General features: G+C 39.9%; 1 protein-coding gene and 3 long non-coding RNA genes across 7 annotated transcripts; all 4 read left to right on the plus strand.

Annotated features, from left to right (window-relative positions):
• Nucleotides 1–20892: 20892 nt before the first annotated feature.
• LOC309714810 (uncharacterized protein) lies at nt 20893–26513 on the plus strand. 3 transcript variants are annotated; one of them, XM_082547498.1, is made up of 6 exons: nt 20893–22421; nt 22643–22702; nt 23224–24268; nt 24372–24518; nt 25098–25199; nt 25373–26513. In XM_082547498.1, exons 3-6 carry the CDS (start codon nt 23234–23236, stop codon nt 25676–25678), a joined length of 1590 nt encoding a protein of 529 aa, XP_082403624.1. In that variant the 5' UTR covers nt 20893–22421; nt 22643–22702; nt 23224–23233; the 3' UTR covers nt 25679–26513. The 3 variants fall into 3 exon arrangements, with proteins under 3 accessions (XP_082403624.1, XP_082403623.1, XP_082403622.1); XM_082547497.1 differs by having other exon boundaries at nt 20893–21240; XM_082547496.1 differs by lacking the exons at nt 20893–22421; nt 22643–22702 and adding an exon at nt 22977–22986.
• A 38889-nt stretch (nt 26514–65402) lies between these two features.
• Nucleotides 65403–68099, plus strand: LOC309714894. Its single transcript, XR_014279072.1, has 4 exons — nt 65403–65827; nt 66876–67088; nt 67424–67559; nt 68032–68099. It is a non-coding gene; the product is annotated as an uncharacterized lncRNA (long non-coding RNA).
• Nucleotides 68100–68104: 5 nt separating this feature from the next.
• Nucleotides 68105–69913, plus strand: LOC309714895. Of its 2 annotated transcripts, XR_014279073.1 has the most exons (4): nt 68105–68570; nt 69101–69417; nt 69538–69719; nt 69827–69913. It is a non-coding gene; the product is annotated as an uncharacterized lncRNA (long non-coding RNA). The 2 variants fall into 2 exon arrangements; XR_014279074.1 differs by having other exon boundaries at nt 69538–69897.
• LOC309714904 lies at nt 69910–70962 on the plus strand. Its single transcript, XR_014279086.1, has 3 exons — nt 69910–69999; nt 70291–70505; nt 70640–70962. It is a non-coding gene; the product is annotated as an uncharacterized lncRNA (long non-coding RNA).
• Nucleotides 70963–72089: the final 1127 nt, after the last annotated feature.

Genomic DNA, 72089 nt, shown 5'->3' on the forward strand with positions numbered 1-72089 from the left:
CAAATATACATTTCTAACATTCAAAAACAAAACAAAAACAAATCAGCGATCAATATAGCCACCTTTCTTTGCAAGGACACTCAAAAGCCTGCCATCCATGGATTCTGTCAGTGTTTTGATCTGTTCACCATCAACATTGCGTGCAGCAGCAACCACAGCCTCCCAGACACTGTTCAGAGAGGTGTACTGTTTTCCCTCCTTGTAAATCTCACATTTGATGATGGACCACAGGTTCTCAATGGGGTTCAGATCAGGTGAACAAGAAGGCCATTGTGACAAAGTGGAGAAGCAGTTGTAATTCTCTCCATTTGTCCCATATGTGTTTACCTTTTTTTTGCACATTGTACACATTATTCTGTTTCTATGTATTTGCTATGATTTGCTATTTGTCAAGTAACATTGCTTCACTCACTATCCTGGGTTTGTTTGTGTAAGCGTTTTGTTGCCGGCAAATCAAACATTCTGCAAATTAAGACAAATACTAAGTTATGTTTCTTTATACTTTATTATGTTACAGATTAAGTCATTTGTTCATACTTACTTTGTTTGTCTTTTCAGTTATCATGAGGGTCAGGTGTGGGGAAACGCCCGCCTGGCATTTCCTCATTTTAAAGTCCTGATCATGTCACACATGACATCATCAGGTCAAACCAAGTGGAGGGGTTTCTTTTTCCAGAGAGATGCTTCCTTTGGTTTGTGTTAAGGTTTAAAGGGATTTGTTGAATGTTTTTTCCTTTTGTTAATACTGCCATTTAGTTGTGTAAATGTGCATATTAGAAGTCTGAGGTTTTGTGTTTTTAGATAACCTGAGTAGAGTTTTAGATCCCTCAGTTGAGTGAGTGGTACTGGCTGGGCAATTGGAGGGAAATTGATGGCCCTATTTAAAGCCAGTCTCTACCAGATGCAGGAGAGAGGAGAGGTGAGTTGTGTCACCAGAGCCATGGTATGGTGAGTTTTGTTAATTGAATTGATTTGGGGGAAGTTTTGTTAAGTTACATTAAATTAAGTTCACTGTCAATGAATTGCTCACCTTGGAAACCTAAAATGTCTGCATAGTCTGCTTCCCTACCACCTTCCTTGACGTTCGAGTCTGACTACCCCACAGCCATGTCATTAGTTTTTCTTCTTTTATACCCTTTCTTGCCAGCCACGCTGTGGAGTACTTGGACACGTGTGATGGAGCATTGTCCGGCATGAAAATCATGTTTTTCTTGAAGGATGCAGACTTCTTCCTGTACCACTGCTTGAAGAAGGTGTCTTCCAGAAACTGGCAGTAGGACTGGGAGTTGAGCTTGACTCCATCCTCAACCCGAAAAGGCCCCACAAGCTCATCTTTGATGATACCAGCCCAAACCAGTACTCCACCTCTACCTTGCTGGCGTCTGAGTCGGACTGGAGCTCTCTGCCCTTTACCAATCCAGCCACGGGCCCATCCATCTGGCCCATCAAGACTCACTCTCATTTCATCAGTCCATAAAACCTTAGAAAAATCAGTCTTGAGATATTTCTTGGCCCAGTCTTGACGTTTCAGCTTGTGTGTCTTGTTCAGTGGTGGTCGTCTTTCAGCCTTTCTTACCTTGGCCATGTCTCTGAGTATTGCATACCTTGTGCTTTTGGGCACTCCAGTGATGTTGCAGCTCTGAAATATGGCCAAACTGGTGGCAAGTGGCATCTTGGCAGCTGCACGCTTGACTTTTCTCAGTTCATGGAAAGGATGTTGCCTAATAATTATGCACACCTGATATACGGTGTTGATGTCATTAGACCACACCCCTTATTACAGAGATGCACATCACCTAATATGCTTAATTGGTAGTAGGCTTTCGAGCCTATACAACTTGGAGTAAGACAACATGCATGAAGAGGATGATGTGGACAAAATACTCATTTGCCTAATAATTCTGCACTCCCTGTAGTTAGTCATTACAACAAGTGTTTGTGAACTAAAAATCAAGAATGTAGGATACAGTTTGTCCGTGATTTGGAGAGCCCAGCGCTGCTCCCAATGCAGGGAAAACCAATTCTGTAGGGGAGACCTACCTTGGCACTTGTGTAGGTGTAGCCAAAGGGAAGATATGCTTCACTATATTTTCTAGTCTTTCTAAAATTCAGGCTCTCAAAAGCTTCCTCGGATGCAGGGTTCCACTAAAATGAGACCTTGGGTGAGGTGAAATTTGTTAGAGGAAAGGCAACTTCATGGAAGTCCCAGAGAAATCTACGATAAAAGTTGGCAAAACTTAGAAATCTCTGGGCTGCTTTCTGTCGGTAGGAACGGGGCAGTCCAGAACTACTTTGTTTCATTGTGGAGAAGGGACAATTAAAAGCAGACCCAGCAAAGGTCAAAGGAATGAAACCGAGTCGGCATGAAACTCAGATTTTTTTTTTTTTTTTTTTTTTTTTGCCCTTGATGTAGACCCACTTTTCCAAGAGGAGGACCAAACACACACAGGTTTCATGTGTCTAAAGAAAACTGGAGAAACTGAGTGTCACTGAAGAACATCAGCAGGTCCTCAAAGTGATCTAAATGTGTATTAAATGTTGTCTTCCATTCATCTCCTTTTATCCAGATTAAATGGTAGGCATTGAAAATACTGAAGGAGTTCAAAAGCAGATGAGAGAAGGGGAAGTGGGTATTTGTTGTTAACTGTTATTTTGTTTAGGCTTTAGTTTTATAGGTGTGGCTAATGGGGCAACAGGTAACAAATCTATAGTGCAGTCATAAGGATAGTCAGGGACAGAAGGACTGTGACACTTTGTGCTGTCAGCTTTGTGTTCATACCTAAGGGAAAGATAACATGTGTCCTCAGTAAAATACAGACTTGTGCTTGTGTATTGGAATGTAGCCCATAGGTTTATACTGCAAAATTAGAAAATGCATTTCAGAAACATGAAAGTAATATAACAAGTAGGGATGGGTATTGATAAGATTTTCACGATTCCCTTTCCATGTTCGATTCTGTTTAACGATTCGATTCTTTATCGATTCTTATTTTTTTAAAAAGGAGAACACTAAGGTCGATTAGCTTAGAACTTTGTTTTATATCTTCTCTTTGAACAAGATAGAAATTTAGGAGTAACATGGCGTTACAAACCCAACAGTGAGATTTTAAGAGATGGGTCCACGGGGGAAAAAAAATTGTAAATGTAAAATAATAAATATTCTTCTGTAGCAATAACAAAGTATAACATAAATTATTCTGTAGCAATTACACAAAAATATCCAGTAATGTCCCTGCCTACAATTAAACACATTCACTTACCGAAAATCATCTGCTGTGGCATATGGGTGCAAGCCTTTTACCACAAACTTAGTCACTGTTCGGTGACATTTGTCTATCCTGGCCTGAAAGGAGACGCTACCGGTAGACTGCAGCGAGAACTGCCAGCATCTGAGCCAGACTGTCTCTCTCATCACGGTCACTAAATACACAGTAATGGCAGGTTTGTAATAAGGCAGATCGCGCTAACATAATATGCACTGTTAGTTGATTATTTACCTGCCGCATTAACGGGAGAGAACGTGCAAACGTTACCGCTGCTGCTGGGTTGAGATTCATGAGTCCGGAGCGGAATTAAAATTCAATCCCAGGCTGCCTCCTGGCTGCATGCCAAATATCCTTGGGCAAGATACTAACCCCATGTTTGCCTACTGGTGGTGGTCAGAGGGCCCGGTGGCGCCTGTGTCCGGCAGCCTCGCCTCTGTCAGTGCGCCCCAGGGCAGCTGTGGCTACAATGTAGCTTGCCATCGCCAGTGTGTGAATGTGTGTGTGAATGGGTGAATGACTGAATGTAGTGTAAAGCGCTTTGGGGTCCTATGGACTAGAAAAGCGCTATACAAATACAGGCCATTTAAGGTCATCGTGTGTTTTGTGAGCAAATTCTTTTGCATATTCGTAGTGTTTCCTCCCTTAAATGAAATATCTACTTTGCAAGTATTGCAAGTTGCCCTGTTGTCATCCGTTCTCGTAAAGTATAATCAAACTTTTGATCGTTTGAGCCGCCGTGTTTCCAGCCAGGTAAATGACGCTCTGCAACATGGTGATGTCATTTGGGGCGACTGGAGTCGATAAGGGAATCGTTTGCAAAAATGGCAAACAATTCCAAGGAATTGAAACAATGGGAACCGGTTCTCAACAAGAATCGGTTTTTGATACCCATCCCTAATAACAAGTAATGTATAACAAATTACTTTCTCCTTAATATGTGTAATATATTACTTTGTTGGAATAACAATTCCAACACAGAAGGGAAATACAGTACCTCCAACATGCAGAAACATTTGACCACACAGCATGAAATTCATTTGCATGAATGTAATTTCTTTGATATGCTGCTTAGCGATGATGGAATCGATAAGGAATCAACTCAGTGAGTGATATTGATAGTGCAGTCGGAATCACTCAGTTCTTATCAATTCCCTTCCCTAATTGGAACTCTGAAGTCTAGAGTTTCTTTTTTGCATTTTAGGGAAAATTTCATTCATGTTTAAAATACCCCCTCAATTGCAAGTATTGTGTGAAACTGTCATTTGTTTTTTGCAGTGTAATATAAGCTATTGTTTCAGGCAAACCATAGGATGATATGTGATCAGTAATAGAAGCCGACACTCATAAAGAACAAGCCAAAAGCCTTGCCAAAGGGGATCACAGAGAAGTTGAAGACGAACACCCGGAATAGCTTTATGCATTTTCTATGTATATGAAATACTGCATGTCAGTGAGGGACTCTAAGCTATCCAGGCAGTGATAGATGAATTGCACAAGGAGAAACACAGCCTCCATCATGCTGTGATCAGCTCGCCCACTCTTTAGCACAGGCATGAGCAACATGTTCAGCTTCCATTTGAACAATGCGGTGAGGATTCCCATGAGGCTGAAAGCAGCCTGACTCAGCTCTATCCCCATGTGAACGAGCTTGGCTGGCCTCAGAATACCGAGGCAGGCAAAAGTGCTGCGATACACGTTTCTCAGTCTGAACGGTTTTATTATTTTATCAATATTTAATGACATAAATGCTCTCAAAAGACTTTGCTGTCATTCTTCAGAGGCTCAGCTGTATATGTAGGTAGTCTAAAAGCACGAGTTCTTCTTCGTTTTACTTTAAACTTAAACATGCATGGCATTGGGAGAAGACGACAAAAACTATATATATTATTTGCATGTATGTGTTTGTGCTTGATGAAATTGTAATATGATCTACTCTACTGTTTTCTCGATAATCACATATGCCTGTACCTGAAGCTTTTGCATTCAGGTAAAGAGGAAAATTGAAAGGCTCTAACGTCACTACTAACCTCTACTTTCTAACAATAAAATCAGTACATAAATACTTCCATTAGGATGAATGTATATGCCCCATCACTGCTGCAATGCTCTCACAGTAAAAAGCATATGTAATGCACCCTGCTTGAACGATTGTCTTTCTATATAATTCAGGGCATTTAAACTTTTTGGATGCATCGCTCCAGCAGTTGCTGCTTTCTGGCTGAATTTTGATTAAGGCTCCTGCACTTGTCACCCCTGCCTCACTTTCATCAGAGAATGATGGGATATTGAAGTATTGATGAAATGAGGCATGAACTGCTGCTGTGTTCTCACAAGAAATACAAAAACAAGATTGCTCGTCAAGTTGGTCACCAGCATTAATGAAGCCAAGATCAATACGTATTTAAACATGTTTTTTTAACAGTTAAAAAATAGAGCAAAATGTTTACCAGTCAGCTATTATTGCAGCTGATGTTTTTTAATTAACACTAGAACTGCCAACTGCAATTTTGAACATTTTAAAAATGAATGTGAATGGCTCCAGACCAGTGGTTCTTAACCTTGTTGGAGGTACCAAACCCCACCAGTTTCATATGCGCGCATATATATATATATATATATATATATATATATATATATATATATATATATATATATATATATATATTTATTTTTTTTTTTTTTTTTTTTTTTTTCCAAATTCAAGACATAAGTTTTTTACTGGTGCACAAAATGAGCTGTGCATGAACATCATCTTGTTCAAAGAACAAAACCAACACAATGCATGAACTTACAACAAATTGCATACCTGCAAATCAGTGTGACTTCTGCTGTTGCCTTTGAGAGACCAGTTCAGATATGCATGGCTTCACCTTGGCAAGTGCCAGTCTCATGTCATTTTCACAGAAAAGTCTGTTCCTTTTCTTCGTTTTTATGTCCAGCATCGTCGAAAAGGATTGCTCGCAAAGATATGTTGTAACAAATGGTATAAAAAAATCCAGGGCTTTCTTAGCAATAATTGGACACTTGTCCATTTGTTGACACCAAAACGTTGAGAGCGTTGTTGTTCTGAAGAGTTGCTGTTGAACCTGGCTCTGCTGAATTTCAATGATTTCGTCAAGGTATTCATCATTGACATCTACTGTCTAAACAGCAAACGTGAACGGCTGTCTCACCCATGCTGGATATGACTCTCTTGTAGGGAAATATCTGTCGAGAGACTTTGCAAGCTCATCTAAGTGCATTGCAATTGTTTGCTTCAGTTCCGTGGATACAGAAATATCTCCGATTCCAGACACATCTTCGACTTTACTTACACAGTTGTCCAGAAGGGGGAAGTTTGCAAAGTTGTTGTTCTCTGTTTGTCGTTTCCATAACGTTAGCTTTTTTTGAAAAGCCTTCAGGTGTTCTTCCGCTTCTATGATATTGACTCCACCACCCTGCATCTGCTGATTGAGAGCTGCGAATATATCAGCCATGTATGCTAAAATGAGAATGAACTCAGGATTTTTGAAGCAATCTGCATGACAGTGTTGGTGCTCTTGCAAAAACAGGGCTAATTCCACACGCATGGCAAAAACACGATGCAGCACCTGTCCCTGGGATAACCACCGAACACTAGAATGGTACAGAAGTACCTCGAATTCAGAGCCCATTTCTTTACACAGCTCACTGAAGATGTGGTGCCTCAGAGCACTATTTCGCACATAGTTCACACATTCCACCACGGTTTTTAATACTTTTGCCATTTCTGGAGGCAAGGTTTTTGTTGCCAATGCATGCCTGTGCAAAATACAATGAGTCACAATGATGTGTGGTGCATCGGCTTTTACTAGCGCACCAAAACCAGAGTTTCTTCCCAGCATGACTGGAGCTCTGTCCGTACAAACTGCAGAAACCATGTCCCATGAAAGATTGTTGTCTCTGAAGAAGTCATCCACAAGCCTCTTCACATCAGCTGCCTTAGTTGTTGTTGTAAGAGGCTTACAAAATAAAAAAATCTTCTTTTATCATGTCATCTTTCACATCGCGCACAAAAACAGTAAACTGGCTTAGATTAGCAACGTCTGTGCTCTCATCGAGCTGAAGGCTGAATTTTGTCGGGCTTGAAATCAGATCAGCGACTACTTGAGCCAAGATGTCTTTACTCATATCTTCTATTCTGTCGCTGACGGTGTCATTTGAAAGAGGAATTTGTGATAATTTACCTTCGGCCACTGTTCCGAGTATCAGATTTGCCATCTTTAACGCGGCTGGTTTTACGAGTGTTTCACCAATGGTGTGTGGCTTGCCCTGCTTTGCGATCAGGTAAGCAGCTTCGTACGATGCTGTGAGGATTGGTTTGTTAACGGGTACAAATCCAAGAGCAGGCAGAGTGGGCCTTTCATCGAATCTGGCTCTCTACACCTTGAATTCAGCAAGTGTTGTGTTCTTGTATTCCCCGTCTCCATGCAGCTTCAAGAAGTGTTCCTTTAGTTTTGCCGGTGCGAGACTAGAGTTGCTCAACTTGGCGTTGCAAATCATGCAGATAGGACGCTCACTCCCGTCACGTTCCGTGATACATGTGAATCCATATTGTACATATTCGTCCGACCACTTTCTTCTTTTGCCCGACATAGTTAGTATGGATTAAAATGTTAAAAAAAAAATCACACGAAGTACTACCACGACATTCACATGTTGACTACTGCGCGCGCTACATTCCCCGCAGCCCTGATTGGCCAAGCAGTGTAGCATGATCATCTGCAGCCAGTGATGGCCAGAAGGGGGCGTGTCATCACAAATTTACACGATAATTCGGGTGTGGCTGGACCTCTGCGGTGGAGGCTCTGCCAAACCCCTGAGACCGACTCACCAAACCCCTAGGGTTCGATCGAACCCAGGTTAAGAACCACTGCTCCAGACTGAGGCAAAGCAGCGTGGATGATGGATGGGAGGACGATGCAGGTCCAGTGAAGAGAAGGGCGGATGTGAACAGTGTGATTAACTTTCACTTTTAGAATAATTAAGTTATTAAAATGTGTTTCTTTTAAATAGATTTAAAATGTAGGCAATGAGCTGTTTAGTCTGTTTCACAGTGAGCTCTGTGTTTACACATTCTGTACTTTAGCATGACTAATACCACAAGTTATCCCAAATTTTAAACTCTTTGAAAATGTTATTAGTCTACAATAATGAAATTATTCAGATGTGTTTGATTTTGTGTTATTGCAGAAAGTTAATTCTGTTCATCTGGACATTGCATTTTCAGTGGAAGACACATTTCACCACTCATCCAAGTGACTTTAGTCTTTAGCTGTTTGTTGTACCGTTTATTAACGCGTTCTAATATTTATTACTTTACATATAAATTTTATTGAAATAAGCTAAATCATTTGTAAAATTGATAAAAAAAAAACCCTTCCATTTAAATAGCCTTTTTGTCAATACTTAGTTTTGGTTTTTGACGGGGCGCCCACACAAACGCAAAGCAGGAGATGAAGCATCGCTAAATGTGTTTCCAAACCAACTTCCTTACAAGCCAAAGACTAGAAAATATGAAGAAGCATATCTTCCCTTTGGCTTCACCTGAACAAGTGCCAAGGTAGGTCTCCCCTGCAGAATTAGTTTCCCCTGCGTCGGGAGCACGCGCTGGGCTGTCCAAATCACGGGCAAACAGTATCCCACGGTTGTTTATGTTTTTGAACCCATTTTGCACAGAGAGGCATTTTAAAAAAATGTATTGATAGCAATGTTGAATATTATTACACAGGAAAAAAACAGCTACACGTAAAATAATTCCACCATGACGCCTCTGCCTTTCTAAATGGAGCGACAGTAACTGCGTGTGTATATGCAATAGTGTAAAACCTGCAGACAGTCAGATTAACAGTAACAGTATTTTGTTTCTATCCGCGATTGTAGAAATTCATCTCATCTAAACAATGACGTGGTGCACAGCGTGACGTGAAAAAGGCTCAAACCTTTAACGTTGCGTGACGAACTCCATATTCCTCGTCCACACGTAAATGCAATAACGGAGTTTTTGTAAATCTCCAACCTAACAGGAGTTTCTGTTTTCGGTGATTTGACGAAGGGTTCAAAACGCATAGAAAAAGCTGCGTTCTCAAAAATACCTGTGTAGGTGTGGACGTAGCGTAAAAGAGCTAGTAGTTTATTTTATTGCTACCTGTGATTTATTGCAGTTTAATTTTATTTAATTGTTTACTGAATGTTTGAGGTGTGAAATAAACTGCAATGGAGTCTGAAAACAAATCATGGGTGTGTGTGGTTGGACGATCTGTTCATGGGAGGGGGGGAATATAATGACAGATCTCTTTGTATGTAGCTAGGATGTCTGGCAGAAATAAAGACTCTTTGTGTTGATTTGACAATATTGGTAATACTGTAATATAAATAATATTAGTAATATCTGAATACAAGTCAAGGGTCAAATTGAAAACTGTCTCTGACATTGATTTATATGGAACTAGGTCTTCAATTTGGACAGGGTAATGCTTACTCCAAATAATGCTGGGACTTGATTTTGCAAAACACTAGCTTGAAGTTAAACCCCGTCTAATCCGGTCGTTAAGTCTGACGTCACTAGCCGTGTCTGGGCCTAATCTCCGCTGCAGGTCCATATATCAAACGATCACTATGGCATTACTGAGAGTTGAAAAACTGTCTAAAGTCTTTCATCTTTAATAAAATGATCAGCTTTCTGCTCTACCAGGTATAACAATTGAGTTTAACATTCAGGCATCCATGAAAACAGAATTTATGACATTTAACGGAGTTAGAAGTTAGCAGGAAGTTAGCTCGCTAGCTTCTATCTAAATACAGTATAGCATGTCCTGACTGCGGGGTTTTGGAAACAAATTAAAACGTACAGCTCTGTTATCACTTCCAACATAAATGAAGACAGAAAACTAAACAGCAGTGACGTTTGTAGGGTTACTGAAGTTTGGCTAGCTGATATATAATGATGTGCTACGTGACCGCTAGCGACACAGCTATGTTAGCATAATATAAACAAGCTAACTTTTTTCCACTCGATAAAAGTTAACGTGAGTGTTCTCGGTGGTCAGGAACAAATGTAATCGCATGGCAGGATGCTGTAAAAGGACCAAACTTCAGCAAGAGAACAACTGAGATAATCCATCCACAATACGAGGTTAGTCATTCATATACTGCAGCATGGGATGGGCTGTAGTTACATCCTAAGGTTTTAAAAACTGAGCTTAAATAAATGATTAGCGGTAATAAAAGCCGAGGGAGATCAACAGTGATCACTGACTGTTTTAGGAGCTTTTTGAGATCAAATAGAAGAAAATACAAAACATTAAACATGTTAACAACACAAAAGCCATATTAAACACAGACTACTTTAGACCCGGAAGTATGATTCGACACATCATCACTTAACGACCGGATAGTTTTTACATGGACACAACCCACATACTCAACTCTGGTGTCCAACGCACATTTCCCTTGCAAATGTGGTTCCCTTTAAGAGGAAATAATAATAATAATAATAATATTAATAAGTGACCAAACACAAATTTCCTTACTTTTTGTGCAAAGTTTATTTATATTTAAATGATTTTGACTCTAAGCTCTATGCAAGTTCCTTTTAAATAAATAAATATGAGACTATGCATTGACTGTTACACAGTCAGGAACCACTTGAGTACACACATTCAATTAGATATATAGCTCACAACACTGCTGATATCTGTTCAGCTGCAGCCACGAATCGAGAAGCTGGTTCACATCAGGAAAGGTGTAAAATAAACTTCAACCTCCCTCTGTTGTTCCTCTTACATCTCACAGCTTGCATTCCCTTATTATACAGTCTACTCCCCTCTCTAATCCCACAAAAAGTTGAGAAAGCATATTAAATGTAAGTGAGGGAGAGTTGCTACTGTTACTAATTGGATTGACGCTGGCGGGCATTGGCTCTGCGGTACAACTGGAGCAAACGAAAGAGAACACGAAGATTCTCTTTGGCTGAGGTTATTATTAGGCACTGACAGAGGTAATTCACTTAGATCAAATGGATTACATGTTTGCAATTTATTGACTGTACTGTGATAGTGGCACAGTGGTCGTTCCTGTGTAGCAACAAGATTCTGGGATCAAACTCAGTCTGTTGGTTTCTTTTTTTTTTTTATCTTTCAGAAAGACAGTTTCACACACTGCAGACTTTGCAAGATCATAATCAGTATATTAAAGCAAATGCATGTCATACATTATGAGTGGATCCTGTATCTGTTCTTTGTTTCAACTTTACTAATACATAATACTGCCTTCTGCTCTTACATTTACTTATTCATTGGTTATTTAGTTTCTCTTCATCTTATTTGAAATAATTAAAGTCCTGCAAGATGTCTGATATAAGGTTTTGCCCATACAATTTAATCTCAACATTACCATAATTCAAGAAGAAGAATCTTCCTTTCACAAACAAAGTATTGCTCTACTTGAAGTCCACCAATGATCAAATGTACATTTCTTGGCTTAGACAGGGCATCATTAATCTTGTAGAATCTTTTTTGTCTATTTGCGGTCAGCTTGAATTCAGCTAAAACATCCATTCATTTTCTTCCACTTATCCAATTCAGAGTAGTGAGGGGGCTGAAGCCTTTCCCTGATGCCATGGGCTGAAAGGCGGGGTACAGGTCGCCAGTCTGTCACAGGGCTAACACAGAGAGATGGACAACCATTCAGAGTCAATTTAAGATTACCAGTTAACAGAGGAGGAACCAAGTCATTGTTTTGCAAGTCTCAAGTAAGTCTCAAGTCTTTATCCTCAAGTCACAAGTCAAGTCTCAAGTAATGTCAGGCAAGTCAGACTCGAGTCTTAAGTCACTGGTGTAAAAGTCCGAGTAAAGTCTGAAATTTTGAATTTCAAGTCCTTTCGAGTCTTTAAAAATAAAAAATGAAAAAAGAATGTTCCAGTTATATGCTAAATGTAAATATTAGACCATGTGATTTTTAAATCTGTGTTTTTCTCAACACATGACAAAATAGTGAACTTAGAAAATATACACAAATTGTGAAATTGCACCTCTATAAAATGCAGCTCAATTAAACTTAGCACCTAGAATAATTTTCACCGACAGTTCTGAGATAAGCTGCATGTTATTCTTGGATGCGGTTGTAGGACCGGCTTTAAAATAGCATGACAAAAATATCATACACATTAAAAAAAACTGCATCACCAACGTAGCCTGGACAACATTTGCTAGTTAGATGAAGTCATGAAGCACCACCTACCGTTCTTTATGCAACTTCAACTGTCGGAGAAAGTTGGAAGTTGTTCCATCTCTGTCTGTGATTCTCTTCTTGCATGTTTTGCATATTGCATTTCAGTTTTTTGTTGACTACTTCATAGTTTATGTACCTGAAAAAAATAACTCCTTGCAGCATTTTTGAGCGTTTTTTTTCTCTTCTTTTCTTTAAAAATCTGGTTAATTTGATTGGCTGTGCTACAGCTCACGCATACATACGTACGGAGTGTGGTTTGAATAAATGAATTGAATTAATGGTGCATACTTTCTATAGAGATTGACAGACCACATGACTTCCGCGCATTGCATGCCGGGAACTCATGGCAAAACAATCCAAGTACCGCATCAAACGCAAGCATTTGCAGCACCGCAAAATGTTCATTCTCCGGTTCCAATACCTTCTTGCTTGTTCTTTGTCCCCCAAAAAAGTTATGTACAAAACAAAGGAGAACAATGCCGATCCGTACTTGATGAAAAGTCAAAGAAAAGATACGAGGAAAAAATCAAAGGAGTGAAAGGGTTAGACCAGTACGAGCACACAAATTACGTTAGCGTGCTGCCCAACTTTCACCACGCTCATATTTATAATTATACGGCTCTTGGAGTGAGTGCATACACTCATGAAGTTTAGTAACTTCAGGTCACTGCAACAAGCCCAGGTACAGTTTACCGACGGATGGGTGCAGGACCTTGAAATGCACCGTGTAGAACGAATGACCATCGTACGTATCATAAGTTTACCAGTCTCACAAATCGTCTTCATAAATACACATTCGTTAACCGATATTAATAGGACCTTTGAGCTCAACGGTAATTAATTATTAGTGGAAATAATTTTTGGTTCGCATGTAGCAGTGACAATAATATTGTATGCTGTAATCGTACTGGGCAATTGGTGATACAAAAAAACTGTTTTATCCTGTGAATAAAAGTATATGTTTTTGTCAATGTACCATGGTAATAACAGAAGCGAAACGCAATATTGTGTCAGGACAATTTACTATTTATGCACGATAAACAAAGGAGCATAGCGCGACAATTTCTGTTCAGCGCCAGACTTGCTTGTAACCTATATCACCAATTATGTTAAGAAAAATGACGTATTAACAGCTACAAAACACTGACCTTTGTGGGAATGCTTGGAGCAGACTAACATGTGAGCTGGAGTGTTCTGGGACGTTATATTTGGTCTTTGAATGGCTGCAATCCAGGCCATCCGTCGGCTCTTTGTTAACTCAGAAACATGGCTCGAACAACTTCTCTTCAACGACGGAATCCGATAACAACCGATCTCTTTACCCGTCGGCTTCCCGTGGCTGTCATGCGACAGTCTATTGTAGTTAATAATACAACAGCTTCTTGCCATTTTTTGTGTTTCTTTTTATCGCTGTGTGACTGATTTCAATTGAAAGCCTGCGTGCGCTAGTACCTCTTGCCACAAGTTCCCAGAATCCTTTGCGGTTTTACCCCTGAATGACGTCACATTTTCAATCTCTATATAATATGCATGTTTAATTTTAGATTTGGGGTGAAATATCAAGTCTTTTCAAGTAAACCGGTTCAAGTCCAATTCAAGTCCCAGGTCATTGGTGTAAAAGTCCAAGTCAAGTCACAAGTCTTAGAACATTTTTTCAAGTCAAGTCTAAAGTCATAAAATTAATGACTCGAGTCTGACTCGAGTCCACACCTCTGCCAGTTAACCTCACAAGCATGTCTTTGAACTGTGGAGTGAAGCTAACATGCTAACCACACCCCCATTCTGCCTGATGCTAAATTCCAGTAAAACATGTTAGCAAAACACAAAGCCTTGTATTTGGCTATGTTATAATGAACTAATGATATATTATGATGTGTAATAATATAAAATAATTATTTATTTATTATCTGGAGAAGATTATTCTCTAGAAGTCAAAGCTTACACGTTAGCAGAACAGTAATATGTATTCTAAAACACCATTTGTATGTTTTCACTGACGTTTGCTTGAATTTGTCTTCCTCACTCTGGACTCTCTGCTCAGTTTAGCTACAGTTCCCCCACTGCTCAGTCACACACTCCCTGTTCAATTTCTTTTTTTCTTTTTATCCCACACGCCCCAGAATTCAGTATTTGATAAGCAAACACATTAAGGTTTTAATTTAACAGACTTACCACATTTTTAATCTTTGAGATTTTAACCCAAATCTGGAGAGTGAAAATGTGTATGAAGAACGGAGATAAAGAGTAGGGATACTGATTATCAGGAACAGGGGTAGTGTTGAGAAATATAGTAACTACTGATGGATGAAGTTGATGAGCCATACCATGAAGATGGGAAAGAGTTGGTGAAGCTAGGTTAAGAAGAGAGGTAATGATCAGTGAGCAGCAGTATGGCTTCATGCTGAGAACAAGCATTACAGATGTGATGTTTGCCTTGAGAATGTTAATGGAGAAGTATAGAGGCGATCAGAAAGACTTGCACTGTCTTTGTTGATCTACACAAAGCATATGATAGGGCGCTAAAGGAGGAACTGTAATAATCTCAGTCAGAAGTTGCAGAGAAGTATTTGAGATTGGTGCAGAACACGTATGAGGGAAGCAAGGACAGTGGTGAGGAGTGTGATCAGAATGACAGATGAGTTCAAGGTGGGGGTGGGATTACATCGCCTCTGAGCCCCCTTCTTGTTTGCAGTGGTGATGGTTTACAGATAGGTCAGACAGGAGTCTCTGCAGACTGTGATGTTCACAGACGACACTGTGATCTGTACTGAGAGCAGGGAGACATGGAGGTATACACTGCAGAGAAGAGGAATGAAAGTAGAAGAGTTCAAATACCTGGAGTCAACCATCCATAGCGACAGAAAGCATATGGGCCAGGTTAAGAAGAGACTGCATGCAGATTAGAAATGTGTTTTTACAAGGGACAGTTTGGAGATGAGGTTAGAGGGGGAGGCTGAGATGGTTTGAATATGTACAGAAGAGCGACAGTGGTTATAACTTAATGCAGCTTGCTCCCATAATATGGTAAATTCTGTCTCCAGAAAGACAAACATTGTGGTGGGTAAAATATAAACTTCGATGTGCAGAGTCTACAACCACATGGTAACGCCTAGCTTGTATATACAGCCTATGAGCTAGCCTGTTCAGCCCAATATTAAAACCACAGAACTTCACAAAGCAACGTTTTGCTGGGAAAGCTTAAATGTGCACAATGCAGCCCTTACTGTCAAAGTTACATTTAGAACATTTATACTCTTGTAGATGGACTGATTCTTATAGAGCTTTTCTACTCTACTCAAAGTGCTTAATACAACATGCCACATTCACACAACCACTTTCTTCTATTAAGTGCTTACTAACTAACATTAGTGCATCGTTAATATCTTGCCCAAAGTATCTGGCATGCAGACTGGAGGAAGCCAAGGATCAAACCACCAACCTTCTGCTCTACCTCCTGAGCTACACCTGACTGATCGAAATATAATACCAAATAAGTGTGTCAGAAAGCACTGTAAGCAAACTAAAAGCGATACTACAAAAAACGTTTTACTGCCCTGGAATGGCTTGTCAAGAGTAACATTTATTGATTTTATGGGGAGTTACTATATTCAAGAATAAACCTCTGTCCTGCCATTAAAAGAGGATATTTTCAATTGTCAGTGACTGCGCTGTTAAACAAGGCACTAGAGAGACAGATAATTTATAATACATGCCCTCCTGACAGTGTTTAAAACAGAACTCTGTAAATTATAGCTATTAGCATGAATTATCAATAAAAAGAGGTTGAAGAGACCAAGGGCAGTGAAGGATGTGACATACACCAGGCACGTTACCTCTTGGTCACTTATAATGCCAGACAGCATGCCGAATGAGAAATGGCTCCCAATTTCTCTATCTTCCTCTTCCCCCTTCTTTATCTCACAGAGGTTTATATGGAACCTACTGGAATATTTATGCAAGTGGCTCTCGAGCTGCAGCTCTGCCTGGGGAAGTTTTGTTGTCCATTATACTCCTCTAGCACTACGTTTCGACCCAGCCTCACAAATACTGGAAAGGACCATTATTGAGCTGGGGATAAGAGATCAGATATTACTTCTCCGGAGCATATAAAATGGGGAAATGTGATTTTTGTTATTGAATCGCATTGCATATGAGTGCTTGCATGTGTGTGCACATTCATAATATTCAGCAAAAAAGGGCGAAGAATGGCTAATTAATGAGAAGAAGCATGAGCTTAATAAGAGCTGGAATTTCAGCTCTTGAGTTGTCCATTACACACATCATTTACAATAGTTTCGAGGTCTAGGCTCTGTCACTCCATATTGCCTGCTATGCAGAACTTACAGTGGGGCAAAAAAGTATTTAGTCAGCCACCGATTGTGCAAGTTCCCCCACTTAAAATGATGACAGAGGTCAGTAATTTGCACCAGAGGTACACTTCAACTGTGAGAGACAGAATGTGAAAAAAAAATCCATGAATTCACATGGTAGGATTTGTAAAGAATTTATTCGTAAATCAGGGTGGAAAATAAGTATTTGGTCACCTCAAACAAGGAAAATCTCTGGCTCTCACAGACCTGTAACGTCTTCTGTAAGAAGCTTTTCTGACCCCCACTCGTTACCTGTATGAATGGCATCTGTTTGAACTCATCATCTGTATAAAAGACACCTGTCCACAGCCTCAAACAGTCAGACTCCAAACTCCGCCATGGCCAAGACCAAAGAGCTTTCGAAGGACACCAGGAAAAGTATTGTAGACCTGCACCAGACTGGGAAGAGTGAATCTACAATAGGCAAGCAGCTTGGTGTGAAAAAATCAACTGTGGGAGCAATCATCAGAAAATGGAAGACATACAAGACCACTGATAATCTCCCTGGATCTGGGGCTCCACGCAAGATCTCATCCCGTGGGGTCAAAATGATCATGAGAACGGTGAGCAAAGATCCCAGAACCACACGGGGGGACCTGGTGAATGACCTGCAGAGAGCTGGGACCAAAGTAACAAAGGTCACCATCAGTAACACACTACAACGGCAGGGAATCAAATCCCGCAGTGCCAGACGTGTTGCGCTCCTGAAGCCAGTGCATGTCCAGGCCCGTCTGAAGTTTGCCAGAGAGCACATGGATGATACAGCAGAGGATTGGGAGAATGTCATGTGGTCAGATGAAACCAAAGTAGAACTTTTTGGTATAAACTCAACTCGTCGTGTTTGGAGGAAGAAGAATACTGAGTTGCATCCCAAGAACACCATACCTACTGTGAAGCATGGGGGTGGAAACATCATGCTATGGGGCTGTTTTTCTGCCAAGGGGACAGGACGACTGATCCGTGTTAAGGACAGAATGAATGGGGCCATGTATCGTGAGATTTTGAGCCAAAACCTCCTTCCATCAGTGAGAACTTTGAAGATGAAACGAGGCTGGGTCTTCCAACATGACAATGATCCAAAACACACCGCCCGGGCAACAAAGGAGTGGCTCCGTAAGAAGCATTTGAAAGTCCTGGAGTGGCCTAGCCAGTCTCCAGACCTCAACCCCATAGAAAATCTGTGGCGGGAGTTGAAAGTCCGTGTTGCTCGGCGACAGCCCCAAAACATCACTGCTCTCGAGAAGATCTGCATGGAGGAATGAGCCAAAATACCAGCTACTGTGTGTGCAAACCTGGTAAAGACCTATAGTAAACGTTTGACCTCTGTTATTGCCAACAAAGGTTATGTTACAAAGTATTGAGTTGTATTTTTGTTATTGACCAAATACTTATTTTCCACCCTGATTTACGAATAAATTCTTTACAAATCCTACCATGTGGATTCATGGATTTTTTTTCCACATTCTGTCTCTCACAGTTGAAGTGTACCTCTGGTGCAAATTACTGACCTCTGTCATCATTTTAAGTGGGGGAACTTGCACAATCGGTGGCTGACTAAATACTTTTTTGCCCCACTGTATTGTTCCATTGTAAGAAGTGACAATATTAACTTGCCCTAGTGGGGAATCTGCCATTGTCCCTAGGAGGGAAATGAATGTTTTCAAACTCCCTGCAGTGCTCAGCTTGGCATTTTATTGTAGGGAGTGACCTAAGTAACATATTAGGTTTGGGTGCTCGACTCCAGTGCTGCTTCTTTTCGTCTGACTGAGAGTTCCTCGTTCACTAGCCAAATCACAGGAAAGGTTATAATTCAGTTTCTCACACAGACACGCGCTGATTGTTGGTTCGTAAAAGTAAGGATTGAATGGATCTACATTTCAATGTGATGTGATCTCCATGGACATTTCCAAATGTTAGAATGGTGTCTTGCATTCTGCGTTTAAGCCTGGGGTTCTTGTTGTATTCATATCTCATTTCACTGCCAGGAGTTTCTTCCCACACAGCAAAAACTTACTTCAGTGGCACTGAAGATGCAGCACAACATTAGGATTTGGCTAAAAATGAAAGATGAAAAAGAGTCTTCTCAGTGAGGCTTGCTGAGTGTTAGTCAGCAGTACAGAGTTGTGGTAGATTGTTGCCTGCTGAAGAAGAAAAACACCATATGTCTGCACGTTTTAGAGGACACAAACAAACTGTTCCTTTTTAGCGTTTCATAAACTTAGGTGTATGTTATTGTGTTGTTTTTTTCCCTGTAGTGTTTACCATGTCCATGTTAACTGTTTATTGCATTATAGACTGTATGTATTTTTTCTTTTGGCACTTGTCTGGTTGCTTTAGTTGACATGTGAATTATAAAATAAGAACATTTTGTTTGTACTTTTTTAAAATAACAACACTAGTTTTCTTAATAACTAAAGAAACGTGTGAACAAAATGCACAGGTGCCTGCCACAACTGTGTAGAAATCACAGCTTTGTTTATAGATATTCATCCATTTCTTAAAAACAATAATTGCACATTGTCCAGTTATTTTTGAGACATCATGTATAAATATGGCTGTAGTTCTTAAATAGTTTAAGCAATGTTTTGCAAAAACACTTGTGGCAGCTCAAACTCTGCACTTCATTCATAAAGCGTATGTGATTTAAAATCCAGCGTGCTGGCAGAGGCAATGGTGCAAAATTAGTATTTTTCTAAACGAATTATGGAGCTTACTGTTCATTATTCATCCACGGGCCTTGTTGACTAATATTTGGGCAAAAACCTTCTTATACTGCACAAAAAATAAGTGTATATGCAAAACTGTCATCCGATGTGTGCATGTCTGCCTATTCTTTTTCTAATCAAGGTGCATATGTTAGTTCAGAATGATTCTAATTCACTAACAGTCTTGTGTGATCTGCATGCAGTCTGCCAACTATCTGCAAACTATCTCAGTCCCTCACTCTCGTTTCTTCATATAAGGTAACACATTTACCTCCACATGATGCAGAGACAGCAGTGATGACATTATGAAAAAGAGGACTGCATTGCTAAGGCAAGACAGAAGGTGAAGGAACAGAAGTGTTTCCTCCATTACAATGAGTTAGGAGTGCTTAAAAACATATACATATATACACATATATATACACATATATATACACATACATATACACATACATATACATATATATATATATATATATATATATACACATATATATACACATATATATACACATATATATACATATATATATACATATATATACACATATATATATACATATATATATATATACATACATATACATATATATATATATATACATATACATATACACATATATATACATATACATATATATATACATATACATATATATAAATATATATATATATATATATATATATAAATAAATGTAAGCGTTTGGCTGAAATAATGGAACTTCACAATACTGTAAAAAACCCCAAACAAGTTTGGACATCAAAGCTGACACGAAAAACAAGAAAAGAATAACAGACTAAAGAAAAAGAAGAAATTAGGTGATCCATCAGGCCAAAATGAGAAACTCAGTGCAATGAAAAAAAGAAAAAAGATTCTCCAGCCTCTGTGGAATAGTGCTAAGAAATTAGACTGTAAGTGACAACTGTAAATAATGACCATAAGGGAACAATAACAAGGAGCATTTTGAAAGTACAACACTCTGCCAAGGCAGCGCACTTTCTGAGTAATATTTACTTTTAAGGCTATTATATTTTTGTATATATTAATTTTGTTTGTTTTAAATGTACTTTAAGAAGTTTGTAGTGGAGTAAAAACAAGTCCAAAGTGCAGGATTTTGTTATTTGCCCTGTTGAAACCCATTTTGATGTCTATCCATCTGTTCTTATCCACTTATTCAACTCAGGGTTGAAGGAAGGGGGAGCCTGGGGGTGGAGCCTATCCCACCTACACCCTGGACAAGTCGTCAGTCTGTCGCAGGGGTAACACAGACAGACAGACAAGCACTCACACTCAGATCTACACTGTAAAAACTGTGATTGGGGTTAATTAGAATCTAATAGGAGAGTAATAGTAATTATTACTCAGTAAAAACGTGTATGAGTAGTTTTAATCAAATCTAAGCAAAATTCAACAATTTTGAGATGTTCAGTTATTTAAATTTACACAGTTTTGTTTGGGGTAAATTCAGCAATGGTTTGTTGAGTAGATTTTAAAAAAAATGTTTGAGTACTAAAAAAATTTAAGAAATCTAATAGATTTAACTGATGAAAGCATTTTCATTTTAATCATTGAACACTTCCGCCCATAATCCTTTGTGCCACGTGCAGGACACACGCGCTTCATGAGTGGACATCTCCATTTTGTCAGAGGTAAGACTTCTTAATTTGTTCAAATATAAGACACGGTTTAAACAATAACGTATATCGGTTTTGAGTAAAGGTTTTAAACAGTATGATACGTCGAAATTTTATTAATAATCATCACTGTAATGATAGTATCGTATTTTTACACAAATGGCAGTTAGTGGACTGCTAGCACAAGGTCACTTTCCAAGCCTTCACGACTGTGTTACTGAACAGCTTTAACTAACCACATGTTTTACCGTATTAAAAAACATCAACGACATATTCCGATGAGTTTTAACGTCTTTCATCCACGTTTAAAAGTTCATGAAAATGTTTTGCGCTCAGTTGTGAGTGATTTTGTCAGCCACAGTCAGTTTTTCGAACTCCAGTTTCCAATAATGGCGGCCGCTACTAAGTTTTAAAATTACTCTTAGTAATCTTTCTGGGTCACAAAATAAACTTTTAACATATTTTCAGGCGAGAAAGTAGCTGTGTAAACATCAAATATCTGCTCGGTTCATCAAGATATCGCATGTTTGCAAAAGTGCTTCGACGTTTTCGGAGCATCTGCTACCCACCAGCTCGATAGCAAGCCGGGAGCTCGAGGGTCACTGAAGCCGCTGAGAACGGCACAATTCCCGGCACATCATTTTCAGATCACCGCGGGGTTTCGCTACTCAGTTTAAACGTAATGTATAAGTCACTTAGACAACCTAAAAATGTTATTGTTTGGTTTTTTCGGTGTTTTATTTGTTCGTGAGTAAATCGGTTTGGCTGAGATTAAAGTTATTAGATTAGATTAGATAAAACAAAACTTTATTAATCCTCCGGGATTTTCACACAGCTGAATAAACGTCAAACAGAAAACTGATTAAACAAAAGTGTGAGACGGTCGAGAATTTACTCCAGCGTCCTGTTATATTTTAGATAGCAAGGAGCAGACGGCTGAGTTTATTAAACTCCACCGAGACAGCGGTGACGCTAATCAGAAGGCTAGACCGTCCAATTTCCCCAGCCGTTTACTTCCAGCCTACCCGACCTTCTGGGGACCCGGCCCACGTAGACCGCGAAGGCCGGGTCCTCAGGAGGATGCAGCCCATGAATTTGGACAAACTTTTAAGATATTTTCATGCGAGGTGCTGTGTAAACTTCAAATACCTGCTCGGTTTATCAAGACATCGCATATTTGCAAAAGTGCTCTAAAGGTTTGTGTTCGTTTAGAGGCGTTAAGTCAGTGTCAGTGAGTTTATATTTACTGTTAAGAGTAAATATCTCACCAGAAAATTTGTAGAATCATTATTAGAAAATAACAGTAAACGTCCTTATATGTTTTGAAATGTGTTAATCTATTGGAATGACTGCGTGTGTTTGTGTAAATTTTTTATTTTGGAGACTGCTATTAATGATAATGTTGCTTTCCTTTCAGGTAATGGAAGATCCCTCAACTTAAATTCACCTGATCAGCATCTAGACTGTGCATTATAAAGTAAGTTGTGATAACATGTTATATTAAATTAAACTAATGGTTTTGAAATTGAAGCGGCATAAAATTACCAAGTTGACCCCACTTAATCTAACTTATTTGTTTTTGTAAAAACAATAAGTAGAAAATAATTGCTTATTATTTGTAGGATTTCTTTCTTCTTCTCTATAATCTCAACATCAAATGTGTATAGATACCCATGCTCTTACATTTGTCATGAAAAACTATTTAGATTCTTAGATATATATTTTTCCATCACTTTAGGACCTGGCAAATGGGATGGCAGTGTAAGATATGCAAATCTTTTTCAACAAACAAACAAACAACAAAAAACAAAACGACAACAACAAAAACTTGATAACATGTACATCTCCCAAGTATTTGTTATTTGCAACATTTGGTGTGTTGAAGTGTGCTTTTTGTTTTATAGTTTTATATCTCAACTATTGTATAAATGAAAAGTAATAACTAATTTTATTTAATTGAAGGGAAATTTAACTCTGCTCATTTACATTTTATTCTAGGTTGAACAAGATGGAGGCAAAGCTTCGTGTAATTATTGATGACCAAATCGAGAAGTTGGTTCTTCCATCAGGGATCCCACCAACATTGGAGGAGCTGCAGAGTGTTGTGAAGGATACTTTTGGGATTTCAAATGACTTCAGTCTTCAGTATTTTGACCCAGAATTCCAGGACTACTTCACTCTTCACAGAGCTGACCAGATAAAAGACAAAGACACTGTGAAGGTTGTTGGCATCACCCCAGTCATGCTAAGCTTGACTCCGGTTGATGACAGTTTTGGCGGCCCCTCTGGCCAACTGTCTGACTATGACTCCTCATATGCTGAGTCAGTTGTATCCAATGCAGACTCTGCTGCAACTACTTCTTCTCAGGACACCATTATTCTCAAAAGGCAGAAGACCACAGAACGTTGTGAGCCCTGGCCGAAACAGTTTCCCATTCCACAGTTTGCATATGAAACTGAGATGTACCTGGAAAGAGCCACTGAGGAGTATAAAAAGAATGGAAATCTTCTGCCCACCTCCAAAGTAAAGACTGATATTCTTGAGAAGTTGGCTGAAACTATATTTACATTTACGGCCTATCCTTCAAGTGCACAGGTTAGTTATGTTGCTGAGGCACTTGTGACAAAATACCCTTGTCTCAAGGAACCTGGCTCTTTCTCAGGTTATTATGGTTGGCAACAAAGCATCAAATACAAGATGGCCAATTATCGTACAAAACTTAGAGGGTTTGGTGTTCCTGAGTTGACATGCAATGCCATGAAACACAAGAGTCCAGGTGACCAGAAGTCTGCAAATAAAGTGAAAAAGCCTCGGAAAGCAGAGGTAAATTACCTTCCGCCATATCCAGCAGGTGAAGATGAGGACAGTCAAGAAGAAGAGAGAATTCAGTTGCTTACTGAAGTCAAGAAAAGAGACAACAACAAAGTGATAAAAGAAAAAATGGCTAAAACATTTGCACATAGACGACATGAAATTGTCAACCTGTCCCCCAGCATTGAAGACATCAAAGCCAGATGGCCAGCTTTGTTTGAGGCATCTCATGTGAGTTCCAAATTCATTTTGGGTAGGCTTTTGGGTTTTTTTAATGTAATCTTTCAAACTTCAAATAATTTGAGGCCGCATCATGTTTTTTTTTGTCGTTCAGCTGCAGGATGAGTTCTACAGGATCACCCTGGTACACCTTGAACCCAAATTCATGTCCATGCTGGATGAGTACACTCCCAAACTGTTGGCCCTTTTCCATTCCAAGGGGGGAGCCATGGGATTGAAGTTGCAGGCTATCATAGCCAAGGTATTTTCCACAGACATTTCAGCTTGGAATTTTATTTAAAGAATTTTTTTGTCAAATTTCATTTGCATGGTGCACAGCTCCACTAATTTGTTTGCATGTTTTTGTCAGTGCAAGAGGACGCCAGGACGTCACTGATATAATTAACAACACAATTATGGGTTTCATGTTTTAATTGTATTTTAAATACATGTCTATTCTTAGTAAAAACAAACAAACAAAAAACAAACAAAAAAACACAAGTACAGGTATTGCTGGGTTTTTGTTTTGTCCCAAGAAGGAAAAACCCTTTCTGACGAACATAAACTAAATTAGATAAAAAACTAAAAGAATAAATTAATGTAATTTACTAAAACGACACATTTAAAGATTGAAGCTTACAAGCATGTTGACAATACCTTTGTGTTGACTGTCAGCACCCAGGCATGTGCATTAACATCAGCTAATTATCGCACATAATGTTCCATGTGATGATAATTTGATATTTAACAGTTTTTTTTAATACTGCCAATTCTCACAGTTTTGTCTTAATAAATGGTCACTTATCTGATGGTAATTTTTGGAATTCTTGCTCATTTTCAGTCACCAAGCAATCCTAGCAATGACATAACCAGAAATCTGGTTATTCGGTGCTTGATGGTGTACCTTGGGGAGTCCATTGATCAACTGATCAAAGAGTACAGTGTAAGTGTTGAAGTAGAAACATTATTCTGTTTTTGTTATTCATATGTGTTTGTCAAGTTTCAAATAATTTGAGGCATTATCATGTTCTATTTGTCATTCAGCTACAGGATGTGTCCAGGAAATATTTCATGTGTGCAACTACAGTCAGAAAACTCATGTGTTTGTTGTTTCAGGATGCTGATGAGGATGGTGTGTCACAAGATCTTTCTGAACAGAGGATGAAAATCTACAAAATCAAGGCTGTTGGATCTGAGGAGGATGACATTGGCATTGTGCTGGAGGGTGTGAGAGTTATGCCTGCTCTGGGCAATTTTCCAAGAGCATGCGCAATGCTGGTTGAATTGACATATGCAGTCAATCTTGCCTATCCCAAAGAGCTAAAATACACCTTGGAAGTATTCCAGAAAACTTTCCTTGAACTGGATTGTGCTAAGCTCTCACCAAAAGTGAACAGCCTCAAGAACAAGTTATTGGCTTAAGTGAGGACTCTGAAAGAATGAAAGGGAAATAAGCTCACTGAAAACCTTTGGTTTGTCTTTGTTAGATGCAGCTATCTTTTCAGTTTTCAAAATAATTTCAACTTATTCATGTCTTACCCAAATGACCTGCAATGTGTCAGGCTGTATTTGTGCTCTTCATTTTAATGTTTGTTTTTTATTACCTACAAGTTTCTTAGGAATATTCTGTTTGAAAGGCAACAAATTGGAGGAATCACTAGTGAAGCTTTTCTTTGTTTATAGTGTATGTTACTATAAAACATTAGTTTAAAACAACTTTAAAATTTAACAGAAGTGCAGTCCTGTAGCTGTAGAAATGTTACTTCCTCTTACATGTGTCTTAGATTTTCTCAGGTTAAACATCCAAATTGGGATAAAAGGTTGATTTACATTATTGATATTCCATGTACATGAGTTAAAAAACCTTTATTCTACAGTTATATTGAGTGATTCAATTTAACAAAAGATTGACTAACTAAAGTTTTTGTTAGTCAATCATAAATAAGTAACAGAGATAAAGGAAACGGTAAAGGATATTCAAATTTCAGGTTCATGTTGATATTACAGTCTAATCTAAAGATTAATTTCTTTTTTACAAAACTGGTTTACATTCATGCAGTTTATGTTGCTGTTGCTCTGTACACAAAGCTGTGTGATAAACTGTTTATGACACTAAAACAAATTTACAGCAGAGGAATGTATTTAGGAGATCAGGAGATTGTTGATGAGAATTCAGTGTATACGAGCAGAAAAATGTTATATTATAAATTACTGTGTTTTATTTTCCACAATAAAACAAATTACTGTGTTGATGTTTTCTTTGTGAAATTGATTCATTTTACTCAGAAAATAAGTTAAATTCATTTCATTTTCTCTTATTATTCAGTCATTATTTTTAAGGTTTATTTGGAAAATTATTGAATCCAATTTGAGTTTTACTGAAAAAACAAGAAGATTTCATTTCTTTGTAATGGATATTTTAGGAAGTTTTTACTAAACATTTGCCAGATAGTTAGTAAATTCAATGTAATTTTTCTCAGAGACTTATTTCATATCAATTATTTTTTTTGGTAAAGTTGGGCAATTTCAACCTTCAGTTTGAGATTTTGACCCTAAATCCAACACATATTTACAGTTTAATTCTATTAATATCTACTTTTGTTTTCTATTTGAATTTAATTAACATTTTCTCTACATTTTACATAAATCTTTTGAAATTAAAATCTACTTAATTATTTCAAGTGTCACTTTGTTGCCATAACTTTTTTAAGTAACCTCTAGTCACAGTTTTTACAGTGTATGGGCAATTTAGAATCACTAATTTACCTAACCCGACTAACTGCATGACATGGGGAGAACGTGGCCAGATGGTTGATTTGAACCCAGCACCTTCTTGCTGTGAGGCAACAGTACTAATCACTGTCCCACCATTAATAGAGCAACCGCCATGCTGCCTAGTATCAGGTGAAAAATGTTTTTGATGACAAATTTATTGTGTTTTCCAAAAAGAATAACACAAAAAACACTGTGCATGTATTCAAATTGTTACAACCTCTTCAAATAAAATGAATCAACTATACTAAAAAACAACCTCATGCCAAAGTGTTCTTGTCAGTCAGAAAACCTACAGTCTATAGTATTATTGTCACTCTGACCTCTCCTTCAAGGTCAGTAGATTGAGTTGAAGGTCAGATTTGACCTGATATTTTAAATATTTGTGTTGCCTTCTATATGTTCAAAATATACACCACGCTTAAAGGAATTATAGTTTCTTCATTATGAAGTTAGTTATAATTAGTTATAATATACGTAAAGTTATAATTCATTCAGCTGACATCGAAGACCTTTGTGGGTGTAATCCAAATTTGAATTTTTATTGTTAATATAACCCCATGCTACACCCCTAAAAGCGTTTTCAGGATTCATTCTAAACCTTTCAATCTCAAGTTTGAATGACACAGATGCATGTAAACGTTACAAAGAATATAACCTCCTCGGTTTACGAAGTAGGAAACTCATCTTCTTCTTCATTCTTTAAAGCCCCTGACAATGGATGAGAGTTAAATGTAGATTAACTGGTAAAAATCCTTCAGGTTAGCTCTCACTTCACCACAACAGTCCAGTACAATACCTGCATTACAGCTGTTCCAGTCCACAGCTGAACATCATGATCCACCTTCCTATCACTCCTGAGAATACTTCAACTCCTTCATTTGGAATACTATCACTACCCCAACCCAGAGACAGCAATCTACCATCTCTTGGCACAAGACTGCAAATATGAGCTGCAAACCACACGCCGAAGGTTATGTTAAGCCAACGTAACCACGTCAAAAGCAGGAATGTAAGTCTGCGGTTCCCAAAATGGACACATTTCTCTAGACAGGAAGAGAGAATCAAACACCCACTGAAAATACTTTGTCACCAGGCCGCTTCCACATCTTTTAATGGCCGCAGTAGTCTTTAGTAGTGATGTGCGGATCGATCCTGAAATATCGATTCCTCCGATACCAATCATTTATGTTCTAGAATCGATTCTCACATTAAAATATCGATATTTTAGTAATTTAGAGTAAATTTGTAGTTTATCATTAACAGGAACACAGTGGAAAGAAACTATAACATTCGGATTGCCTACATTCAAAGGAACTACTTCCTCTTCCGCCTTTCATAGTCATGTGCGAAATACGGCTGTATAAATGTCTCGCAGCCCCTTGGCGTGCGCACTCACAACAATGGCTGAGCGTAATTGTGCGGATGTATTTTACCTCCACAAACAGCTGAGCCGTGGTTTGCAATAAATGTGGCAAAAAAAGTGAGGTGTTGTGGCCATACTTGCCAACCTTGAGACCTCAGAATTAGGGAGACATTCAAAAGGGCTGTTTGGGCGGATAAATATATTTTACAGGGTTTATTTATCGGATAAAATACGTTAAATGTCACCGTTATTATTGGCCGGCCCGGAAACAGCGGGGGTGTCCAAATTCAGAGGCTGCTTCCACCTGAGGACCGGTGTTGTGCCAAAAAGTGATTGTCTGCCAAAAACTGATTTCCAATGTTTCTGTGTATTTTTTATGTGTAATATCTTTACGTATGTTCGTAAATAGACTTCGGTGAACAGGGTTTACAAAGGGGTTATATAGAGAATTAAAACAATATCTGTTTTTCAAGTATCTTTACAACTCTCTGCTATTGTACTTACATTATAACCAATCCGGTCCTTTATCCCCACTTAAAATATTTTTACAGAAATATTGTAATATTTGCTGCCATTTCTGCTGTCCTCTTGGCCAACTTACTCTTACAAAAGACATTTTTAATGTTAATGAGATTTTTTTTTAACTGTTTAAATAAAGGTTATATAAAAGTCACTGCCAAAAACTGATTGCAGCTTCTACCTTGTTACACGAATGTTGTTTGTGGCTCAAGATGACTTTATGTCATCCATGAGGGATGCATTTGACATATGTTTCACATATTATAGCCCAACAAGTTACTTATAGCAGTTTAAATACGAGCAATCAGTTTTTGGCAAATACCGGAAATCAGTTTTTGGCAGACAATCACTTTTTGGCACAACACCGGCCTTCGCGGTCTAAAGAAAGCCGGGTAGTACGTCACGAGCTCCCTCGGTGGAGTGAAACTCTGCCGTCTGCTCCTTGCTGTCTAAAATATAACCGGACACTGACGTAAACTCTTCTGTTTAATCAGTTTTCTGTTTGACGTTTATTCAGCTGTGTGAAAACCCTGGAGGAACCCTCCCGAGGGATTAATAACGTTTTATTTAATCTAATCTAATCTAATAACTTTAATCTCAGCCAAACCGATTTACTCACAAACAAATAAAACACTGAAAAAGCCAAACAAGAACATTTTTAAGTTATCAAAGTGACTTGTACATCATGTTTAACCCGAGTGGTGAAAGACCGCGGGGGTTTGAAGACGATGTGTCGGTCGGCTCAGATATTTGAAGTTTACACAGCTACATTCTCACCTGAAAATATGTTAAAAGTTTTTTTGCGACCCAGAAAGAGAAATAAGAGTAATATTAAAACTAAGTCGCTGCCATCATTGTTGGAAACTGGAATTGGCTGGGCCGCGCTATGAATTCTGCGATATGGTTTTTCAACTTTGTTGTCCGGGTGGAAAATCTGGAGAAAGGTGGGATTCTCCCGGAAAAATCGGGAGGGTTGGCATGTATGGTTGTGGCAACATCACTAACCTTGTCAAACACCTCAGAGTAAATCATATCACAAAATATGACGAGCGTATGTTGAGGCGAACTGAAGAGGAGGAGAGGGACAGGTGCTGCTAGGGTGAGAGTCTCTCATGGAGTCCTTTAGTGCTGCAGGCAGGCAACGTGTTCAAATAGCACACAACTTTAGTTTTTTTATTTCTATATGATGAACTCTGCATTATTAAGTGATAAGAAGAAGGTATTCTGATGTCCTGTAATCATTATGACGCTATAATTTGAGATACAATAAATAAAATCCGTTTTGTACAAAGTATCGGTATCGGATCAGTATCGTCGATACCACCCTGAATATTACTTGGTATCGGATCGGAAAGGAAATCAGTGGTATCGCACATCACTAGTCTTTAGCAAATTAAATCTGAGCCATATGAGGACTTCTTCACTCAGACATTGTTCTAAGGGGGAAGTCTGCATCTGTGTTTGTTGGAAAAATGCTAAACTATAAATATTTTTGAATCACTGTGTTAAACCCAGTTTTATTCTTGTATTTGTTATCTCCATCCTTCTCACAAACTTAAAAAAAAAAGTTGATGCCTAGCTTCTCGGGCCCTGGCATCACTCTGGATGTGTTACTCCACTTTGCCTTTAAGCTTTCTCTTCTTCTTGCCTTAAGCAAGCTGGCACAAAAATGGTGTTATATTGCCCAGACCTCAGTCATTCCTTTTCCTTCAGACTGGCTTTTTCTGCCTGTGCAACTACCATTGTGGCCTTTGCTTTTCATCTGGTTATTGTAGTGAGGCCTGCCTAAGACAGCTTGAGGTCATCTGGTGAGAATACTGCAGGTATCTCAGCAGTGCATGAGTTCATTGATTCAAAGACACCTTTCAAAACATGCCTGAGGTCTATATCTGCAGCACACCCACCACAAAATGGGCCACAATTGTCATCCCAATGCACAATATTTAAATGTTTTCTCATTCTTTTGATTTACTGTATTATAATAATGGCCTTATTATTCTATATCATAGAATAAATTCTATTCAGTTTATATTTTATCAGTGCTTATTAAGGAGAAAGAGGAAAGGCTGGGAATTATAACTAATCTTTAATGCAACTGTTACAAACTTGGGCTTTATTGTATACCGCACAGTTTTATTTCAAACTATTAAATATTCACAGCTGAAAATAATGGCCAGAAGAGCATGACAATGACTAGCATGAGATGGTGTCCCTCCAAAGTCAACTTCAGGCATGCTTTCACCTGGGCAGGTACACAGAACAGCAGTTAAGGCCAGGAAACAACCCAAAACTCTCTGTGCCACTGCAGGGCATTTAGGGGTTGCAGAGGGGTATAATACCTTCTCTTTCAAAAGGTGTCTTTCAGGAGCGCTAAATGAATCAAGCTAAAACCTCTCTGGAATCTTTAGTATCCCTTGATGTCCCAGCTGCTTTCCCATCTTTCTTTGCTAAAAGAGTAAAGAGAGATGAGATGAGAAAGCAGAAAAAAATCTCCAGAGACAGTGGAGACAGAATAACAACTATTCAAACCTTCTGATGACCAGGACTCAGTATGCTTGTGATGGACCGAGTTGAAAAACAGGAGGAGCCCAGGAATTATTAGAAAAATATAGTTTCCATCTATTTAACCCCCAAAAATTAGATTTACAAGACTAATAAATGTTGCGCTCATAAAAGAGGTCAAAGAAACAAAACTGAACTCAGGCAACGACTGCAAACTTAACAAACCAAATGACTGCTCAAACATACACAATTGACCTAAACATGAATTGACATACAAGGGTATATATAATGGCTGATCAGACCATTGTGACACATGAGGGGTAACAAACAAACACAATCATAAATCACAAACGATGCAGTACAATCTAGTTTGTTAATAAACTAAACACTAAAGAAGAAAATCAAAAACCCCATTAAACCCTAAACTCAAATATTTAATTAAATACAAATACTTTGTTTTTAAAATAAAGAAAACACACATTCCCCCCTTCAGCAGGAAGTGGTGGTGTGGTCCAATTATCTTCCTTTGTATTTAATGGTTTCAAACCCTGGCTACCATCTTTTGTCCAGCAACTCCCAGGGATGATGGCAGGTAAGAAATAAAAAGACAAAGGTTAGTCAGAAAGCAAAGAAATGAAGTAGTATGAATACATAAGTAAACTAAATGTGCGCGCTTACAAATAGAACAAATGTATCCAAACCAATCAATGAAGTTATTGGGAACTAAAATGTATTACTATGTTCAAAATGAAGAAAATACAAAAGTTACCGACTTTAGAGTGTGGCCACGGGTTTGGCCATCACAATGCTAAACCTTTCGGATGAGAAATGAAATGTAGACTTGCATTTGTTTTGCTTTGAAATATGTCATAAAATGCATCATTAAAGCTAGCCTAACTTTTTTTTTTTTTAAAGACAATGACTCAGTCGAGACGTCGAGCGAGCGGCTGACTTGTTTTGACTCCCAGCTTTTGTAAAGTAGAGGAGATTCCAAGTACAGGGTTATGGTGGCTTTTTTAGTTTTTCTTCAGACATTTTATAGATGCACTGAGACTGTGCAGGACTCGTAATTAATATTCTTTGTTACTTTGATTCAATGCAGATGTTGGTAAATGGACTGATTCTTGGATACATTTTTTTACATTTTTGGATACATTTTTATGAACAATGCTGGGCATCCTCTGCACACGGCCATAAACAATCAGAAGAGTCTGTTCAGTGACAGGTTGCTTCTCCCCAAGACAAGAACTAACAGACTTAAAAACTCCTTTGTCCCACACGCCATCAAACTGTTTAACTCCTCTCTGGAGGGGAGAGGGAGGGGAAACAGGAGGACAAAGGAGGGGGGAACAACTAAGCTGTAGTGCCTCTTCACCTCACTGTACAATACCTTGTGCAATACTTTTTGTAAATAGTCAACAGTGCAATAGACTCAATACTTGAAATGTGCAATTCACTTGTATTTTTATTTTTTATTCCTATTTATTCTATTTATCCCCTTTGTATATTTTATTTATATTTGTCTCTGTATTTATATATGTGTGTGTGTATATGTATATATATATATATATATATATATATATATTTTCCCAGAACTACCAGAAGGCAACATTGCAGACATAGAGGACAGTTACAAGTACTTGGGGATCCCACAGGCGAATGGGAACCATGAAGAGGCCGCTAGAAAAGCTGCAACCACCAAGTACCTGCAGAGGGTCAGGCAAGTCCTGAGGAGTCAGCTGAATGGTAAGAACAAGATCCGGGCCATCAACACGTACGCCCTGCCCGTGATCAGGTACCCTGCTGGGGTAATAGGCTGGCCAAAGGAGGAGATAGAAGCCACTGACATAAAGACAAGAAAGCTCCTTACCATGCATGGAGGGTTTCACCCCAAATCCAGCACCCTGAGGCTGTACGCTAAGCGGAAGGAAGGGGGCCGGGGACTGGTGAGTGTCAGCACCACAGTCCAGGATGAGACAACGAACATCCAAGAATACATTAGGAAGATGGCCCCAACTGACCGAGTGCTCAGTGAATACCTCAGGCAGCAGAAACCCAAGAAAGAGGAGGGAGACGAGGAACCATCATGGAAGGACAGGCCCCTGCACGGTATGTACCACCGGCAGATAGAGGAGGTGGCTGATATCCAGAAATCCTACCAGTGGCTGGACAAAGCTGGACTGAAAGACAGCACAGAGGCACTAATCATGGCAGCACAAGAACAAGCTCTGAGCACAAGATCCATAGAGGCTGGGGTCTATCACACCAGGCAAGACCCCAGGTGCAGGCTGTGTAAAGATGCCCCAGAGACAATCCAGCACATAACAGCAGGGTGCAAGATGCTAGCAGGCAAGGCATACATGGAACGCCATAACCAAGTGGCCGGCATAGTGTACAGGAACATCTGTGCCGAGTATAACCTGGAAGTCCCGAGGTCAAAATGGGAGATGCCCCCAAGGGTGGTGGAGAATGACCGAGCTAAGATCCTGTGGGACTTCCAGATACAGACGGACAAAATGGTGGTGGCTAACCAACCGGACATAGTGGTGGTAGACAAACAGAAGAAGATGGCCGTAGTGATCGATGTAGCGGTTCCGAATGACAGCAATATCAGGAAGAAGGAACACGAGAAGCTGGAGAAATACCAAGGGCTCAGAGAAGAGCTCGAGAGGATGTGGAGGGTGAAGGTAACGGTGGTCCCCGTGGTAATCGGAGCACTAGGTGCGGTGACTCCCAAGCTAGGCGAGTGGCTCCAGCAGATCCCGGGAACAACATCGGAGATCTCTGTCCAGAAGAGCGCAGTCCTGGGAACAGCTAAGATACTGCGCAGGACCCTCAAGCTCCCAGGCCTCTGGTAGAGGACCCGAGCTTGAAGGATAAACCGCCCGCAGGGGCGTGCTGGGTGTTTTTTATATATATATATATATACACACACACACACACACATATATATAACAATTCTGTAACTGTAACTTCGGTCGTTGCTGTGCTTTTTGGAAGTCGAATTTCCCAGAGGAACCCACCCCAGGGATTAATAAAGTTCTATCTTATCTTATCTTATCTTATCTTTTCTAAGTGAGCACTTGGGGAAAATAACCTGGAGTCTGCACCTTTTCTACTACTACTTCTTACAGAGATGTAGTTTTAACTTCACACACAGAAGCATAGAGAGCAATTTGGGTTCAGAATCTTGCCCAAGGGCACTACAACAAGACTGTTGGAACACAGGGACCAAACCATCAGCTTGCCCATTAGAAGAACCTGATCAACCTCTTGACCCACAGCCATGCCGGTGTTCTACTCAGCATACAGTTTGCTGGATTACAGAAATTGTTCAAGAAATAACAAAGGAACACGCTTTATAACCAAAGCTTGATCCTTTCAGCCTTGCTGCTTGTTCAGGTTTGTAGAGGATAACTGTGGGCCATTATAAAATTAGGAAATATAATTTTGAACTATGACTAATGGAAATCTATCCTAGTAGGTACTGAAAATAAAAACACAAGCTGACAAAGCAGAATAGTGAGGCCCCTCTAAGGAAAAAACAGAAAGCTTCCTCCAGTATGGATTTCATTTTCAAAGGCTGTAGCTGTTTTAACTACTATCAAATATTATATAAGTTCCAGGGGATTTAATAATGCCTTTGCTGTTGTGCAGCAGGATAAGTTTCGCACCAACACCACTCCTACTGGCTCTTCAGAAACAGATGAAATTATACCATTCGCTAACTTGAAGCAGTCCAGCTTACCATAGCTGGTTTCAAGCCAATGAACATTCACACAATGAGCCTCTTGAAACCTCAAGGAAAGGACCACACTTTGATGAATTCAATTAAAAGCTTCTGCCATGATTGGAGTCACATTATTACAGTCACTTTGAGGCAGGAAATGTTAAAGCAATTATGTTAAACTCAAAAAAGAGAGAAAACCTGTGCTTGCTGAACGTCGTCTGGTGATTCAGATGACCTACATTTGTAATTACATGAGCATTGAGCCATTTCATTTCATGGCACTGTTCTCTCTGCTGCTTTAATGGCATGAATGTTCAGATGTTTTTACTGCTGCTGGAGCAAGCAGATAATTTGACTGATGAGAGTTATTCAAAAGCACTGGGTACGCTTCCTATTTCTGCTTGCATGTTGACTTTAAATTTCAAGCTGCCACTGTTCCTATTAAAAGATATCTGATGGCATTCATGGCATTGGTATTACTTTCACAGCTAATCTGCCAAACTGATAACATGAGGAAGTGAGTGTCTTATAGACAGAAAGCAAATGGGATGACACTAACAGACTCTCTATTTAATCAATGATCTGTACTATCTCAACCTTCTCATTCAAACTGCTGTTGCCTTGCCACCAACATAAATCAGATATATTTGCATAAACACCTTATCATTTAATTACAGCTGAGAATTCTCCAATCATACATTGAGATTATGCTTCTGTAGAGGCCACAGTGACCAAAATGATTAAAAACTGGAATCCAGACCATATGTATGAATATAGTATAAATATGTATGTATGCATATCTCCCTCTATATATTTATATATACTACCAGTCAAAGGTTTGGGGACAACTTCTCATTTAATAGTTTTTCTTTATTTCTACTACTTTTACATTGTAGATACATAATGAAGACATCAAATATATGAAGCGAGATATATGGAACGATGTAGCAAAGAAAGAACTGATAAATAACTCAGAATATGTCTTTAGATTCCTTAATGTAGCCTCCCTTTCCTTTGTTGACAGTGGTGCAAACCCTTCTCTCAATGAGCTTCATGATGTAGTTACGGGAAATGGTTTTCACCTCACAGGTGTGCCTGTCATGGTTCATTTGTGGAATTCGTGCCTTTTTAATGGGGTTGTGACCATCAGCTGTGTTGTGCAGGAGTCAGGTTGGTGCAGCCCGTTCTCACTCCCGAGGCGTAACATGTCAACGTTTTGTCACGTCCCGCGGCGTTCCTGAGGAACGCGAAAGGAGACCTTCGGCGTTCTTATGGTACGCGGCGGGTTATGGCTGGAATCCAGTGCAATGATGCTCCCGCGGTAATAGACGTTCCAGCTCTGTATTCCAGCCTTAAACCTAACCTTATTCCTAGCCCTAACCATAGCCTTATTCCTGATCTTAGCCAGGACTATAATGATGTTAAATAGCGTGTTTCTAAGCGATTTGAAGAAAAAGAGTGAACATGTGTAGATGGAGTCCAGACGGTTCTCATATTTCCTCTTTTTTCCGAGGTCGTCATTTAGGAACGTGGTGGGTAGCCGAAAACGTAATATGTTGACGATTTGTCACCTAGCGTAAAATGTTACGCTTTGGGAGTGAGAACATGTTGTTTGGTGCACAGCTGACAGCCCTATTTGACAACTGTTAGAATGCATATTATGGCAAGAACCAATCAGCTAAGTAAAGAGGAATGACAGTCATTACTTCATCAGTCATTACTTTCATTCATCAGTCATTACTTTTATGTCCTTACTGGACATAAAAGACGGTCTTTCTTATAACTTTCCGGAGTTCAAGTTTTGCAACACGGACGCTCCGTTTGCAGACCCCCCATTCATCTCACCTGAGACGCCTTTGTTCTCTGGCCCTGGAGGCCGCAAACGCCGACGCAGAGGGAGAAGATCTGGCGTTCTGGTTCGACTGAGACGGCGCACTTACAGACCACCGTTACCCAGTTTATTACTGGCTAATGTGCAGTCTCTGGAGAACAAGCTGTGCGAGCTTCGGGCACGGATCTCATTCCAGCGAGAGATGCGGGACTGCTGCGTGATCTGCCTCACAGAAACCTGGCTATCGGACAAAGTACCGGACTCCGCAATACAACTGCCGGGGTTCTCTGTGCACCGCGCGGACAGGTCACAGGATCTTACTGGGAAAAGCAGAGGCGGTGGTGTGTGTTTCATGATCAACAACAGCTGGTGTGATTATGCGAACGTGCACCCGGTCAAATCCTTCTGCTCACCGGACCTGGAGTACCTGATGATTAAGTGCCGGCCATTCTGGCTACCGAGGGAATTTACAGCAGTGATTATTACGGCTGTTTACATTCCCCCACAAGCCGACACTGACCGTGCACTCAGGGAACTGTACAGCGCGATCAGCAGCGAGGAAACCGCACACCCAGAGGCAGCGTTTATCACAGCCGGAGACTTTAATAAGGGAAACCTGAAGAAAGTCTCACCAAAACTCCATCAACACATCCTTTTCAACACACGTGGAAACCGGCTACTCGACCACTGTTACACCTCTTTCCGGGATGCGTACAAAGCCCTCCCCCGCGCCCCATTCGGCCAATCAGATCACTGCTCCATCCTGCTCCTGCCCGCCTACAGGCAGAAGCTGAAACAGGAAGCTCCAACCCGGAGGGCGGTGCACTGTTGGACGGACCAATCGGAGTCTGCGCTGCGGGACTGTTTTGATCACGTGGACTGGGAAATGTTTCACGTGGCCGCCAGAGACATTGATGAATACACAGACTCAGTCTGTGGATTTATCAGGAAATGCGTGGAAGATGTCGTCCCATCCAGAACAGTCAAATCCTTCCCAAATCAAAAACCCTGGATTAACGGAGATGTTCGCGCGGCACGGAACACCGCCTTTGCCTCCGCGAACACATCGGACTACAAACACGCACATTACCAACTTCGGAAGACGATCAAAGCAGCCAAACGTGAGTACAGGGACAGGGTGGAGCAACAGTTTGACATCCCTCGGAGTATGTGGCAGGGACTAAACACGATCACAGACTTTAGAGGGAAAACCAGCACACCGCAGACCACGGCCTCTCTATGTGAGGATCTAAACGTATTCTACGCTAGATTCGACACAGCGAACACCATGAGACCGGACAGTGTGCGCACCGCGGATGACGTCAGTGCGCACACTGTGTCTGAGGAGGATGTGCGGAAGTGCTTCAGGAAGGTGAACGCACGCAAAGCTACTGGTCCGGACGGGATTCCCGGCCGTGTCCTCAGGTCATGCGCGGCTCAGCCGGCTGGAGTGTTCACGCACATCTTCAACCTTTCCCTCTCTCTGTCTGTAGTCCCAGCCTGCTTCAAAATGGCCACCATCGTCCCTGTACCCAAATCCTCCACCATCTCCTCATTGAACGACTGGCGACCTGTAGCCCTGACCCCCATCGTAAGCAAATGCTTCGAGAAGCTGGTCAGGGACTTCATCTGCTCTGCACTACCCGACTCACTGGGCCCTCTACAGTTTGCATACCGCCACAACAGGTCCACTGATGATGCCATAGCCCTGACACTACACACTGCCCTGTCACACCTGGAGAAGAGAGACACGTATGTGAGGATGCTGTTTGTAGATTACAGCTCAGCATTCAATACCATCGTTCCCTCGAAGCTGGACAGGAAACTGCAGGATCTAGGACTGAGCAGCTCCCTCTGCAGCTGGATCCTTAGCTTCCTGTCTGACAGACGCCAGGTGGTCAGACGCCAGGTGGTCAGACTGGGCAGCATCACCTCATCCCCCATCACACTGAACACTGGTGCTCCACAGGGGTGTGTACTGAGCCCTCTCCTGTACTCACTCTACACCTACGACTGCACAGCCACTAACAGCTCCAACATCATTGTGAAGTTTGCGGACGACACTACAGTGGTGGGTCTTATCACCAACGGTGATGAGACGGCTTACAGGGAGGAGGTCAGCGCCCTGACCCACTGGTGTCAAGACAACCATCTCACCCTCAACGTCGCAAAGACAAAGGAGTTGATAGTGGACTTCCGGAGGTGCAGAGAAGTACACACCCCCATCACCATCAACGGCGCTGCTGTGGAGAGAGTGAGCAGCTTCCGGTTCCTTGGAGTACATCTGGCTGAGGATCTTACGTGGTCAGTACACACAAACAAAACAGTGAAGAAGGCGCAGCAGCGCCTCTTCTTTCTCAGGAGACTGAAAAGATTCGGCATGAGCCCCCGCATCCTCAGGACCTTCTATCACTGTGCCATTGAGAGCATCCTCACTGGATGCATCACCACCTGGTATGGCAACAGCACTGCCTACAACTGCAAAGCTCTCCAGCGAGTAGTGCGGTGCTCTGAACGGATAATTGGAGGTGAGCTTCCCTCCCTCCAAGACATCTACAGGAAGCGGTGCCTGAGGAAAGCGGGGAGGATCATCAAGGACTCCAGTCACCCCAGCCAGAAACTGTTCAGACTGCTTCCATCAGGAAGGAGGTTCTGCAGCATCCGGTCCCGTACCAGCAGACTGAGAGACAGCTTCTTCCATCAGGCCATCAGACTGCTGAACACGTCATAGACACCTCAGCTTCACTACTGGAACTTCAACATTATGCACTCCACACTGTATATAAATGCCACTTGTTTTGCACATATTCAACTCTGTATATTTTATATATTTTATTATTATTATTATTATTATTATTATTATTTTTTTTTTTTTACTATTTAATTTGTAAAAATGTGTATACACACACACACACACACACACACACACACACACACACACACGTAGGAAAATATTTAGTATACACATCCAGAAATGCATACACTATTATATATTGTACATATATTTATTAGTTTCAGGTTGGCCATTCTTGTATTTTGCTCGTTTGTGTTGTTGTGTTTGCACATCTCTGTTGCTTGTGGGGCTCGCACACAAGAATTTCACTCGCATGTGCTGTGCCAGTGTGCCTGCACATGTGATGTGACAATAAAAGTGATTTGATTTGATTTGATTTGATCATTACTTTAAGAACTGAAGGTCAGTCAGTCTGGATAGTTACAAAAGCTTTGACTGTATCTCCAAGTGCAGCCACAAAAACCATCAAGCGCAAAGAGAAAATTGGCTTACATGAGGACTGCACCAGGAACGAAAACCAAGACTCACCTCTGCTGATGAGGATAGCCAGCCTCAGAGATCGCAAGTTGACAGCACCTCAGATAGAGTCCAGATAAATGCCACACAGAGTTCCAGTAACAGACACATCTCTACATCAAATGTTCAGAGGAGACTGTGTGAGTCAGTCCTTTATAGTTAAATAGCTACAGAGAAACCATGACTAAGGAAAAGCACCAAGCAGAAGAGATTGTTTTGGGGCCAAGAAACACAAGGAATGGACATTAGACCAGTGGAAATCTGTGCTTTGGTCTAATGAGTCCAAGTCTGAGATCTTTGGTTCCACCTGCTGTGTCTTTGTGTGATGCAGAAATGGTGAATGGATGGTCTCTAAGTGCATGGTTCCCACTGTGAAGTAGGAGGAGATGGTGTGGGGGTGCTTTGCTGGTGGCATGCCATCCCATCCGGTTTGTGTTTAGTTGGACCATCATTTTCAACACAACACTGACCCCAAACACACCTCCAGGCTATGTAAGGGCTATTTGACCAAGAAGCCTCCACAGTCATCTGACCTTAAAACAGTCGAGATGGTTTGGGATGAGATGGACCACAGAGTGAAGACAAAAAGGCCAACAAGTGCTCAGCATCTCTGGGAACTCCTTCAAAACCGTTGGAAAACCATTTCAGGTGACGACCTCATGAAGCTCATCGAGAGAATGCCAAGAGTGTGCAAACCAAAGGGTGGCTAAAATATAAAACATGTTTTGAGTTATTTATAATGCCTTCAGTGAGAATATACAATTTAAATAGTTCTGAAAATACAGAAAAAAACATTAAATGAGAAGGTGTCCACAAACTTTTGACTTAAAAAGATTCAGAAAATCAAAAGCATTCTAATTACACAACAGACTATGAATCTTGAGGATGAATTGAACAAGATTTAATGATAAACAGAATTCAGTCAAGCTTTTTGGTGATTGAACTCTAATGTCCCACCAAAATTTAACAGATTCTGACTTTTGGGAATTCTTGGGGGTGTGATTTTGTTTGTCAGTATTGTGTGTTCTCTCTGCTGCTTTAATGTTTATTGTGTGTGAGTATTTGGACAGCTGCTGGGTTGCCCCAGACCTGACAGTGGCCGGGACAGTTATGTTTACATATGTGTTGTTTTGCATCTCTGAGAATGGGATAAGGGAATTCTGTGTGATATCTGAATATAATGTCTAATCTGACTTTTTTTTCATTTTTCATTTTTTTTTATTTTTTGCCCCACAAATTCTGTTGCTTTTGTGTTCCCTCCCTTTTTTCTTCTCTTTTGTTTGTATGTTCTATAAACTTGGAAAAACTACAAAATAAAATGTTAGACAAAAAACAATTGATCGGATTCCGCGTGGAGAATTAGGCAGGAACCCCAGGAAGAGATGCTGTTTGACGTGATAAAGGCTTGGCTGGAGCTCTGAGTAACGTGGGAGAGGTGGAGATGGGGACAAGGCGGACTGCAGGAAGGAGTCTGCAAGTGAGAATGACAGATGAGAAGTGAGATTTAAAGTACATGGAGTGGAGGCTGATTGTCTTGAACAAGGTGGTCAGAAAGACGATTGGACTAGACCAGCGATGTCAACAATGTGCTTGACAGCATGGGAAACTGGAAGTGATGAAAACCACCATAGATAAGCCACCAAAAACCCAGGAGGAAGAGATATGTTTGATCTTCTTTATTGAACTTGTACATAAACTAACTTCATGCATTTCAGTAGGGACAGATTTTTTAACTGAACATGATTTATTTCTATACCGAGGTCAGACAGGAAATTTGGTGATTAAACTCTAATCTCAATCACAGATAATTCCTGGATTTTGGATCGTGGGAGTGGTGACAACAATTAGACAATTTCAGATTATATGCTACATGTCAATGGTAAATCTGCTCTCCATGTTGTTATTGCTGTGCTTTGACTTTCCTGCGTTGTCAACGGTTTACCTTGGACTGGGCTCAGAATTCTCATCTTACCTGTTTCAATCACCTAGTTTCTCAACACGGGTTGTTTCGATTCCTGTGGCTGAACATAACTTCCATGTTAAAAAACTTCCTGCCTGCTCCCCTGGACTCATTCACCTCCTGGAAAGGATTAAACTGGACAGATTCTTTCCAAACATTTCCACTCCGTAGGATGCTTGCCTGGCAGCCTCTCCCTATGAATCATTGTTCCCATTTCCCAAGTAAGCCGTTACCTTTACTATTTTTATATTGACAAAACTCACCTCTGTGGAGTTAAGAGAACTTTTTTTCTACTCCCTAACATGGGCCCTGACAACTGAAACTGGGGAAAGTAGAGCATGCAGTAAGTCAGAGAGTTCGCAAAGGTCACAAGAGAGAAGACAGAGAGCTTGTATTAAAGGCTTGGTTGGAAAAGACAGCGCAGGATTGCAACCAATGGAAAGCCACCACTACCTATAAGCTGACTTACCAGGATTTTGAGCCACCTTTCTAACCTTTCTGCAGCTCCCTCCGCACCCTTGGCGTGGAAGAAGCACATCCACACTGTCGGCATGCCTCACCGCCGCCGGAACCTGCACTTTTGTTCAATGGAGCTGACACCAAGACTCCAGACCTAACTGCAGTGGTGAGTAAGCAGTTTCTTGAAACCAGCTCTCTAGGAAACCAAGGGAGCTGAGACTAAGACTATGTTGACATATGCTAAAGATTCTATAGTCATTCCATGTACCGCAAATCCACTGGAGCAAGTTTTGTTTCCAAGCTGGCTGGTAATGAGACTTTGCCTGCCTTTGCCTGACTATTGCCTACCTCCCTGTTGACTTAATTACAGACTGTCGATGAAAAACTGATTTTAGGAACATCAAGGCTGAAGGGAACAAGTCTGGACTTTTTATGAGTAAAATTGTTTCTAAGTTTGAACATTAAGAAGAGAGATAAAAATTGCAAAGTAATTTTAGCTCAAAGTCGAAAGTTAAGAAGTGACCTTTACTACACCTTTAAGCAGGAGTTTAGTAGAATGATGGGAAACAAACTTACAAACATTGTATTGTGACTTCTATCATTCAACTGTATTCCAGCTGAATACATCTTTACAGTGGCAGATAAATGCATAGACAGTAACTATAAATATGGGACAAAGTGGTGTGCTTACTGTGAGACAGAAGAAGGCAGGAGCTCTCCAAGTAAAATAATAGGAATGTAAAGTGGAAGGAGTTAAACCCTTTCTCATATAATGACTATCAGACTGAAGAAAACTGAACAGGGGAGAATTCGTTAGGATGGGACTGTAGCTGAAAAGGGTGGAATCAGTTAAGGAGTTGGACTGGTGTCTGAACACAGGTTCTTGAAAGCCTGAAAGTTCAAACGAGACAATGAACTGATAATGGCATTCCTGTGAACTGTCAGAAAGGCATCTCATGAAATCCATATGACAAGCAAGACAGAGTGGTCTTCAATGATGATGCTGGCAGCAGCTTCACTGTCAGATAGCACAGATATGTGTTTATGCTGTCAATTCTGACCAGTTGTCCTGATAATACCCCCCCCCCAAAAAAAAAAAAAAAAAAAACTTATAGGGTGCTACATCTGTGAAGAACTGGGGAGAGTCAGAAGAAACAGCGTCATCATAAAATAAATAAATAAATAAACACCATTCCAACTATCGAGTAGGGTGGATGAAAACCATAAACGTGAGCAACAACACTCATCTACTGAGACTGAACATAGCAGCTTTGGTACTGAGGAAGCTAGGTCAAATTAGTGAGACTTGAAGGCATTACCTTGGGCAGAGGTTCCCAAAGTGGGGGGCCATTGCAGGGGGGCACGGTATGAATTAAAAAAAAAAAAAGAACGCTTGGACACTGCTAGCATAATGGACAGGTTTTTGACGGGGCTCCCACACAAACGCAAAGCAGGAGATGAAGCATCGCTGAATATATTTCAAAACCAACTTCCTTACAAGCCAAGACTAGAAAATATGAAGAAGCATATCTTGCCTTTGGCTTCACCTACACAAGTGCCGAGGTAGGTCTCTCCTGCAGAATTGTTTTCCCCTGCGTCAGGAGCAGCGCTGGGCTCTCCAAATCACGGGCAAACAGTATCCCACATTCTTGATTTTTAGTTCACAAACACTTCTTACAATGACTAACTACCCCTGACAGTTTGGAGATGTTAGCTCTTTATACAGTAAAATTACAGTGGGATACAAATAATATATCAATCATAAAATTTGACACCCCCCCCTCCCCAACAGATATTGGTTTGTTGTTTCAAGACAACATTGTGCGATAAGGGTAGTCAAACACCAAGTTATTCTATAAGAGTTTTATTAGTCCAACAAGGATGAACAAATAAACAAATAACAAATAAACAATGTAAACATTTCACAGAACAATAAAACTCCAAAATACATCCAATATTTCATCAGGGATCTCTGTGGGATCTGTCTTGTTCATTCCGTGTGGAACCTCAGGAAGTAGTTGTGGTCGGGGGTGAAGCAGAGGTGCACATTGCATTTGCGGCACATTGCTTTTGGTGTACCATTGCACCCTGGCACCCTGCATCGTCCCTTGTCCCCAGTCATGATCAGCCAGTGGGCTGTTTGATCCAGGTGGACATCTTTGACTGGAATGGGAGCTGTCCATCCTTTCTTCCTCTTCTCCTCATATGTGCCAGCAATGGACTGGCTGGGACGACCTCTCTTCTTCTCCAGGTTTTTTTCCACGCATGCAGAGGCCCTCTGCAATGTAAGATTTGAAGGTATAGAGCCTCTTTTGGTCTATCTTCTCCATACCAGTGCCTTCACAGTCTCTTCTGTAGAGCAGCCAGGTGGTTACAGTGATCATGTCCAGGAAGTGGAACACCAGCCGGTGGTACCATTTCTTGGATCTAACTTTGTTGCGGTATAGTGCAATCAGTGAGTCAAGCAGGTCCACCCCACCCATGTTCTTGTTATATTCTTGCACCACAGCAGGGCACTGGACAGTGATGTGTTTCTTCTGTTTGCGATCCCACCTGTAATGATAATAATAGATTATGTATTTATTTATTTATTTATTTATTTATTGCTTAACATTTTAAAACATAGTAACAGATAATCTATTTAGCAGAAGAAGATGATATTATAAGATAATATAAATTGATATCGCCTTTCAACTTCGGTCACAGGGTTGGCTCCAATGTGGTCACTCAGAAGGGTCACAGAGCGGTTCTCATACCACTTGACAACATGCAAGGTGGTTTCTCTCACCATGGCTATCTTCTCTTCGAATGCCCCACGTCCTGCTCTCTTCAGATCAGCATCGCTCTTCAGGTTGACCCCAGGTAATCTGTTACCACGAACAGTGCCAGTGCACCCAATTCCCTGCTCATTCAATGTGACAACAAGAGGGACACTAATGAACCAATTGTAATGAACCAATTGTCAAAGAAGAACTTGTAGTTCTCTTCCTTGGGGATTGGCTGGGCCAGTCGAAGGATGACATTTCCACTAGCTCCAACATCTGGCAGCTCATGAGGTTGGTTGACTCTCCCAGTGTAGACCTCAAGGTTGTATGGTATGCCATCAGATCCTGTCAAGATGAGAATTTTATAGCCCCACTTCTTAGGTTTTGATGGTAGGTACTGTTTCAATCTGTTTCTCCGCTTGAATGGCACCATCTGCTCATCTATGGTGAGCTTCTCACTCATTGGGATGGAGACAATTTGGTTGTTAGGTGAGTGACTAGAGGATGTATTTTGTAGAGGGGATCATCTTGTTCCTGTCCCTCATTGTTGTTGATGTGGAAGAACTTCTTGATGGCTTCCCATCTGCTGAGGGTCATTGTGTCTGCTACTTTGGACACTCGGGTGGCTTTGTTCCAAAACATTGAAGTTGCTGGCAGGCCAAAGAGGGACATGTAGACCACAGTGCCGAGGAACTGCTCTAACTCGTTGGTGGTAAGGTTTAGGGGCTTGTTGGGGTCCCACTGAATTGCATACAAATTGGATTCCTCTACAATAACTTCAAGAATGTCTTCAGAGAAGAACTTTCTGAAGTATTGGAGGGGGGATGTCATCAGCTTTTGGCAGCTGGCCCTGCCAGTCTGGGTAAGCATCGATGGATGTGTGTGCTTTTCTCCATCTTGGGAGGTGAGACACTTCACCGTCCTCTTCATCTGAATCCCCCTCTTCCTCAGAGTCACTTGTGGCTTGTGTTCTTCTGAAAAGAAGAAAAAGAAAGAAGAAAGAAGAAAAACGTATTAGAAAGAAATAAATGCAACAGGAAGGTGCACATGCACGCACGCGCGCGTACTCACTTTCTGAGGGAATGTCCCTAACTGCACATTCCCTTGGTTTCCTTCCATAAAAGGTTCTTACGTCTATGTGCTGTAATTATCAGTAGATTTTGAAGTAAAAAAAACATTGATTATGATTATATAAATGCACACAAACACATCTCTACACACATATACTAATGCATTACATTCGCTGAAAAAAAATACGCTAACTGCACAGTATTACCTTGAGGCAACGAATGAAAATGAACAGTTTTACTGTATAAATAAATTTTATAAAGTAGAACGAACAATCAAATACGCTTCTTAACATGTTCATGCACATGCAAGTATTTTTCATATACATTTATTTCGCTATAAACATGTAAAATAGTGATCTTTATCTTACCTCCTAATGGAGATACCTCTCATGTAGTGCAACTTGCAGAAAGGGGTCCGTCCACCCAAATGAAAGTCACACCACCTTCAACTCATCATTTTATTGGACAGAGATGTGCCTGGTAGCATTATTTGAAAAAAAAAAAAAGAAGTTTTTGTAGAAATTCATCTCATGTAAACAATAACGTGGCGCACAGCGTGACAGGAAAAAAGGCACATACCTTTGACGTTGCGTGATGAATTCTGTATTCCTTGTCCACACGTAAATGCAAAAACTGAGTTTTTGAAAATCTAGTAGTGTATTTTGGCATGGCAAAATTCCAGTGGTGGAGCATAGAAAGCAGCTGGCATTTACATATAGAAGCAAGAGAAAGAACCAAATCTGTGATTTTCTGGTTGAAGTGTTAATTGCAGCTACTGAGAGTTATGGTAAAATCTCCAGGCTAGTTTTATTTCAATAGTTTTTTTCATCAGAAAGGGGAATTCCCAAGTGACAAAAAGAGGATTTCAATTTGGAAAGGGACACACCAGCATTAATGAGTGAAGAAAATTATCCAACAGATGGAATGCACGGAGCTTAACATAGCCACCAGAACGCTTTGGAGATTAAGTTGAAAATGGCTGGACTGCTTTTACACCCAAGTGTTAGACTAACTGCAAAGAATTTTTTTAAATCCCACTTGATGCAGGAAAGAAGCCACTGTGACAGATGAATGGGTATAATCTTTAATGTATCAGTGATGACAGCTTTTGAGAGATAAGCTCCAGGACCAGTAAACTTGATCAGTCTAAACATAGTAGAGTGAAAAAGGCTAGATAGGAATCATGCTGTTGATTCTGGAGACTGGACCTGAATGCGGGCAGATAAGTCAACTATTCATCTTTTTGTATCCAAGTATTTGTAATGCCAATTAGGCTCATGCAGAATAAATGGAAAAGAGAAGTTGTGAAAGTACCTATGAGATAACCTTTTTCACACTCTTTTCTCAGGAGCTAAGACACCAAATCTGGCTCTTTAATTGCCAACTGAGGGCTTTTACGCACATATGACCCGTTTAAATGGGAAAGAACACCAACATGAAAGCCTGTTGATTAAATATTAAATGATCCACAAACACACGAGCGGCGTGATGAGCCAGTTCATTGGTAAAATCACGCACTTTGACAGGGGTGGAAGGATGATTTTTTAAAAACGTTTCTGGAAGTTGGTTCCTCTTCTAAACACAAGGCATGGAATGCAAGAACAAAATGAATTTGGATCCGCCTCTCTGCAGATGCTGCATATGTGGAGGAAGAAACAGTTGGGGTAAGTGCAAACACTTTCATGAAAATTTTAGCAAATTGGGGTCCCAGTTTAGTTCAGTGGGTGAAGTCATCCATGTGCCATGTGGCTGAAAAGTAGCGTTCCATGTTGCTAGCAAAATCAAACACACTCAAACAAGAGAGCATCAGCAAGAGAAATGAAACCAAATGAAAGCAACGTAACACTGTTGCATGCATTGTTATATAGAACATATACAGGTTAAACCCAAAGTCACCTCGCTAAATGCAAGAACCTACTTCACAATACACAGTATAGACTTTCATAAACAGTAAGCAAGGCTTTTTGCCTCAGTTGCAGAAAGTGAAACCTAGATTTGAAACAGGTCATAATTAGGATTCTTCCTGATCGGGATAATTTATTCATATTTTGGTGCAAACTCTTGCCCTGTTGAAGTCAATATTTTACATTGTTAATACAAACTTGGCACTTTCTGTAACCACTTAAAATCAAAGTAAATGCCACTAGGGCAGACAAGAGCATAGGTATACAGAATGTTCAGGATGAATAGATCTGTTGATCAGTTATAGGTACAATAACCAAAGGCTACTAAACGAGTTGGAAACTTGTCCTTGCATTTAATCTTACTGTATTACTGTCAAAATTTCAACTTGAATTTAGCCAAAGTTTAGCAAGTTCAAAATATGATCACATAAACACCTTCCCTCTTGTGAAAGGTTTGTACAATGTAGATTTCCTTATAACTTACATTATGACATGTTCTTGCTCTTTAGCATGTTCTACTGGTCACAAGCTTTTATTTTGGTGGGGATTTTTATGTTCCTGTTGGTGGTTGAAACAGGAAGCTAGGTGTCTGTTGGGCTGCACAACATGTTGTTCATCTGATCAGATCAAATTCAAATTCAAATTTTCTAATTCAAATTTTATTTGTCATGTACACAGTCATACACAGTACGATATGTAGTGAAATGCTTGGACAACTGCTCGTGACCTAAAGAAAACAAAAAAGGAAAAGGCTATGAATAAGATAGGAAATAAATATGAAAAATTAAAAAGGGTAAATTTAACTAGGAAGGAATAAAATATAAATTAAGGTTAAAAATGAAATAACTGTACAACACAAATTAGAATGAAGGGTAAATTTAACTGGGAGAATAAGATAAAATATATAAATTAAAGTTGAAAATAAAATAACTGTACAACAAAATACACAATATAGAACTATATAAGAATGTATGAAGAAATATAAATAAATATATACACAATAACAGCAGCATATACACAATAACAGCAGCGTGATTTAAGTAATGAAGTGAAACAATGTCCAGAATGTCCAGTGTGTGTAAGAACTGTATGTGTGGGTCAGTACTGTGTGGTGGTGTGATTGAGAGACCGTATCGCCTGCGGGAAGAAGCTCCTCCTCCTCCTCAGTCTCTCTGTGTTGGTCTTCAGGGAGCGGAATCGCTTTCCTGACCTCAACAGAGAGAACAGTCTGTTGTTGGGATGGCTGAGGTCCTTCACAATCTTCCTGGCCTTGGTCCAGCACCGCCTGCTGTAGATTGAGTGCAGGTCAGGGAGCTCGGAGCGGATGGTGCGCTCAGCTGACTGACCGCACAACCCTCTGTAGAGCTCGTCTGTCCTGCATGGTGCTGTTCCCGAACCAGGTTAAGATGTTTCCCGTCAGGATGCTCTCTATGGTGCAGGAGTAAAAGTTCCTGAGCACCTTGGAGGGCAGTTGGAAGTCTCTCAAGCGTCTGAGGTGGTAGAGACGCTGACGGGCCTTTTTCACCACGGTGTTGATGTGACAGGACCATGACAGGTCCTGCGTGATGTGAACTCCGAGGTATTTGAAGCTGTCCACTCTCTCCACAGATGCCTTCTAAAACGTTTCTGCCTTGGAGAGCTATTGCTTTGAGTAATAATGATACAATAAGTTTTACAAGTTGATTTAGTGCATTTTATCACAGAGATTACCCTCGAAACAAATTTATTCAGTCTGCTACGTTTATCTTTGAGCCAGCTAAGTTGTACTTGCTAACATAGATGAATCTCAAGTTATCTTGCATAATGAAATGCAGTCTATAGTCAGGCAATTCATCTAAATTCCTTGTGCTAACTGGTAATTCTACTGTGTACTTTTAAATTTTACTATCAGAGTTGAATAATTTAATTTTTAACCTAACCAAATAGAAAAAAATCGAATACTAATTGGCTTGCTTACCTACAGTGTGCCAACTGTATAATGTCAAATACGAAATTTACAACAACCCTTCCAAGGATTTGTGCTTCCTCATGGTCTCAAACTTTCCTATAAGGTAAATGTATAAACTGCTAAACTATGGAGCAACCTTTAGCATCAGTAAATTGTGTAACAGACATTTGCCTTCTACAGTAACCACCAACAAGGGAAGTGGTTTGGCAGCTAGCTATGCAACACTGTTTGCCTTATCTCAAGCAAATCAACTTTGTTTTCATAATCCGACATTATTCAACTTATCATCAAAAGGCCACAAAAAAGCTGTATGCATAATAATACAGGACAGTTGTGTATATGTGGTCATTTTGGCCAACACAAACTAATACATAGTGTACAAGCACAAGCTGTGTATGTCTGAATAACTGTTTTCTGATGTTTTGCAGAGAACCTTTAAAATGCATGCCTTTAAACATGACTCTATTGGAACCTCATCCAAATTTTTATCAGCTCTACTGAACTTAATCAACTAAAACAGTGGAAAATCAGTGTTCTCAGTAATCCAGACTAAAAAACACCAGCAGTGGTTAATTTAGCTATCCTTAAATTTATTTAAGATGTATTTTAAGCTACAAGCCAAACCTTGTTATATTCAAATCCCAGCAGAGATGATTCTGCTTGTGTTATATTTACACCCTGGAGCTTTCCACACCAGATTTGGAACAGATATCAGCAGACAACCATGTGCTTGATTTTATAAAACACACTATACAGTACCTTGACAGATCTGTTTATGACCATTGTGGATTAAATTTAGCAAGCAGGAAGTATCTGCATGGAAATTAAATACTGGCTAAAACTAAGGTTATACACCAAATATTTGGCACTGTAATGAATTTTTCCCCTAGGAAAATGAAGCAGCTTGTTGCCAACAGTTTCACACCAGGAAGTCAATGCTGAAAGCTGTAATCTAAATTGTTGACCATTTAGTTTTGGGAATTATCCCAGTTGGCATCAGTGAAGTATTATTTCTGCAGATAGAACCCCAGATATCTCCCTCTCTGATCAATGCCTACTGTGCATTCAATCATAAGCATGTGTCCCTTCCACTCAAGGCACAAAGCAATTACAAATGACTGCGAGTGATTTGAAACAGGGAAGAGCTGTAGTGGCAGTCGCTGCAAATGGATTCACTTTTAAGCTCAAATTAATGGACCCCTTGGCTCGATAGAAATTATATTTCGTGATCTATTTTCATAATAACCTAACGTGAGCTGAATCCAAAGACATATTTTGGCATACATTGCTGGAAGCCTATAGTCTTCAAAGACAAGAGGGGTGATACAAAAGAAGGTAAGGCAGTACATGCACGTGATGGGAAGGGTTAAAAAGTATTTATCAGACTGAAACATAGGAAGAATTTGCAATTATTTGTCAGTGCTGATTAAAAAAAGAACAATATGAGTATTTTTCCTTCTTTTTTCCTCAGTTTGGCGGGGTCTTGTTGATGCATAACATTTTGCCTCTGCACACATTAAAAAAAGGATTTTGGTTCAACTAATCCATAAATCTTTATCTTAGGTGGAGGGGTTTCTGTGTTCCGGGGATCCCAGGGGCTATGCTGTTGTGAGGCTTTTGCCCCCTGGTAGAATCTCCCATGGCAAATTGGTCCTGGGTGAGGGGCAATTCAAAAACACCCTCATCAGTACAAGAACAAGAGAATGGTTCACCCTAGGTTACTGGGGCCCTGCCCTGGAACCCAGGCCTGGGGAGGGTGTCAAAGAGAGAGTGCCTGGTGGTCAGGCCTTAGTACACAGGGCCTAGCTGGGTGAAGCCCAAAAAGCCTATCAAGTCACCACTGTCAAGGCTGATGACTGGGACATGGAATGTCACCTCTCTGGTGGGGAAGGAGCCTGTATTTGTGCGTGAGATTGAAAGGTACTGGCTAGATATTGTTGGGATCACCTCCAGAGCCCAACCTGGGACCTTGTTCCAGGTTGGGCTCTGGAACAATTCTCTTGGAGGGAGGTTGGACTCTGTCCCAGTCTCAGGTAAAAGCAGAGGAGGGGGGCTATGTGTTTACGTGCATAACGAGTGGTGTTGTAACAGCAGGATCATTCACACACACTGTTCTCCTGATTTGGAGGTTCTGGCAGTCTCGTGCAGACCTTTTTACATCCCGAGGGAGTTTACAGTAGTTATTGTGATAGCTGTTTATATACCGCCGGATGCTAACGTTAGCACGGCTCTCAGCCTCTTGCTCAACACCATAAACAAACAACAGCTTGCCCACCCCGATGGGGTTTTTATTGTCGCCCGCGACTTTAACAAAGCTTGCCTAAAGACTGTGCTTCCTAAATTTGTCCAGTTTGTGGACTTTGCTACGAGAGGAGAACACACTTTGGACCATGTCTATTCAAACATCAGGCATGCTTTCAGAGCAACACCCCTCCCCCACCTGGCTGGATCTGACCACCTCTGCATGTCCCTCACCCCCACCTACACCCCCCTGCTGAGAAAAACAAAGCCCCAGACAAGGACAATAAAAACCTGGCCTGAAGGAGACCTTTCTCAACTGCAGGACTGCTTCTCAACAACTGTATGGGATTTATTCTCCAGCCACAACCTCCAGGAGTACACGGACACTGTACTCTCGTACATCAGGAACTGTGTTGACAATGTCACCGTCAACAAAAGGGTCAGGGTGTTTCCAAATCAAAAACCCTGGATGAATAGCGAAGTGCAATCCCTCCTAAAAAGCCGCAACACTGCCTTCAAGTCAGGGGACAGGGCTGCGTATAGGGCGGCCAGGGCAGACCTGAGTAGAGGCATCAGGAAAGCTAAGGCTGCCTATAGGAGGAGGATTGAAGATAACTTTGCTGACAACGACCCCAGAAAAATGTGGCAGGGGATCAATCACATTACCAACTACAGAAGCAATAACCAGGCAACATCTAGGACTGATGCCTCACTGGCTGAGGATCTAAACCGTTTCTTCGCCCGCTTTGAGACGACCAGGCCCTCAGCTGCCACACCACTTCCACCCGCCCCCAGCACTGGCACACTAACACTTAGGGAGCACCAAGTGAGGTGTGTTCTAAGGTCAGTGAATCCCAGGAAGGCGGCAGGTCCTGATGGAATACATGGAAAGGTTCTCAGAGCATGTGCTGACGAACTGACCGGAGTCTTCACTAAAATCTTCAACCTTTTCTTGTCATCAAACACCGTCCCCGCTCTCTTCATTACGTTCAGCCATTTTTCAATTCAATTCAATTCAATTTTATTTATATAGCGCCAAATCACAACAAAAGTCGCCTCAAGGCGCTTCATAGATACAGAGAAAAACCCAACAATCATATGACCCCCTATGAGCAAGCACTTTGGCGACAGTGGGAAGGAAAAACTCCCTTTTAACAGGAAGAAACCTCCGGCAGAACCAGGCTCAGGGAGGGGCGGCCATCTGCTGCGACCGGTTGGGGTGAGAGAAGGAAGACAGGATAAAGACATGCTGTGGAAGAGAGACAGAGGTTAATAACAGATATGATTCAATGCAGAGAGGTCTATTAATACATAGTGAGTGAGAAAGGTGACTGGAAAGGAAAAACTCAATGCATCATGGGAATCCCCCGGCAGCCTACATCTATTGCAGCATAACAAAGGGAGGATTCAGGGTCACCTGGTCCAGCCCTAACTATATGCTTTAGAAAAAAGGAAAGTTTTAAGCCTAATCTTAAAAGTAGAGATAGTGTCTGTCTCCCGAATCCAAACTGGAAGCTGGTTCCACAGAAGAGGGGCCTGAAAACTGAAGGCTCTCCCTCCCATTCTACTTTTAAATACTCTAGGAACAACAAGTAGGCCTGCAGAGCGAGAGCGGAGCGCTCTAATAGGGTGATATGGTACTACAAGGTCATTAAGATAAGATGGGGCCTGATTATTTAAGACCTTGTATGTGAGGAGCAGGATTTTGAATTCAATTCTGGATTTAACAGGAAGCCAATGAAGGGAAGCCAAAACAGGAGAAATATGCTCTCTCTTTCTAGTCCCTGTCAGGACTCTTGCTGCAGCATTTTGGATTAGCTGAAGGCTTTTCAGTGAGTTTTTTGGACATCCTGATAATAATGAATTACAGTAGTCCAGCCTGGAAGTAATAAATGCATGAACTAGTTTTTCAGCGTCACTCTGAGACAGGATATTTCTAATTTTAGAGATGTTGCGCAAATGGAAGAAAGCAGTCTTACATATTTGTTTAATATGTGCGTTGAAGGACATGTCCTGGTCAAAAATGACTCCAAGGTTCCTCACAGTGTTACTGGAGGCCAAGGTAATGCCATCCAGAGTAAGAATCTGATTAGATACCATATTTCTAAGATTTTCAGGGCCGAGTACAATAACCTCAGTTTTATCTGAATTAAGAAGCAGAAAGTTAGCGGCCATCCAGGTCTTTATGTCTTTAAGACATTCCTGCAGTTTAACTAATTGGTGTGTGTTATCTGGCTTCATGGACAGATAGAGCTGGGTGTCATCTGCATAGCAGTGAAAATGTATGCTATGTCTTCTAATGATGCTGCCTAAGGGAAGCATGTATAATGTAAACAGAATTGGTCCTAGCACTGAACCCTGTGGAACTCCATAATTAACCTCAGTGTGTGAAGAGGACTCTCCATTTACATGCACGAATTGGAGTCTATTAGATAGATATGATACAAACCACTGCAGTGCAGTACCTGTAATACCTACAGCATGTTCTAATCGCTCTAATAGGATATTATGATCAACAGTATCGAACGCTGCACTGAGGTCTAGCAGGACAAGCACAGAGATGAGTCCACTGTCAGAGGCCATAAGAAGATCATTTGTAACCTTCACTAAAGCTGTTTCTGTGCTGTGCTGAGCTCTGAAACCTGACTGAAACTCTTCAAATAAACCATTCCTCTGCAGATGATCTGTTAGCTGTTTGACAACTACTCTTTCAAGGATGTTTGATATGAAAGGAAGGTTGGAGATTGGCCTATAATTAGCTAAGACTGCTGGGTCTAGAGATGGCTTTTTGAGTAAAGGTTTAACTACAGCCAGCTTGAAGGCCTGTGGTACATAGCCGATTATTAGAGATAGGTTGATCATATTTAAGATCGAAGAATTAATTAATGGCAGGACTTCTTTGAGCAGTTTTGTAGGAATGGGGTCTAAAAGACACCTTGATGGTTTGGAGGAAGTAATTATTGAAGTTAACTCAGAAAGATCAATTGGAGAAAAAGAGTCTAACTTAATATCAATGGTACTAAGAGTAGCTGTAGATAATATTACATCTGTGGGATGATTATTGGTAATTTTTTCTCTAATGATAAAAATTTTATTTGTGAAGAAGTTCATGAAGTCATTACTAGTTAACGTTAAAGGGATGGTTGGCTCAAAAGAGCTCTGACTTTTTGTCAGCCTGGCTACAGTGCTGAAGAGAAACCTAGGGTTGTTCTTATTTTCTTCAATCAGTGATGAATAGTAAGATGTTCTGGCTTTGCGGAGGGCTTTCTTATAAAGCAGCAAACTATTTCTCCAGGCTAAAAGATGATCCTCTAGATTTGTGACACGCCATTTCCTCTCCAGATTACGAGTCATCTGAAAGTCTTCCATAGTTTGCTTAGCTATCTAAGCAACTATGGAAGACTTGTAGCTTAAAACATCTTTGGGTTTAAAAAGTATATTTAGAAATATATAGCTGAATGCCATTTGCGTGGCAGTAATAAGAGATTAAAAAAGGGCCAAAATATGCTGAAGAGGAAGTAGATATAACAAGGAAACATTAAAGATGCCAAAATGTAATCTTGTGGCACACTATAGGCATGGGAATCCGAAGAAGACCTGAACTTAGGAGCCACAGAAAATCGTCATACAGAAATCAGATAAGTGTAGCATTATAGTTTTACTTTGATCACACAAACATTATGTAGTAGTAGTAGCAGGTAATGGATAATAGGTATTTATTTGTAAATAAATAGACATGAACAGCTTTGTTCTTATTACTGAATAGGATACTACACTATATTTCTAACTATTGACAAAACTTTCTTCAAAAATGTGATGCATTTTTGGGATCACCTTGAAAGAAAGTCAACATGTGAAATAGAAAAATGTAACATATTTGGATGCAAACAATAATGTCATATTTAGAATCCGCATACTAATATGCTTTACTAAATGCTGTCAGTTAAAACAAAGGGATTAGAATCATAAGCATTAAAAGGGGTGAGGGGTTAGACAAAATGCCAGTCAGACAAACCCTATGTGTAACAGATCAAGAGTCCAGAGTACCCTACCCGGTACAGGATTACCGAATTTCCCAGAGGAACCCACCCGAGGGATTAATGAAGTTTTATCTTATCTTATCTACATGGCTAGGCTCCATTATCAAATATTCAAATGTAATGTGAGTCTTTGACAATGCATGGGGGCTGCTCCATTATAAAATGGCAGCTGTGCATGCATTGTGCAGCTGCCTGAAAAACAGCCAGTCAGTGTGGAGATTACGTTAGGTTGCCTCATACCACACTGTGCCCCATGGAGTATCTTATAGCGTAAAAGAACTAGAACTAAGAAAAACTTAAATATTAAGATAAATTTGAGAACTGTTTCATGGAAAATGACAGAAGCTAATAACAATACATTATGAATCATCTCACTTAACAGTGTGGCACTTTGCATCTCTCCTTATCAACATTACACATTATACTCCACACAATGAAGAAGAAAAAACGAGCCGATGTTAAATATGACATAAAAATGATATAAAAACAAGTTACTACAAAAAATGAGATGTTCACATATTACTAAAATATGACAACTTAGCATCTGAAAAACTGATAAATAGCAACAGAAAAGTGTGTCACATTGTGCTATACATTATGAACAGGGGTGCACATAAGTAGTCCGCAGGTGCGTATTCGCTGTCAAAATAAAAGATGCACACCAGATAAGAAGTTCCAAAACACATGTGCGCGTTTATAAGATTTTCTGGAGGAGGACAGACATTTAAAGATGTCAAAGAAGCAAGCTCCTTTAAGCAATTATTTTGGTGTTCCTCCACCTCTAAAGAAATGTCAGAAGGAGCCCGAACTGCAAAAGAAGCATTTATTCTCGGAAAAGTGGTTGCAGGAGGTGAGCTGGATTCAAACAAATGATGAACGCACAGAGATGTGGTCAGAATATGCCATGAAAATCCCACTCTATGGGAAAAAAACAGTGCCTTTTATGTGTACGCAAATATGCATTGCAACTTCTTATCTGGTGGGCGTCTTTTATTTTGACAGGGAATGCGCACCTCCGGACCACTTATGTGCACGCCTGATTATGAATGATGGACACTGTTCAAAAAGTTCAAATCTAAAATAACAAAACAATATATCATCCAGCTTTTCTTCTGCTGATCTAAAATAGGGTTCCAGGGACAGCAACAGGGAAGCCCAGTCCTCCCTCTCTCCAGCTCCTCAGCTTACCCAGAGAAACGTTTAACCTTTCCCAGGCCAGGTGACAGCCTCAGCTGTCTCCTTCTGATGTGGAGGAGTACAACTCTATTTTGAACCCCTCCCAGATGACATGATTCACGCCTACTGGCTTAAGAAGCTGACTGTACTCCATGAGCGTTTGGCAGCACAACTATACCAGCTGGATGAAAGATACCCGAATTGGCTAACTGAAGGCTGGACAGTCTTGTTCCCCAGTGATTCCCAGAAGGGTCCCATCCAACTACTGGCTAATAAGCTTCTAACCTACCACATGAAAGCTTCTGTGAGACATCACAGCAGCTAAGATGAACAGGAATGTGCCTCAATATATGAGCAGGGCACAGAAGTAGACAAAGCAGTCGCCCTGAGACTACAAGACCAGGCTTATTAACCTGTGCACGGCCGCATCAGGAAGATCGACACAATGGATCACGTGCTTAGTGAATAGCAGCAGAAACCCAAAAAAGTAGCAAGGGAAAGATCCGTCATGGAAATACAGGCTCCTGCATGGCATGTACCACCAGCAGATAGAAGAAGTGGCTGGCATCCAGGATAGACAAAGCGGGACTGAAAAACAGCACACAGGCACTAATCATGGCAGCACAGGAACAAGCTTTGAGCATAAGATCCATAGAGGCTGGGGTCTACCACACCAGGCAAGATTCCAGGTGCAGGCTATACAAAGATGCCCCAGAGACAATCCAGCACATAACAGCAGGGTGCAAGATGCTAGCAGGCAGAGCAGACATGGGGGGCCATAACCAAGGTGCCGGCATAGTATACAGAAACGTTTGTGCTGAGTATAGCCTGGAAGTCTCAAGGTCAAAATGGGACACGCCCCCTTTGGGTGATTGAAAGTGACAAGCTAAGAGCCAATGTAGGGGCTTCCAGGTACAGACAATCAAACTGGTGATGGCTAACCAGCTGAACATAGTAGTGGTGGACAAGCAGAGGAAGATGGCTGTCAATTCCATTTCAATTTAACGTGATGTATGCAGTCCCAAATCAAAACAGTCAAATCAAGGTGCTTTATATTTTAAGGCAGACCCTCCAAGACCCCTACAATAATATATACAGAGAAAAAAACCAACAATCATATAATATCCCATATGTACAAGAACTTTGGTGACACTGGGAAGGAAAAACTCCCTTTTAACAGGAAGAAACCAGCAGAACCAGGCTCAGGGAGGGGTGAGGGGAGGAAGACAGGACAAAAGGCATGCTGTAGAAGAGAGCCAGAGATTAATAACAAGTAATGATTGAAACCGGAGAAGTCTATTGACACATAGTGTGTGAGAAAGGTGACTGAAGAAGAAATACTAAATGCACCATGGGAATCTCCCAGCAGTCTACACCTATTACATGATAACTAAGGGAGGATTCAGGGTCACCAACCCTGACTATAGAGTTTAGCAAAAAGGAAAGCTGTAAGCCTAATTTTAAAAGTAGATATAGTGTCTGTCTACCGAAAAAGTTACTCTAGAAACCAAAAGTAAGCCTGCAGTCCAAGAGTGAAGTGCTCTACTGGGGTTATATTTGGAATTTGAGAGATATTGTGCAAATGGAAAAAAGCAGTTTTATCTATTTGTTAAATATGTCCATTGAAGGACATGTCCTGGTCCAAAAATGACTCAAAGAGTCCTCACAGTATTACTGGAGACCAAGCTAATGCAATTCAGAGTAAGAATCTGGTTAGATACCATAATTCTCAGGGTTTTAGAGGTTAGTTAAAGTTAGCGGCCATCCAGGTCTTTATGTCTTGAAGACATTCCTGCAGTTTAACTAATTGGTGTGTGTTATCTGGCTTCATGGACAGATAGAGTTGGGTGTCATCTGCATAGCAGTGAAAATGCATGCTATGTCTTCTAATGATGCTGCCTAAGGGAAGCATGTATGATGTAAACAGAATTGGTCCTAGCACTAAACCCTGTGGAACTCCATAATTAACCTCAGTGTGTGAAGAGGACTCTCCATTTACATGCACAAACTGGAGTCTATTAGATAGATATGATACAAACCACTGCAGTGCAGTACCTGTAATACCTACAGCATGTTCTAATCGCTCTAATAGGATATTATGGTCAACAGTATCGAACGCTGCACTGAGGTCTAGCAGGATAAGCACAGAGATGAGTCCACTGTCAGAGGCCATAAGAAGATCATTTGTAACCTTCACTAAAGCTGTTTCTGTGCTGTGATGAGCTCTGAAACCTGACTGAAACTCTTCAAATAAGTCATTCCTCTGCAGATGATCTGTTAGCTGTTTGACAACTACTCTTTCAAGGATGTTTGATATGAAAGGAAGGTTGGAGATTGGCCTATAATTAGCTAAGACTGCTGGGTCTAGAGATGCTTTTTAAGTACAGGTTTAACTACAGCCAGCTTGAAGGCCTGTGGTACATAGCCGATTATTAGAGATAGGTTGATCATATTTAAGATCGAAGAATTAATTAATGGCAGGACTTCTTTGAGCAGTTTTGTAGGAATGGGGTCTAAAAGACATGTTGATGGTTTGGAGGAAGTAATTATTGAAGTGGGTGGCTGTAGCTCAGGTGGCAGAGCAGGTCAGCCACTAATCAGAAGGTCGGTGGTTCGATCCCAGGCTGCCTCCTGGCTGCATGCCAAATATTCTTGGGCAAGATACTAACCCCATGTTTGCCTACAGGTGGCGCCAGTGTCCGGCAGCCTCACCTCTGTCAGTGCGCCCCAGGGTGGCTGTGGCTACAATGTAGCTTGCCATCACCAGTGTGTGAATGTGTGTGTGACTGAATGTAGTGTGAAGCGCTTTGCAGGCCATTTAACTCAAAAGTATCGATTGGAGAAAAAGAGTCTAAATGAATATCAATGGTACTGAAATTAGCGTGACATAATGTTACATCTGTGGGATGATTGTTGGTCATTTTTTCTCTAATGATAAAAATTTTATTTGTGAAGAAGTTCATGAAGTCATTACTAGTTAATGTTAAAGGGATGGTTGGCTCAACAGTGCTCTGACTGTTTGTCAGCCTGGCTACAGAGCTGAAGAGAAACCTGGGGTTGTTCTGATTTTCTTCAATCAGTGACGGATAGTAAGATGTTCTGGCTTTGCGGAGGGCTTTCTTATAAAGCAACAAACTATTTCTCCAGGCTAAATGATGATCTTCTAAATTTGTGACACGCCATTTCCTCTCCAGCTTATTAGTTATCTGCTTTAACTATATATTTGAAAGTCATACCAGGGAGTCAAATACTTCTGATATGAGGCTTTCTTTTTTACAGGAGCAACGGTATCTAGAGCAGTACGTAGTGAAGAGGCAGCTGCTCTGCTCTCTATTTGTGAATGATCTTTGGCTTGGTTTTGAGAATGCCGGTATTTCTGACTGTTGTGTACAACAGTGGTCAATAATTCCATTTGCAAACACTGAAGCAGCTGTGTGTTTATGTGGAACATTTTTGATGATTAGATCAATAAAAAAAAATTTCCTAGACATTTTGATTTAGGTGTGGTGGGATTGTCAACAATCAGAAAGAGATTTATAGCATTAGAGTAAGCTTTAAATTCATCGCATACTGGATCTAGCCAATTCCACTTAAAGTTCACTATATTAAATTCAAATTAGATAAAAGATTCATTAAAGAGGTTAACCCATCGCTGACAGCTGAGTGTATTCTAGCAGCCAGTCTATAGCAGCCAGCATCTGTGCCGAGCGCCATAAACTCAAATTGCTTACTCACTGACTCAGAGAGCAGCACATGTGAATGGAGCTTGCTTTTGAGAAGTATCGTAATACCCCTACCCTTTTTAGTTTAATAACATCTGCATCAGAAGAATGTGCCCACACAAAAAGCATATCCATCTTGGAACATAAGCTACATACATTCAAGTAAACAAAATCAAGACCAACATCTAGATTTAAAATCAGCACTAGTGTTAAGCCTTGGATTGAAATCAGGTTCAGGATTTAGCTCAGATTATTCTTATGTCTTATTATTTATGCTTTAATGATATGATGCTTTAAATGCTTTGAGGTGTGTATAATGGAAAAGTAACATTGTCCTGAAGAACCATGACACAAATCACCTGGGGGAAGTCCCAGGTGTTTACCTAAAATTAAATTCAAATCAGTGATGTTGAAAAATGTTGTCCAGGTGTTTAATCCAGGAAATCAGCAATTGAAGACTGCTATATATTTTTTTCCCCCAGAGCTCAGGCACCTGGTTGATACACACATACATACAGAAACACTGGGAGACATCCTGCTGTCTTTGATTGGATCAACGAGCAAATAACAGGGATTCTTATTCCCAACATCAATCAGCTGTAGTTCAAACAATGAAGGCCTCCTTTTTAAAATAAGATACGATAGGATAAACCTTTATTAGTCCTACAAATTAGGAAATTTGTTGTGCCACAGCAGAAAGTGGACAGTGCAAAGTTACAGCAGCAAAAACAATGGAATAGGCTAAGATAAAAAAGAAAAACATACTATATACAATAGAATAAAATACTACATTGTCAAAAAATAATTACAATTAGTGTTATTACACATGTGGATGTGTGTGTTTGGTCAGCTGTGAAGTCTTTGTTGTAGAGTCTGATAGCAGTTGGAAGGAAAGACCTGCAAAATCTCTCTGCCCCACATCGTGGGTGCCGCAGCCACTGAAGCAGCTGCTCAGTGCTGTCAGAGTCTTCTGCATGGGATGGGAGATGTTGTCCAACAGGGATGACATCTCCTGTCATTCACCACCTCCACTGGGTCCAGAGGGCATCCTAGAACAGAGCTGGCCCTTCTGATCAGCCTGTTCAGTCTCTTCCTGTCCCCGATAGAGATGCTGCTGCCCCAGCAGACCACACCATAACAGATGGCTGAGGCCACCACAGAGTCATTGCAGGTCTTCAGGAGTGGGCCCTCTGACTATTGCAGAGTCAGCAGAGAACTTCTGCAGCAAGCACTGGGTGGAGTTTTGGGAGAAGTCTGCAATTGGTGGTGAAGAGGAACGGAGGCAGAACTGTTCCCTGTGGGGCCCCCGTGCTGCAGACGACCCTGTCTGACACACAGCCCTGAGTTCTCACATACTGTGGTCGGTCAGTGAGGTAGTCCAGTATCCATGTTGTGAGGTGTTTTTGACCATAATGGCATTTATTGATGCATAGCTATCAAAAGTGGGATTGACCTAAACAAATTATTCACTAGAAGTGTACTATAATGTACAATATGAACTAAACCTCTTCAGTTTTGCGTTTTTAAGAGATTTATTGTGTTTGTTTAATGAATGTATTACGGATCAAAATATATCAAAATACTGAAGCTAAATATTTTTATTTATTGTAGTATCAGAAGTGTGTCTGTGTGCGTTCTCCAGACAAACCAAACAAACAAGCAGCTCTTATTCACAATATTTTCCAGTGGAACATGTGCCTTGGTCTTGACTTCCTGTTCACCAGGGAGGTTCTTCTGTTGTTTTTGTAATATGGAGTTCTCATCTTGTTCCATTTAAGTCACAAATTAGAGAGTCTACATTCAAGATAACTGAAACATATCTTGTACATTAAAATGCCAAAGTTGACTTGAACAAGACTGTCTTTCCTTCAGAATCAGCTCTAGTTGCAAATGAACGGTTTAGTGGTAAAATCAATAAGGTCGTTAGTCTGTCACACGGCTAACACAGAGAGGCAGACGATTATTCACTCTCACTTTTACAGTTATGGCCAATTTAGACACTCTAATTACCCCAACACAGATATCTTTGTACTGTCAAAGGAAGCTAGAGTATCCAGAGAGAGCCCATATAAGCACAGCGAGAACATGCAAGCGTAACACAGAAAGAACCCAGTCAGCCAGAGAATTTGATCCATAAATTTGAGCCATCACCTTGTAATTCATACTGGTCACCAAACATTAATAAATAGAATAAAATTGCAGGGTTTTTTTTTTTTCAGAAGGAATGTGGATGCAGACCCAAATGTGGTCTTTTACAACAAAAAACAAACTTTAATTTAGATAAACAGGAAATCTAATGGCAGCCAAAATCCAACAAACCGGGGGACATACGAGAGCAGAACAACAGAGCACAAACAGTACAACCTGACGAAGAATACAAGCAAACTGATGGTTTCGGGGTAATCGGGGAGATGGGAACCTGAAACATGTAGGGAGAAACAAGGTAAGCAAGAGTAAGCATAGCACAAACTAAATGAGAGATATCATAATCAAACAGGAAGTAACTAAACACAGGAACATCTAACCCAGAAATCCATATTCAAAAGATATAAGTAGCCAAGGAGTACAGGAGAACAGAAACTCAAGAGAACTGCAAATTATGAATATAATTACCAAGGAAAAGAAAACCAAAACTGAGAATAACATTTTTGAAAAAAAAAAAGAAATACAGACAAAATACAACACTCTAAATGACAAGAACATAGAAGAGAAGACAGAAATAACATCTCTAACTTAAGAGTAAATTTAAGGCTTAAGATGAAAAACATTAAAAGCAAAAATATAACATTAAAAAGACATAATTAAGAAAATATCACAAATAAATCTGGATGTAGGGTTCCTTAGATTCAAGAACTTTATTAATTTATTCTTGCTATCAAAGGAGTTTTCAGCTCGATGTCGGTATGCGAGTGTGCTCTTGTTCTGACATTTTGTAATTACCTCTTTATATACATACACAAAAAAATCTGCCATATGGGAAACCAGAAAAATATGGTAAAATAATGTAAATTCACCATCATGTAAAAATACAGAAATTTTCCATATTAAAGTTGCTAAAATAATTTGTCGTCGCTGTAAAATAACATTGAATGTTTTATTTTAACAAATTTCTATATGAAATTACCTAACATGCTCTAACCCATCCATCCATCCATCCGTGCATTTTCTTCCGCTTATCCGGGGTCGGATCGCAGGGGCAGCAGCCCAAGCAGAGAAGCTCAGACCTCCCTCTCCCCAGCCAACTCCTACAGCTTGTCCGGGGGAACACCAAGGAGTTCCCAGGCCAGCTCCAATATAAATATATATATATATATATATATATATATATATATATATACGTATGAGGGGCCGTACAAGCCAAAATTTATTCTTTCACTCTCACACACATACATTCTTCTTTCACACACATATATTTTCACTCTCACACACATACATTCTTCTTTCACACACATATATTTTCATTCTCACACACATACATTCTTCTTTCACACACATATATTTTCACTCTCACACACATATATTCTTCTTTCACATACATATACTTTCACTCTCACGTAGTTTTATTTTAATTTTTATATTTAGATATTTTTATTCTCATGTTTACACATATTTAACACACACATTGCAATATTATGCTCTCTTATACATGTATTTTAATCTACATATTTACACATTTGCACTCTAACATACATGCATTTTCATTTATGCATTCCTACATTTTGCTCTAATTTACATGCATTCAAAATGCATTTAATCTTACAAATAATATATGTATGTAAGAAGAGAATGCATACATATCTGAAGAAAATATATGTATGCAAGAGAATAATGTATGTGAATGAAAGAGTATAGTGGAAACGGAAGGAGTTTAATGGAAACGGAAGGCTGGGTGTCTGTACCGCTGTGATTGGCTGAGAAGCACGCGCGGGTCACTTTCAAGTGTCTGACAGCATGGAGGGGGGAGAAGAAACTGGAGTTCTTCAGCAAGCTGTCGGGTTGTTAAGAAATATTTTATCATCTCCTGAAACGGTCACATCGTTGTCCTCGTCACTTGATCGAGATGGGACGGGCTCAACTGCACCCAGTGTTATCCACAGCACGGTGGAAAGTGAGATGAGGGAACTTTTTAGATCAGCTAACACCCGGGTATCTTCAACGAGTCAAGTAGCTACACGGAGTTCGACTGGAGTGGGGCAGTCTTTGCGATATCAGACCCAAAAACACTTTGGCAACTGGAACTGCAGATCAAGGAAAAGGTAAAAACAAAACAGTTTGCCACTTAACTATACAACTGCGAAATACAAAATACGAAATGTGCTTTGCTGATTTAGCAACGCACTTTTTTACCCTTATAAATTTTTAGCCCTAGCTAATTTATTCAGCAGCATCCACATTAAAAACTGTAAAGACCGTGGCATTTATTTCAATATTAGTGGCTGTTTGTACTTGTGACCCGAGTGTAAGTTGATGCTTACTTTAAGATTACTTTATTAAATCTTCTTTATTAATGTGGGAGGTGGTAGCTACATTAGCCTGCTAAATAAAAGGTTGGGTTAATTTTCCTGTTGTTTTTGTTTAGTTTTGTATTTATTTATTTATTTATTTTTTGGGGTAGAATTTTAATCTTGCTAGAAGACATCAATCCAACTCTGTGTTGTGAGTGGATCAATATCTGTACCACTGTAGAGGTAGATAAACATGGATGCCAAGTCATGCCTTCAGTCCAGTTTCTACAGTGTATGAAATAAGAAAAAAAGAAATATGATCGGTGTCTTTTTTGTTCTTTAGTCAAAGTAAAAAGTAATAGCAAATGTTTCTTTGTATGCCTCTCTGTAGAGCAGTAAAAAAAATCCTTATGCATTGTACTATATATTTATTTATTTATTTATTTAATTCAAGCGTCAGTGAATTAAAATGGTCAAACCCCAAAACATTTTCTATTTTACGTACATTTTCCATTTTTTTTCAAAGGCAATTTATAGGCATGCTATTACTTTATGCATTTTTTTTCTTTCAAATTATGTTTCTGTTATTTGTGTTTGCTATTATACTCAACTCTTACATGCACAAGCAACTTTAAACATATTCAAGTGGGCTAAATGGCTAGCTGCGATACTGTTTTTTTTTAATATAAACTGTGTAACATTTTATTTTATTCATAAAAGCTTAGCAACAGTTTAACGTGTAAGCTGGTCACTACCAAGTGACATTAGCAACTTTCTCAAGGAACTGATAGTGTCTAAGTATAGGTAAATAAAACAAAAGATACATAAATCTGAATATAGTTTCTGTTTTGTTTTATAGGGCCAAGACACATTATCATGATACTTTCAACAAAGATGTCATCCTTCTTCCACGGCCATCAAGCAGTGTTGTTGTCAAGCATCGCACAAAACAACATTTACATGAACAAGGGCATATATTGAATGGATTTGAATTCCAAAAATCCTGGGACCAGAAAACTGTCTCTGAACAAATAAGGGACGCCTTTGGAGATAAACTTTCTATTGATGTAAGGTAGGTTGTGCTAGCAGTCGAAACCTAATGCGACACAGCTTTTGTCAGTAGTCTTTTCGATATCTAGGCATTTCAAAGCTTTACATAACGATTTAAGTCAGAGAACAGGTAGACATGAATCAGTAAACTAAAATAAAAGAACCAAATCAGTTATCCTTTCTTGAACACTCCATTTTTGGCATACTTTTTTGACATTTGTATAAAGTTTACTTCTGTTACTACTGGTTTCAGTCTGATTCAAAGAGGAAAACAAGATTAGCTCTAAAAAAGTTATTGGAACATTTTTGCTGTTTTGGATTTTAAACATTTTACAACTTACTGTAACTGTTTTCCAGCCTGGAGTTTCTGATGGCTTGTGGCAACAGACTGATTGCGCCCAAACTGCGAGCAGGACAGGAGCTGGATGCAAATCTCATACATAAAATTTATAAATCGAAAGCCCTATACATCAGACCATCAAAACCAATTTTGGTACGTTATTTGACTTTTGAATGAATCTACATAGCACTGTACAGTAATAATATGAAGACCAGAAATTGGTGCATAAACAACCTTTGAACTTTCTCATGTCTGTTCTTTTTAAACTTGCCTTTCACCTTTTGTAGTTGGATAGAATAGTACCAAGTTAATGTTCCTTTTTTAAAATGTTAATCCTAAGCTCTGGTATTGACTAAATTTACAGCTGCTCTGTTGGACTGTTTGTGAATTATAGAACGTAAGACTACTGCTGTTCAGGAGATGTGTTACAATTTTGTCTGCCTAGTATGTAAAAGTAATTGTGAGAAAGATCTATTAACTCTTGAAATTTCTCACCCTATGGTAGCTGGGATAGGCTCCAACCACCCCACCTCTGATAAGAATAAGCAGAAGAGGTTGGATATATGGTATTTAATGTTCAAATTCAATATATGTGAATTATTATAATTATTATTTTATTTCTAAGGATGATATTACAAGCTACAGCAGTGAGGAAAACTTTGAAGAAAACCCTGTTTCATCAAGGCAGCTGTGCTCATCATCTTCAGACAGTTTTGCCAGTTCAACAGCTGCCTTCCAACCAATCTCTGCTCCGACGCAATCTCCTGCCTCATCAGTTTGTAATGGAACATTATTAACGGAAACTCCTGCCTTGACCCATGAAAGTAGTATCTCACACAAGTACAGCAGCGCTTCAACAAACATTTCCTTCAGCCAGTTACCAGTGTCTTCATTGGAAATCTACCCTTCCACTAGTCAGCCTTCTACCTCATCATCTGCATCTTTAAGTGATCCAGTTCTGGTCCTGACGTGCCGAAATACCTCAAGCTCACCCTACCAGACCAGGAATCCAGAGAATCATTGTTCAGCATTACCCTCTACATCAACACACAGTCAATCTGTAAACTACGATAACTACCTTTCAATCATGACTCCACTATCTGACATGTCTTCTGATGATGAGGAACTTAACCAGGCTATACTAGCAAGCCTGCAGAGCGAAAGGTTAGTTTCAAATACAAATGTTTTACAGTAGCCAATTAAACACACCATATTTGTTGCAATCCAATACTGTAACCAGTGTTGTGAAGGAGTGTAATCCATCCTCAGATATTTATATGCATATATGATATTTATATTTGCTGTTAACAAAACAGTTTTTTGAATAATGTCTACAGAGTCAAATGATAATGCTGGCAAATTTTATTTTATTTGAAATAGGCAGCGAATTTTTAACAGCCTATCTGACAATGAAATGAAATTTACTTATTGTGCATTGAAACTATTTTTCTTTGCTCTAGTGCTTTCTAGTTCTCCAAAACATATAAACAATATAAAAAGCCACTGAGCAATATACTCCTTTGTACATTTTGCTTATGATTATGATAATTTCCTTTGGTGATTAATAAAGTATGCTGATTCTGATTTTGACAAAACTTTGTATGTCCTTGTAGCCCTTGTATGTGAATGTTTTTACTGATGTTCTTTTCAATATTTTTTTCTTTTTTTTTCTTTTCTTTTTTCTAATCCTACAGGACTTCAAGTTGTTTGGTATCAGCAAAAGATATTTTGGAGGAACTTTCTGCAAAAGTAAACCAACAGAAGAAATGCAAGTTCAACATTAATAGATCAACAGTCCTGGATGGAGCAATTAGAGGTTTTAAACGAGCGACATATGATCCATGCCACACAATTTCTGTCAGGTTTTCTGACGATATGGGAGTACCTGAAGAGGCTGTTGACTTGGGTGGACCAAGAAGAGAATTTCTAAGACTTCTGATCGAAGCTTTGCCCCTGTCTCCAATGTTTGAGGGTGAAGAAGGCAAAATGAACTTGGCGCTTGATAGTGCTGGTATGTATTGATTTTAGGCTGATATCCCTGGAGTAATGCAATAAAAAAATCATTTTTATGAAGTTCTTGTCAAGCGCTTTCATGCATCTATTGACATGTAATGTTTTTCATTATTTCTAGCCATGAGGGAGGACAGGTACTTCATTGCAGGCAGAGCCATTGCAGTAAGCCTTGTACATGGTGGTCCACCAGCAGGCTTTCTGTCCCCAACACTCTTCTCTTGCCTTGTTGATGGCCCAGATTTGGCTAAACCAGTTTTAGAAGATGTTGCCGATAGTGACCTGCGTGAAAAAATTAAAAGGGTAAAACTGATTTGTCAGTTGTTGGATAATGTTTTAGTATTGTGTGCATTTCGTTCTACTCCATGTATTAATTGGGGCCCATTAATTTTTTATTTTTTTATTTGAAGGTTAAAGAGTGTAAATCCTTTGAAGATCTGATAGTAGCAACTGAGCCACTTCAGGAATACTTAGCCAATACTGGCTGCCTGAGGCCGCTACGGAGGCTGGAAGACAAGGATCTGCTTATACATGACATTATCATGTTCCAAGTAATACACAGAGTCCGTGGTCCATTTGAAAGGTATGTATGTATGTATTTATTGTTGTCCAATAAGTAACTCAAACCCATGCTGATTGCCTTGTATTCTGGGAATTTTGTGTGACATTTCTTTATGTGTAGGTACACCATGCCTCCAAAGGTGACAGCATCACATGAAAAATGCAGATTTGGGATATACACTTTTGATGATGTGAATAATCTGAAGTAAAAATTATTGTATATATAAATTCATATGTTTTAGATTATACTTCTTGGATCCATTCATTTTTGATGTGATTTGTGATTTTAAAGGTAATTCTGATTATCATTTAGATTTCAGGATGGACTACGGACACTTGAGGTGCTGGACAAAATCCAAGATCACCCAGAGAGTTTTCGCACCCTTCTATGCTGGTCACCTTCAGTACTTACAGCTGACCTTCTTGACAGCCTCTTTACCATCCGCCTTTCTCCAGCTGGGAGCAATAAAAGGCAGGCTGAAGCAGTTGTCATTAGTTTCTGGAGAGACTACCTAACAGATGCAGAAGGTAAATTTAGCGTTTTAAGCATTGTGTTCAATTTATAATGCAGTGCATCTTTTCATTGAATCAGTTAAAAGTAGAAATGCTTGCTGTGTTTTTTGTCTTTAATGCCATTTTTGACAGTATTGCTTTTCCTTTAGATCAAGACGGAACACAGAAGCTGGGGACAATTCTTGCCTTCGCCACTGGAGCCACCAATTGGCTTCTCTCCACAACCGTCCATTGAATTTCTTCACCAAGAGCCAGATGCACAAACCATGTCTAAACTACCCATTGCAAACACGTGCATCAATTGTTTAAAGTTACCACTTCATACCTCTTACAAAGACTTTCAGGAGAATATGGACTTTGCATTAGGTAATACACATGGTTTTGGAATAGCTTAATTCCTGGTCAGGTTAGTATGCTAATCTGAGTTTTGCACTCAGTTAAATTAATGAGTGTCAACCATTAAGTAATTCTAAGAGAGGTGGGGGGGGGGGGGGGTGTTTTGAATATCATTGCATTTTCTTTCCCAGAAATCAAACAAATGTTCAAAATGTTCCACCTAAAACACCAATTAACACGCTTGAGACCAAGCTGAATTTACTTTATGTTGCCATATTTCATATGTCACCCACCTATTTTGTGATTTGAGGCTCTGTTTTTGCATTGACCTTTTAACAAATGTTCATTTGCTTCAAGTCTTTTTGCTTGTCAGGGTACCATTCTACAAGTATACAATAGTTATATATACTAACATAATTCAATAATAATTTTTTCATTGCATTAATTTATGTGCATTGTGATTATTTTTGTTTTCTAGCTTTGTACTTGTTTGTTGCTTTTATTCTCTGGTGTTCTTCAATATTGTTTATCTGACACTTCTATTCTATTTGATCAGTGATCCATGTTTGATGTATTGACTGTATGACTGTATTAATGTTAATGTTATCAGTTTGAGTCATCTTGTTCCAAGACAATACATCTGGTGATTGTGATGACCAAAAACCTCAATAAAATGTGGTTGCACAAATTTATTTTTTCTTTTAACAAGGTGTTTTAAAACAAAACATGGTTGTAAAATCTCAACACACTCACATAATACAACTCATAAATTCTTTAAAATTGTATACAAACCGTAAACATGCATGTAAAGGTTGATAGTAGCATTCTTGAAATTTAAAGCTGTGACTAAACTTCTAATAATACTGAACTAACAACAGTCTTGGCACTGTATTCTTTTTAAGCTGCACAACCACAATTACAGTAAATGAAATTTCTCCAGAGGCCTTGTTGATATTTTAGGATTGTCTCTCAAGAAAATGAACAAGGTTGCAAAATAAATCTATACCGTTATTGCCATCATCTTCAAATGGATCAAAGGTCTGTTGAAGTGTAACCATCATGGTGTCACTGATGGAAATGTTAATTGATGGAACAACGACATTATTGTTTGTCTCCAGCTCTGGCAGTGGTCTGCATTCATCAATACCAAAGTCATTTTCACAAATACCATTCATATTTGGGTTATGTATTCCTGCATTGTTGATAATGCCCCTTTGCCACAGCTGAAGAGGGGTTTGCCCTCCTTGTGTTGAAAGTCCATGG

The sequence above is a fragment of the Aulonocara stuartgranti genome (genome assembly GCF_965226115.1).
Source record: "Aulonocara stuartgranti genome assembly, chromosome: 9".
NCBI lineage: Eukaryota > Metazoa > Chordata > Actinopteri > Cichliformes > Cichlidae > Aulonocara > Aulonocara stuartgranti.

Excerpts from the sequence above, each read along its gene's own strand:
- LOC309714810 (XM_082547496.1), top strand. Across the intron at positions 24,519-25,097 it reads TGCAGGCTATCATAGCCAAG|TCACCAAGCAATCCTAGCAA; the intron begins GTATTTTCCACA and ends GCTCATTTTCAG. Across the intron at positions 25,200-25,372 it reads AACTGATCAAAGAGTACAGT|GATGCTGATGAGGATGGTGT; the intron begins GTAAGTGTTGAA and ends TTGTTGTTTCAG.